General features: G+C 51.9%; 6 protein-coding genes across 22 annotated transcripts in view; 1 reads left to right on the top strand and 5 right to left on the bottom strand.

Annotated features, from left to right (window-relative positions):
- Window positions 1-12,691: 12,691 nt before the first annotated feature.
- Window positions 12,692-23,781, bottom strand: EEF1G (eukaryotic translation elongation factor 1 gamma). Its single transcript, XM_032283120.1, has 10 exons — window positions 23,565-23,781; window positions 22,327-22,485; window positions 21,567-21,630; window positions 21,270-21,412; window positions 20,425-20,568; window positions 17,907-18,036; window positions 17,371-17,575; window positions 13,378-13,550; window positions 13,160-13,284; window positions 12,692-12,928 (listed from the first exon to the last, which is right to left on the bottom strand). Exons 1-10 carry the CDS (start codon window positions 23,574-23,576, stop codon window positions 12,770-12,772), a joined length of 1,314 nt encoding a protein of 437 aa, XP_032139011.1. The 5' UTR covers window positions 23,577-23,781; the 3' UTR covers window positions 12,692-12,769.
- A 1,218-nt stretch (window positions 23,782-24,999) lies between these two features.
- On the bottom strand, window positions 25,000-39,626 carry TUT1 (terminal uridylyl transferase 1, U6 snRNA-specific). 3 transcript variants are annotated; one of them, XM_032283114.1, is made up of 9 exons: window positions 39,332-39,626; window positions 36,348-36,538; window positions 31,133-31,448; window positions 30,852-30,952; window positions 28,563-29,032; window positions 27,449-27,558; window positions 27,174-27,284; window positions 26,909-27,001; window positions 25,000-26,194 (listed from the first exon to the last, which is right to left on the bottom strand). In XM_032283114.1, exons 2-9 carry the CDS (start codon window positions 36,360-36,362, stop codon window positions 25,044-25,046), a joined length of 2,367 nt encoding a protein of 788 aa, XP_032139005.1. In that variant the 5' UTR covers window positions 36,363-36,538; window positions 39,332-39,626; the 3' UTR covers window positions 25,000-25,043. The 3 variants fall into 3 exon arrangements, with proteins under 3 accessions (XP_032139005.1, XP_032139004.1, XP_032139006.1); XM_032283113.1 differs by lacking the exon at window positions 39,332-39,626 and adding an exon at window positions 38,857-39,110; XM_032283115.1 differs by lacking the exon at window positions 39,332-39,626 and adding an exon at window positions 38,995-39,103.
- A 1,051-nt stretch (window positions 39,627-40,677) lies between these two features.
- MTA2 (metastasis associated 1 family member 2) lies at window positions 40,678-49,692 on the bottom strand. Of its 4 annotated transcripts, none has more exons than XM_032283118.1 (18): window positions 49,252-49,692; window positions 48,430-48,497; window positions 47,986-48,079; window positions 46,020-46,137; window positions 45,825-45,888; window positions 45,522-45,639; window positions 45,114-45,216; window positions 44,825-44,924; window positions 44,096-44,284; window positions 43,918-43,992; window positions 43,731-43,789; window positions 43,462-43,559; window positions 43,209-43,348; window positions 42,723-42,951; window positions 42,444-42,533; window positions 41,979-42,097; window positions 41,723-41,871; window positions 40,678-41,507 (listed from the first exon to the last, which is right to left on the bottom strand). In XM_032283118.1, exons 1-18 carry the CDS (start codon window positions 49,277-49,279, stop codon window positions 41,342-41,344), a joined length of 2,007 nt encoding a protein of 668 aa, XP_032139009.1. In that variant the 5' UTR covers window positions 49,280-49,692; the 3' UTR covers window positions 40,678-41,341. The 4 variants fall into 4 exon arrangements, with proteins under 4 accessions (XP_032139009.1, XP_032139007.1, XP_032139008.1 ...); XM_032283116.1 differs by lacking the exon at window positions 49,252-49,692 and adding an exon at window positions 48,834-49,112; XM_032283117.1 differs by lacking the exon at window positions 49,252-49,692 and adding an exon at window positions 48,834-49,112 and having other exon boundaries at window positions 45,522-45,600.
- A 158-nt stretch (window positions 49,693-49,850) lies between these two features.
- EML3 (EMAP like 3) lies at window positions 49,851-60,996 on the bottom strand. 10 transcript variants are annotated; one of them, XM_032283109.1, is made up of 22 exons: window positions 60,663-60,881; window positions 59,662-59,833; window positions 59,324-59,584; window positions 59,116-59,191; window positions 57,865-57,932; window positions 57,575-57,698; window positions 57,183-57,353; window positions 56,958-57,027; window positions 56,761-56,871; window positions 56,442-56,537; window positions 55,908-56,063; window positions 54,866-55,007; window positions 53,915-54,066; window positions 53,709-53,834; window positions 53,496-53,627; window positions 52,966-53,033; window positions 51,956-52,044; window positions 51,787-51,884; window positions 51,571-51,658; window positions 51,007-51,105; window positions 50,605-50,625; window positions 49,851-50,506 (listed from the first exon to the last, which is right to left on the bottom strand). In XM_032283109.1, the coding sequence occupies exons 3-22, from the start codon at window positions 59,463-59,465 to the stop codon at window positions 49,920-49,922; spliced, it is 2,616 nt and encodes an 871-aa protein (XP_032139000.1). In that variant the 5' UTR covers window positions 59,466-59,584; window positions 59,662-59,833; window positions 60,663-60,881; the 3' UTR covers window positions 49,851-49,919. The 10 variants fall into 10 exon arrangements, with proteins under 10 accessions (XP_032139000.1, XP_032139001.1, XP_032138994.1 ...); XM_032283110.1 differs by having other exon boundaries at window positions 59,324-59,581; XM_032283103.1 differs by lacking the exon at window positions 60,663-60,881 and adding an exon at window positions 59,917-60,623 and having other exon boundaries at window positions 59,116-59,229.
- Window positions 60,968-63,373, top strand: ROM1 (retinal outer segment membrane protein 1). Its single transcript, XM_032283121.1, has 3 exons — window positions 60,968-62,123; window positions 62,513-62,759; window positions 62,871-63,373. The coding sequence occupies exons 1-3, from the start codon at window positions 61,534-61,536 to the stop codon at window positions 63,087-63,089; spliced, it is 1,056 nt and encodes a 351-aa protein (XP_032139012.1). The 5' UTR covers window positions 60,968-61,533; the 3' UTR covers window positions 63,090-63,373.
- Window positions 63,374-63,549: 176 nt separating this feature from the next.
- B3GAT3 (beta-1,3-glucuronyltransferase 3) overlaps window positions 63,550-66,408 on the bottom strand; it is a 7,415-nt gene continuing 4,556 nt past the window's right edge. For 2 of the 3 annotated variants that reach the window (XM_032283122.1, XM_032283123.1), the window contains 3 exons: window positions 64,912-65,272; window positions 64,434-64,724; window positions 63,550-64,050 (listed from right to left, as the gene is read on the bottom strand). In XM_032283122.1, coding sequence (XP_032139013.1) covers window positions 63,952-64,050; window positions 64,434-64,724; window positions 64,912-65,272 — 751 coding nt within the window. In that variant the 3' untranslated portion in view covers window positions 63,550-63,951. Of the gene's footprint in view, window positions 64,051-64,351; window positions 64,353-64,433; window positions 64,725-64,911; window positions 65,273-66,408 lie in introns of all 3 variants that reach the window. The other variant, XM_032283124.1, reaches the window with a different exon arrangement.

Genomic DNA, 66,408 nt, shown 5'->3' with positions numbered 1-66,408 from the left:
CCCTCTACGCGCCCCTCCCCCACCTCCCCGCTCGCGGGACACTAAGTCTCCCATTTACAGCAATTTCCCACAGCCACTTCTAACTACAGGGAGATTTTATTAAACGCTTAATGACGGGGTGCGGGGCCTTCTGGCTACACGCTCCCTCCCCTCCACACTCCCTTTCTCTTCTCCCCCAGGAGTCCTCTTATCCTCCCTCCTAGGTGGCCACCCACGGCCCACTCCAAGCCAGTGTCCCCTCCTTTCCAAAAGCTGGGAAAGAGAGACTGCAGGCTGGGGAACTGAGGAGATCTGGCCCAGGCAGGAGCACCCTTCTTGCTGCAAGATCATGAGTGGGCTGGAGCTGAGACCAGCTCGGCCCTGTCCTCTGAAATGGCAAACATGTTTACAGGCTAAAAATACTCAGCAGTCAATTCTGCTGCCAACCCTGGGGGCTGTGTCCAGGTCCAGTTACCGGCACAGGGTACAGGCTGTGGGGGAGGGAAGACACAGCCCGAGGAGCCACAGACATGGGCACTCATATAATGGACACAGAAAGGTGGAGCCGCATGTGTAGACATCTAGACAGGCAGAGACAAGTGAAAACACAAAGCAGAGGCGGGCACCAGCATTTTCTCTCGCTCTCTCTAACACACACACACAGGTGCCCAGATCATGACTCAACCCCAAGGCACAGGCAGCCCCGCCACAACACATCCCAAGCACACATAGACCCAGACTTTCCCAAGAATCACCTTCTCCCCATTTTGTTCTGCACCCCTTATTTAAAGAGCACCTACATTATTTAAAGGAAAAAATCTAAGCTTTGGAACTATGAAACGCTCTAGGAAAAAAAAAACAAAAAACAAAAACACCAAGGTCAGGTACGATGGCTCACGCCTGTAATCCCGGCACTTTGGGAAGCCAAGGCAGATGGATCACTTAAGCTCAGGAGTTCGAGACCAGCCTAGCCAACATGGTAAAACCCCACCTCCACTAAAAATACAAAAATTAGCGAGGAATTGTGGCGCATGCCTGTAATCCTAGCTACTCAGGAGGCTGAGGCAGGAGAATCCCTTGAACTTCCGAGGCAGAAGTTGCAGTGAGCCAAGATTTCACCACTGCACTCCAGCCTGGGGGACAGACTCCATCTCAAAAAAAAGAAAAGTACAAAACGTAGACGTCTCTCTCCTCCCCTGTCCCAGTCCCTCTCCCCAAAAGTAACCATTGCTAACAATTTACCAAAGGATTTTTAATTTTATGAATGAATCATCATTTGGTTCCTTGAAAGAGCAAATGTTCCAATGTTCCCAGTGCATATTAAAATAGAGGATGAGCCAGACACGGTGGCTCACACCTGTAATCCCAACACTTTGGGAGGCTAAGGCAGGCAGATCACGAGGTCAGGAGATCGAGACCACCTGGCTAACACGGTGAAATTCCATCTCTACTAAAAATACAAAGAAATTAGCTGGGCGTGGTGGCACACACCTGTAGTCCCAGCTACTCGGAAGGCTGAGGCAGGAGAATCGCTTGAATCCATGAGGTGGAGGTTGCAGTGAGCCAAGATCTTGCCACTGCACTCCAACCTGGGCAACAGAGTGAGACTCCGTCTCAAAAAAAAGGCTGGGCACAGTGGCTCACGCCATGGTGAAACCCTGTTTCTACTAAAATAGAAAAAATTAGCTGGGCATGGTGGCGCACGCCTGTAGTCCCAGCTACTCAGGAGGCTGAGGCAGGAGAATCACTTGAATCCAGGAGATGGCGGTTGCAGTGAGCCGATATCGTGCCACTGCACTCCAGCCTGGCAAAAGAGCAAGAGTCTGTCTCCAAAAAATAAAAAGAAAGAAAAATCGGCTGGGCATGGTGGCTAACACCTGTAATCCAAGCACTTTGGAGGCCAAGGTGGGCAGATCACCTGAGGTCGGGAGTTCAAGACCAGCCTGACCAACATGGTGAAACCCCGTCTTAAAAAAAAAAAAAGAAAAAGAAACAGGAGATGATTTACACCTAGGTTGGAAACACAGGCTATCTGCAAAAATGGAAATGGGGATTTGGGGGAGCTGCTGGGACAGAAAAGGAAGAAGAGAGTGGAAAGGCGTGGACACTGCGCCTTCGCCTTGACTGGATCAAATAGCAGAGGCCAGAGTCCCAGGCTCAGAGCCAACTTATCTGCTCCATTGTTTGTTCTGGCCACCCTCTTGGTCAACAGGGAAGAAGGCAGGAGGGAGGAGTTGGTTTTTGAAGCAGCCCCAGAGCAGAGATCACTGTCCAAGTACTTCATTCAGGGGTATGAGAATCAAGATTACCTAGTGAGGGGTAGTTCTGGGTTGGCTCTTGCCCCATTCAACTGGAAGGCTGGAGAAGGCTTAACCTCAACCCTACCCTCTAAAAAAAACATGATCCGGGCTGGGCGTGGTGGCTCACACCTGTAATCCCAGCACTTTGAGAGGCTGATGCAGACGGATCACAAGGTCAAGAGATCAAGACCATCCTGGCCAACATGGTGAAACCCCATCTCTACTAAAAATACCAAAATTAGTCCAGGCGTGGTGGCTCATGCCTGTAATCCCAGCACTTTGGGAGGCCAAGGCAGGTGGATCACCTGAGGTCAGGAGTTTGAGACCAGTCTGTCCAACATGGTGAAACCCCATCTCTAAAAAAAATAATAATAATAAATACCAAAATCAGCCAGATGTAGTGCCTCGTGCTTGTAGTCCCAGCTACTCAGGAGGCTGAGGCAGGAGACTCACTTGAACTCGGGAGGCACAGGTTGCAGTGAACCAAGATTGAGCCACTGCACTCCAGCCCGGTGACAGAGCAAGATTCTATCTCAAAAATGAAAAGAAGAGAGAGAGAGAGAGAGAGAGGAAGGGAGGGAGGGAGGAAGGAAAGGAGGGAGGGAGGGAGGGAGAGAGAGAAAGAAGAAAGAAAGAAAAGAAAAAGGCCGGGCGCGGTGGCTCAAGCCTGTAATCCCAGCACTTTGGGAGGCCGAGGCAGGTGGATCACGAGGTCAAGAGATCGAGACCATCCTGGTCAACATGGTGAAACCCCGTCTCTACTAAAAATACAAAAAAATTAGCTGGGCATGGTGGCGCTTGCCTGTAATCCCAGCTACTCAGGAGGCTGAGGCAGGAGAATTGCCTGAACCCAGGCTGCAGTGCAATGGCACGATCTCGGCTCACCGCAACCTCCGCCTCCTGGGTTCAGGCAATTCTCCTGCCTCAGCCTCCTGAGTAGCTGGGATTACAGGCAAGCGCCACCATGCCCAGCTACTCAGGAGGCTGAGGCAGGAGAATTGCCTGAACCCAGGAGGCGGAGGTTGCGGTGAGCCGAGATCGTGCCATTGCACTCCAGCCTGGGTAACAAGAGCGAAACTCCGTCTCTCCAAAAAAAAAAAAAAAAAAAAGGAAAGAAGGAAAGAAAGAAAGAGAGAGAGAGAAAGAAAGAAAGAGAAGAAAAGAAAGAAAAAAAGAAAGAAAAGAACCATGATCCTGCAGGCTGGAACAGAGCTGGGGTTTCCTAAGACTGCCTCCTCAGCCCAGGGGAGGGGAATATTTTCAAAAGTTTCAGTGGTGTAAGTGGAGACACTTTTAGAAACTTCTGCCAACTCCTCTCCTTCTGCCCACTGATGTAGCCTCCCCCACACTCCCTCCCAAAACTACCTTCATAATGATTGTGTCTGATCCTGCAGCAGCTAGTTCGCTGGTTTTTTGTTTTGTTTTGTTTTGTTTTGTGAGATGGAGTCATGCTGTGTCACCAAGCCTGGAGTACAGTTGCTCGTTGCTCGATCTCAGCTCACTGCAACCTCCGCCTCCTGGGTTCAAGTGATTCTCTTGCCTCAGTCTCCTGAGTAGCTGGACTACAGGTCCCCGCCACCACATCTGGCTAATTTTTGTATTTTTTGGTAGAGATGGGGTTTCACCATGTTGGTTAGACTATTCTCAAACTCCTGACCTCAGGTGATCGCCGTCCACTTCAGCCCCTCAAAGTGCTGGGATTATAGGAGTGAGCCACTTCACCAGGTGCTACTTTCATCTGTCAGCTCATTTAATCCTTGCACACCCTGGGAGGGAGGCACTTAGTGAGGAACGGTCTCAGAGAGGGTTCATGATTTACCTAAAATTACACAACTCACAGAAGCAAGAGTCAAAACTTCCACTAGCATTTAAGCCTCATGATGGCAGGGTTCGCTTTTCTCTGCTGTATGCTTTGTGCCTAGATTAATTGAGGGATTTTTTTTTTTTTTTTTTTTTTTTTTTGGAGACAGCCTCACTCTGTCGCCCAGGATGGAATGCAGTGGCACATTCATGGCTCACGGCAGCCTCAGCCTCCTGAGCTCAAGCAATCCTCCCACCTTAGTCTCCCAAGTAGCTGGGACTACAGACACACACCGTCATGCTCAGCTAATTTTTAAAAATTTTTTTGCAGAGATAGGGTCTCACTATGTTGCCCAGGCTGGTCTTGAACTCCTGGGCTTAAGCAATCCTCCCACCTCAGCCTCCCAAAGTGCTGGGATTACAGGCATGAACTGCCACACTCCAGCCCCTCATGCCTAGAACAGTGACTGGCACACAGCAATCACTCAAGAGCTGTGTTTCAAATGAATGAATGAACTCCAGGCATAACTGGCTCCAAAGCCCTTGCCTTTTCTACAATAGATAGCATCCTGCATCCCACACTGTCACAGCTTCCCCTGGCTCTCAGCCCCCAGGGATCAATTCCCCTACTTGTGGGTCTTTCCTGTAGCTGCCTAAACATTTATTGTGTGTCCAACGTGGGGTGGGGGAACTGTGGTGGTGGTGGAGGTAATAGAGACTTTGGCAAGATGGAATCCCAGAAAAAAGCTCAGTCCAGGAGGAAACGGCTCTGATATCCCTTTACCTTGACCTTTGAATTCCTTGGAGGTCCTATACTTGAGAGAATTGGAAGTTCTCTTTCTTACCAGGCATTTTACACAGCTACTACACCACCACCCCCTGTCTCCTTCGTACTATGCTTTGGGGTTTGTTGTTGTTGTTGTCGTTGTTTGAGGTGGAGTCTCATTCTGTCACCCAGGCTGGAGTGCAGTGGCACAATCTCGGCTCACTGCAACCTCCACCTCCTGGGTTCCAGTGATTCTCCTGCCCCAGCCTCCCACATAGCTGGGAATACAGGTGCGCACCACCACGCCTGGCTAATTTTTGTGTTTTTAGTAGAGACCGGGTTTCACCATGCTGGCCAGGCTGATCTCAAACTCCTGACCTCAAGTGATCCGCCTGCTTCAGCTTCCCAAAGTGCTGGGATGACAGGCGTGAGCCCCGCCCCCACACTGTTTTTTGTTTGGTTGTTTGTTTGTTTTTATACACCATGTTTTATAAGGAGTATTAAGGAATCCCTTTGGTCCCTACTTTGCAAAGAAAACCTCCATCTTCTTGAAGGTTTAGACTCCTCTGTGATATTAAGTAAAAGCTTTCCTCTTATAAGAGGGAGGTCAGCCCCGCCGCTGGTGCTCCACCACCATTCAGAGGCAGCTGGTACCATGATCCTCCAAAAGCACTGGCAAAGCTGGATGAGCTCTAGGACTTGTCATCACAGGGATACCCCAGCTTCCCCAGAAGTAACACTCCCTCCCTGGCGGGTAGAGGAGGTTCCCTGGTATGTACGGTTTTATGTGTATGTGTCAGTGTGCGTGTATGTCTGTAATGAAACTTGGGCTCTTCTGTTGCCCGGCAACATGCCTCTATTTTGTTCCTATTATGCCTGTTTCCATAGTAACCACAAAGGGGAGCTCCGTGGGCAGGCCCCTGGCCAGGGGATTCCCCTTACCCTCTCTTCTCTCCACAGTCCCCTTTTCTGAAATCAGCATGTTACAAGGAAGACAAAAAGTTGACTGCTCAAACGGTAATCTCAGTTTCTGATCCCAGAAGGGAAATGAGGTGTGCAGTCTGTTTGCAGTCTCTTTAGAAGCAGACCTTTCCCCCCATTGAAGGTCCTTTTGCATGATATCCTCAGAAGCAGACAAATAGGCTGGGCATGGTGGCGCACACCTGCAATTCCAGCACTTTGTGACGCCAAGGCAGGTGGATAACTTGAGGTCAGGAGTTCAAGACCGGCCTAACCAACATGGTGAAACACCCTCTCTACTAAAAATACAAAATTAGCCAGACGTGGTGGTGCACGCCTATAATCCCAGCTACTAGAGAGGCTAAGGCAGGAGAATCACTTGAACCCGGGAGGCAGAGGTAACAGTGAGCTGAAATCACACCGCTGCACTTCAGCTTCGGCAAGAAGAGCAAAAGTCAGTTTCCAAAAAAAAAAACAAGGCAGGCAGAGAAATGACTGTTAACCCTTCTTAGCATCACCATCTGGGATCTCCCAGACCCCACTTTCACCCAATACACACACACACACTCCAGAGATTAACATTCCTGTCAAATAGGCCCTTCTCCATTCACTTCCATCACTTCCTAATCTGTCATTGTCCCCCATCTAACAGTAAATCTATCTGGTGATTCTGGAATCTAAACATTATTTCCTAAGCAAGTCTCAAGCCCCAGACCCCTAACCCTACCCCAAAATATAAAGCCAAGTAAATTCAGCCTTCCCCAGCTCAATTCAAACCCCACCCTGGATTTAAACTTCAAGCTTCAAATAAGGAGTTCCTGAATTTCTTAGATCAGAGAGCCCTGATACACGGAAATTCTCCAGTTACACTCAGACCTAATGAAATCTTCAAGCCCAAGCAAACCCAACTGAAAGTTGGTTAGAGAATAAGAGACATGAGTCTGTCTCCAGAGTACCGTCTGGGAGGAAAAAGGCAAAGAAAGACTGTCCAGGCAGGTGAGAGGGACAGGAATTGGGCAAGGAGAGTCGGGCAGGTAGACACATGGGCCATGTCTGGATTCAGGCAGAGATTAGGGGTGTGGAGATGCTGTAAGACAGTAATAGGAGATGGGGACCCGAGATTAAGGAAAAAAAGCGTCAAAATGTGATTGTGTGAGGCTGTGAAGGAAGGAGGGAGGGAGAGAGAGAAAACAGAAGAGCTTAGCACTGAGTTAAGGACTGGGCAGGCTGAGTTGTAAACAGGAGCAGAGGGAGGGAGCTGGAGTAAACGGAGCAGCCAACGCCCCAGCCAGCTCCCCTCCCCAGCGGGGAACAGGGAGGGAGGGGCTGAGAAAGGAGGGAACACCACTTCCTCGCCCCTTTCTTGGAATCTGCTTTTCTCCCGTCCTTTCCAACTTCCTCCGCCTTTCCCCCAGCTTCCTGGGGAAAGAGAGACCAGCCTGGGTTTCCCTCTCTCCTCTGCTTACAGTTCCCTAAGTCCAGTTGAAGGAGATCAGGCTGAGCAGGGAAGGGCCTAGGCTGCCCAGAGCCTGAGTCACCACGTAGTTGAGGTTCCTGTCACTCGAAGTCCCGCCTCTGCTACACTCCGTGCCCTGTGCCCGCCCCAGGACTTGGATCGCTACAGCTGACCCTGGCCCCAGGGCTGGCTCCACTTCCACACTCCTTACGAAGCTACCCTTACCAAGCTCTGGGTGCAGGAAGCTTTTAGATGCCTTGCTCTCCCTGCCCCTCCACAAGTGGCATGCTGCGCCCACCACTGTTACCCCTTGATGTTTGAGGGAAGCATCCTCCTGCTCAGCTTTGGAGCAAAAGTGATTCAGTGAGTGACTGCAAGGACCATGGAAAGGCTCGGATGCACCTTTGATAAGTCACTTCCCTCTCTGGGCTCGTTTCCCCACTGGTAAAATAAAAGGTTATTAGAGGCCGGGCGCGGTGGCTCAAGCCTGTAATCCCAGCACTTTGGGAGGCCAAGGCGGGTGGATCACGAGGTCAAGAGATCGAGACCATCCTGGTCAACATGGTGAAACCCCGTCTCTACTAAAACTACAAAAAATTAGCTGGGCATGGTGGCACATGCCTGTAATCCCAGCTACTCAGGAGGCTGAGGCAGGAGAATTGCCTGAACCCAGGAGGCGGAGGTTGCGGTGAGCCGAGATCGCGCCATTGCACTCCAGCCTGGGTAACAAGAGTGAAACTCCGTCTCAAAAAAAAAAAAAAAAAAAAAAAAGGTTATTAGAGATGGTCTCTGGCAGTCCCTGTAAGAGGTACATTCTGTAAGTCTGATTCAGAGAGACGGATAGTTACTATTGAAGAGTGGGATAAAACAGGCGTGTTTGCTAGCCCCTGTCGTAACAGTAGGAGTGGGTGGGGTGGGGCAGGGCAGGGCACAGGACCTGCCACCATAGGGCAGCCAACACCCTAGGCATCTTGGTGACTCAGGTCCCACATGGAGGACTAGCCGGAAAGAACCCTGTGGGTCCCCTGTGAGTCAGGGGAAATGCTGATTCCCTGAAGGATGACTGGCTGCGTTCCCACTATTACCAACTGTCCTTCCACCTTGAAAGTCTCCCAGGATGGGTACCGTAAGCTCATTCCACCTCCCTGGCCTGCTCAGCAGCTTCCACCCCTCCAGCCTGACCTTGGCAGCCCTCCTTCCCTCAGCCCTCCTAACTCTGACGGGTCCTCATGCCCTACCACGTTCCCTCCTTTACCCCTTGGCTCTGCCCATCCTTGCCATCCACGCCATCCCAGCAGAGCCCGCCAGATGATTGCAAAAGGGCTGAGCCAGCAGAGAGGCCTTCACATGACTGCTGTTCCTGCTGCAGAGGGGAGGGGGCAGCTGGGAGTGGAGGCACATTCCATGGGAGATCCTATCAGAAATAGCCCCAAACCCTAACTGACCATCTAGCCCCTGATCTGCACGTCGCCCATTGTGTTCAAAACATAGTCAATAGTCAATAGGCTGGTCTCGAAATCCTGAAGAAATCCAGAAAACAAAGGGGGGTAGTGGAGAAGGGAGGGGCCTAAGGGAGTGAAGAGAGGCCAGCAAAGTGGAGATGGGGTCTCCAGGACGTCACCACGGAGCCAGTACCACCAGCGCAAGGTATTCTCCCTCTAATGGGAGATTCAAGTGACAGAGTGCTGCCCTCAGCACCCCCCACCATACCCCACTCCACCCATCCCTTGGGTGCTGAGGCACTGGGACACCCCAGTAATTCCCCTGGAGTAAAACAGCCTGGTCTGGGAGCCATGCCAGTCTGACTGGAGCAAACAGACAGGAGCAGGTGGCAGTTTCTCTAACCTTTCAGGAGCACCAATGTGAGCTGCACAGCACTAGAGGGAGAGAACTGGGTGGGAACCCCAAAATCACATTCAAACACACAGGAGCACAGCAAGTGGGGGACGTCTGTGCCCTGCAGTGCCCTATATTCACACTGGCTGGGGGAGCAGGGAAGCTATAGCACCCAGAAAAACTGATTTGATGTGTATGGAGGGAAAGTTCTGAGTTGACAATAAAGAGTGGCTGTTGCCATGAAAACCACAGTATTAATTTCAGAAATGACTGGGTGGAGCCTCCAAAGTGCTTCATTCCTCTCCCTTCAACATTCTAGGCTTCCCCCACCTTTCAAAAGGGGAAGTGGCACATTTAGGGCATGTGGGCAGCTGGTGGGATGGGTCTGACCCATTGAGAGCAGCAGCTGTCCAGCTCCGGCTCAAAGCAGGACACAGGAAAAAAGGAAACAATATAGGTTTTTCTTGGAAGAACTTGAAAGGTTTGTAACTTTTGAATAAGTGACTTAAGCAGAAGTGCCAACAAAGCTAAAATAAATAGCTGCTTATAACCAGTATCTACTGGTTTATCTACAAAGTCTCTCTCAGCCACTCCCACTCACACTCCAGGCTCTGCGAAGATTTTATCTGAGTCAACTGACACCCTGGGCCCCCGACCCCTTCTCCTTTCTTTCACCCTCCCTCTCTGGAAGCTCTGAGGTTTTGCCCGGTTAAGTGGATAAAAGAGCCTCCTCCTTCCCTCATTCTACCATAGCTTTCCAAGATCATGCCCTGCCCTCGGCCCCTGATCCAAACACCCCCTTCCCTTTCTGCTTCTTGCCCCTAGCCTCTGTGCCATGTGCTGGACCGTGGAGCCGGGTCGCCACCTCTATGTGGTTTTTGGGTGACATGAGCCTCCCTAGCACCAAGTGAATACTGCCCAGCAACCACAGACATCCACAGGCGCAGGCTCTGATTGGCTGCCCACAACAAAAGCAAGGAAAAGGAAGGATCCAGCAAACCATGCAGAGCCCAGCTGGGATGGGAAGGGCAAGAGTCCTTGCTGCAGTGACTCAGGCCTCCCTAGGGCAGGGCGGGGACAGAAAGAACTCCAGATGTGCTTCCCCTTTCCTGCCTCACATCTGCCGCTAGAAACTTCCACTGTTAACCTCTCCCCTACCCACCACGGCAGAGAAGCCCTCAAATCCCACCCCTATCTAGAGGCCCACAGCCCAGCCTTCCTGAGGCCACAACCCTCTCCTCTCGAGGCTCCTCCTTCACCTCCTGCTTGTGGGTACTGGCCCTTGCCCAAGTGCAAGCCCAGCCTCAAACAACAACCTGGCCACCCTTACTCTGCACCACACAGTGAGGACTGCAAGCAGGATGTGCAGATGACTCACTCTTCCTGCAGGCAGAGGGAGGCTGAGGTAGGGGTCCCTGCCCCAGCCCAGACCGCCTAGTCCATGTGGGTTGCCAGGCCCGCTGCTGTCCATGGCCCACCCAGCAGAACCCCACCCTTTTTCAGTTGGACTTCCCTCCTGAGCCTTTCAAGCCGCCCTCTCAAATCTAAACTACTCTTCCAACTTGGTCCCTCCTGCCTGAGGCTTCAGCCACAGATTTGGTAAGCAAACACCAGGAAGGTGGTTAAGATCCCACAGCCACAGAAGGGGGTATGATTTGAAACAGAAATTGGGAAGAGTCTGACAGCTTCAGTGAGGCCCCAACAAGCTAAAAGGCACACCCTAAGCCTGCATCTAGTACTTTTTTGAGATGCGGGTCTCACTGTGTTGCCCAGGCTGGAGTGCATTGGCTATTCACAGTTGCAATCACAGCACACACCACAAAGGCCTACAAATCCTGCCTTCAACCATGCCCCACCCAAGTAGCCAGGACTACAGGAACGTGTCAATGCACCAGCTGCACCTAGCATTTTCAGATCCTAGCTAACAGGAGCCTAGAAGGCTCAGAAGAAAGGTATCAAGTTTGGACCCAGCTCAAGATGAACTGCCAGGGAGCAGAGTCTGAGCAAGCATGAGCCCATTCCCACCCATCTGGATCCTAAACCACAACTCTTCTCTGCCCACTCCAACTGCAGGTCAAAGAGCTCAGCTGCAGATGACAGCCCTATCTATCCCCTCTCAACTACCAGCCCACTGTGTGCACCTGGTTTCCTCACCCCAGCCAAGAGCCCTCTTCTTTTCCTGGACTAGTAACTGGAATGAAAAAAACCACACACAAAACTGTAAGCTGGGGACCAAAGGCAATCAACCATTTCTGCATATACCTCAAAACGTGACTCAATCTATAGGTTTCCAATTTCACCTGAGCTGTTAAACTTACAGGGAGATCCTCAATGATCTTCAGAAAAGACAGACGAGCAAGAAACTCTGAGAAGGATGTAATAAAAATTAAACTCAACAGGGAATAGTAACCATTAGTCTGAACAGGATTATTAGCTGACAATTACAACTACTCTACCTTCTAGGAGGTAGCAGTGTGTGGACACAGGCCTCAAGAGTGACACCCAAGCCAGGCATGAAGGCATTCACCTGTAGTCCCAGCTACTAAGGAGGCTGAGGCAGATCACTTGTGGCCAGGACTTCAAAACTATAGCATGATTGAACCTGTGTACAGCCAGCCACTGCACTCTAGCCTAAGCAACATAGAGCCAATTCTACAAAAAATAATAATAAAAAAAGTGACACCCACTGGGTTCAAAACTCTGCCTCTTCCACTTAAAATGTGTGAGCACAGGCAAGTTAGTGAAATCTCTAAACCCCTATGCTTCCCATTAGAAATCAGGGACACCACCAGGCAGATAACACAGCCAGGAAAGGGAAAACGGGCCAGGCTCGTGTCTGTTGAGTAGTCTGTGCCTGATACTGAAGATCTGAGGCATTGGAACGATAACCCTAGGTCAGGCATGGTGGTGCATGCCTGTAATCCCAGCACTTTGGAAGAGCAAGGTGGGACGACTGCTGGAGCTGAGGAGTTTGAGACCAGCCTCGGCAACAGGGTGAAAGCCCATCTCTACAAAAAAATACAAAAACTAGCCAGGCATGGTAGTGCACGCCTATAGTACCAGCTACTCGGAAGGCTGAGGTGTAAGGATGGCTTGAGCCTGGAAGATGGAGGTTGAGCTGAGATTGCACCACTGCACTCCAGCCTGGGCAACAGAGTCAGACCTTGTCTCAAAGAAAACAAAAAACCTACAACCCTTACATATTGTCAGCTACCTACCTCACAGGCCAGTTACAGGAAATCATGTAAAGTTCCTCTGCACTCTGTGAATTATACATGTTAGTTCTTGTTACTAGCAGCTATTCTCTCTTCACTGGGAAAGGTCTGGAATCCAATCCCTACGTATTAGGTAGCCACGAAGCCCCATGTCACTACCCGCCCCAACTGCTTCCGCTCTTTCCCAGCTAGAAGACACTCATCGCCGTAGGAGGCAGGGTAATTAAAATCACAAGTGAACACAGGCCTCTATTTCTGTTCTTCTGAAGTCTTCTCTCCTGCATATCGAGGTACTGCAGACACAGAAAATGCCCTACTTCAATATATCTACTCCCAGGGAAGAAGCCACCACTCACAAAGGAGGCAGGACAGGAGAGGGTTCAATGTTCAGTTTCCTTTAATGACCCCCATCTCCCTGAAGGGCAGGTGCAGGCAGCGAGGCGATGGCAAGAGATGTTCACTTGAAGATCTTGCCCTGATTGACGGCTTTGCCCACATGCTGGAAGGCTCCCTCCCAGGAGAAGTACTCTCGAACCAGCGTCTGGGCCTCCTCGCTGCCAGGATCCAGTTTCCGCCATGTGTACGACTCGTAGTCCACCTGCCAATCTGGACTCAGCTGGGGATAAAAAGCCAGCATGTGGTCAAGTTATAAGATACCACCCCCCACACCTGTGTTACTTCCAGCTCAAACACTTGTCATCAGACCCCAGGTCTCCTGTGAACGTGAACTGCTCCTTCCTATAAGCATTCCTGAACTCTCCCCAACGTCCATCGGCTCAGAAATAAAACACTGTTTCCTATATCCTTGCCCCACCCTAAAGAGACTCCTCTCCTCCACCGTCCTCACCGGAAAGGCAAGCTCCTGGCCTCGGAAGACCCAGACTCCAGAAATGGAGCTGCTATTGTTGGTTCCAAAGAGGATGACACTGGCGAAGGCATTCTTCCTCAGCTTGTCCAGTCGCTGGAACATTCCTGAAGGGGCAAGGGAGAACATTCAGCCTTTGGAATCACAGCACTCACTACACCTTGTTCTCCTTCCTCATCTCAGACCCACTGTCTTCTTACCAGTGATGAGATTGCAGCTCATGAATGTCTGAGTGAGTTCTTCAGGGAAGCGATACTCTGAGTACCACAGGGACCAGCCGTCCTTATCAAAATGTTCCCAGAAATATGGCAGTGCCACAGACAGTGTGTCCTCATTGGAGTACTTGCGCTTAAATTCATCCAACACAAAGGTACTAAGAGGAGGAAGAACGCACAGGAGGTCAGTAAGGAGGAGGGTTGCCAGGCTAAGAGAAGTGAGGGGTGCTTTCACTTAAAATTTACTAATTAATACAGTGGTCACTGTGCTGGGAGATGTGTATGACCTTATGAGGGAAGAGAGCTCTGAGGGTTTTGAACAGGGGCCTAGGACACTCCTCTGCATAAGTATGCAAGGCATGTGGAGGGTGGAACTCCAAGAGGGGCTCAGGAGACCTGCCCCAGGAAGGGCATGGCTAACTGCTGCCCCCAGGTGGAGACAGTGAGGACTTTTTCTCCCTGTTCAGCCCCTCCCCAGGCAGTTTTCCAACAACCACTCAGTCACTGACTCACCCAAGTCTCTTCCCCCCCACCATACAGGCCTCTTCAGGTTACACAAGCTGTAACAGGAATGTAAGCAGTGAACATTCTCTATGGGCCTCCACCCCAAATCTTACACCCATGTCCTTTAGTCCCTCTCTGCCTATAAAGAGGCTTTCCGACGTTTGGTCTTTTCTGAGGTTTTCTGATGCTGGAAAACCCTTAGGTTCAGGTTATCTTGGATGCAGTCTGGCACCCTGAGCCAAGAACGGCAGCATCAATACAGCAGAGGCCCTCCCTCCATGGTCGGTGCTCTATTTTCTTCCTTTCCAATTATAAACGTATACACCGGCCAGCACCCTCACACCTATAATCCCAGTACTTTGGGAGGCCAAGATGGATGGATCACTTGAGGTCAGGAGTTTGAGACCAACCTGACCAACAAGGTGAAACCCCATATCTACTAAAAATACAAAAATTAGCTTGGCGTGGTCGCAGATGCCTGTAGTCCCAGCTACTGAGGAGGCTGAGAGAGAAGTGCTTGAACCCAGGAGGCAGAGGTTGCAGTGAGCAGAGATCGCACCACTGCACTGCAGCCTGGGCAATGGAGCGAGACTCTGTCTCTCAATAAATAAATAAAAACATGCTGATTCAGGAAAATCAACTATAATGCCAATGAACAGGATAATCTTTTTATGTATTTTCCTATAGCCATTGATTTTCCAAAGATGCGGCCATGACATATGCAGTTTTGCCGGGCGTGCCTGTAGTCCCAGCTACCTGGGAGGCTGAGGGGGAAGAATCACTTGAATCCAGAAGGTGGAGGTTACAGTGAGTCGAGATTGCGCCACTGCACTCCAACCTGGCAACAGAGCAAGACTCTGTCTCAAAAAAAAAATAAAAATGATAATTTAAAAATTAGCTGGGGGCTGGGCACGGTGGCCCACACGTGTAATCCCAGCTACTCAGGAGGCTGAGGCAGAACTGCTTGAGTCCAGGAGGCAGACGTTGCAGTGAGCTGAGATTGCACCTCTGCACTCCAGCTTGGGAGACAGAGCAAGACCTTGTCAAAAAAACAAAATAATTCTTTGCACTAGCAGTCCCAGCTACTCAGGAGGCTGACGCAGAAGGATCACTTGAGATCAGGAGTTGGAGACAGGACTAAGAAACATAGCAAGACCCTACCTCAAGAAAAGAATTATTTGCAAACGTTTTAATGGCCAAACAATCTTCTAATGCAGAACCGTGCCACAAATCTATTAAACATGGAATATTAAACTGAATCAAGTTTAGTTGGTTCTATTGTTTATAGCATAAATATTGTCATGAGTATCCCATTATTTCACTCAATCCCTTTAACAAACCCATGAGTTATGAACTGTTACCTTGACCCTCCCTTCTCTTTACAAATGAGACCAAGTAGAATGACCTGGCCAAGATTACACTCCAGCAAAGCAGATAATCTGTCCTCTAACCCTAGGACCCAGGTTCCTTTCCAAAAGCCTAAGAGACCTCACCTGAGGAGTCTTAAAACCTCAACCACACCAAAGTGGGGTGGGGAATTTTTTCACACCCTCCTGAGCAGTTCGAGCTTTATTCTTTTTGTTAACAGGGTCTCACTCAGTCACCCAAGTGCAGTGGCACAATCATGGCTCACTGCAGCCTCAACTTGCTGGGCCCAAGTGATCCTCTCACCCCAGCCTGCCAAGTAGCGTGAGCCACCACACTTGACCTAGCTGGGTCTTAAAAGAACGAGAATTAAAATCTGGATACTGATAGTCTTGGCCTTTTAGGATACCACTTTTATGACATTAAAAATGCTGGGGGAGCCAGGTACAGTGCTTCACACCTGTAATTCTGGCACTTTGACAGGCCACAGCAAGATCGCTTGAGCCCGGGTGTTTGTGACCAGCCTGGGCCACATAGTGAGAACTAGTCTCTACAAATAATAATAAATTAACTGCGTGTGGTGGTGTGTGCCTTAGTCCCAGCTACTCCGGAGGCTGAGGATCACCTGAGCCCAGGTTGTTAAGACTGTGGTGAGCCGTGATCATGCTACTTCACTCCAGACTGAACAAGAGTATAACCCTGTCTCAAAAAAAAAAAAAAAAAGCTTGGGGAAAGCATTTCTGGCAGCCCTGTAGAGCATCATGGTAACCCAACAAACAGACACTAAGAAAATGTAGTTTATTAAATATAGATATTAAGTTTACTACTGCCTGATTCATTTTCTGCCCAGGGTACTGACCTACTATAAATGAAAATCTCTAGCTAATAATTAACAACGTCTAAGTTACAACAGAATATGTAATTTGGGTTAGTCATCATGACCTATTTACACACACCAAAAATCCTGCTCACTCTTGACCTGCATGTGCTATATTCAAGGCAAATCACTAGTTCAAAAAATACACCTTTAAAGAGCGACTGCATCTGGATGGAGCCTTCCTGGTCTTGTACAAAGTACGTGGGAGTAAGAACTTTCAGCTACATCCCAAGTTGCTCCCATCCATTAGTGCAATGCTTGTAATTCACAACTCTATGCATAGCTATTGTATCCCTACCAGTGGGTGCTCCTTTAGGCTGGTTCACCCTGGATCAAAACCATTACAAAATGGGGGAGGGTCAAATGCAAACCCTACCAAAGCAGGCAGTGAAAAGATGGATGGCTCTGGAAATTACAGAGTGAGTAGGAAGAAAAAGTGCAGAGAAAGAGCAGTTCCAAAGCAAAGTGATCACAGAATATGTATGTCTCCTACTGCTTGAACTCTCAATAAAATGACTTGGAGCAGTGATGGAAGAAAGACTCCATACCAGAGAACTGGGCAAGCACTTAGTGTCCTACTTTCTTCACGCCAAAAATCTCGTCTTTATTATATTATTTCTTCCAAGAACCCCTATCTTTAACTGAAAAAGTTAAAGGATACAGAGAACACCTACTTTCTTCTACTTAGGGACTTAACTCTCCCCAGTTGTGGAAACGATAAACTACGCAGACACTACTTAGCTACAATCTGCATCCTTTTTCTTAGTGAGCAATTTTTGTACAGTCTGATTCAGCAAAACAGAAAACAAAAAAACTCAAACGACTCTGCTCTGGTATCCCCTAGTTCAGCACGGCCAGCCGTGCAGAACAAGGCAAGGCTCTCTGCACCTTCTTCCCCACACCTCCCCCTGTATTTGTTCTCAGAGCCCTCAAATGGTTGAATGAGCTTGCTCAAAACCAATTTACGACTACATCAAAATCTGCTCCTGTCTTTGTTGGAATGGTAGTTCCAATCTTCCCCAATACTAGCTGTACTTGGAACTTGCTCTCCACATTCAAAATTTGCCCAATTCTTGATGATCAGCCCAGAAAGCTGCTTTATTTGCAACTTAAAAATACTTTTAACTTTATAAGAACAACCTAAAATCCTGGTTCTAGCTGTGTGTGAGGGGGGACATACAGAGGTGAGAACAGGCCTTCAGTCCCACACCCTCCACTCTCAATATCCTTACCTCTTGGGCAGGTGAGCAAAGGGGTCTTTGGCCTTGGGCTCAGCAGCCAGCGCCTGCTCACATTCATCCATCTCCTCCTCGGGAGCAGGGACAGCTGCCTTTTTCTCCTCCTTCCGCTCAGCCTGGGGCTTCTGCTTCTCTTCCCGTGAACCCTTCTCTTTCCGTGGTGTGTCCCTTTTAGGTTGGCTCTCTGCAAACTTTTTAGCTGGTGCAGAGGAAGGGAGGAAACTGAATGAATGTCCTGCCTCTTTCCACATCTCTCCAAAACCATGCAGAGCAAGCAGGGTAATAGAGGAATATTGACGAATGGGACACGTAAGGAATCTAGGCTCCAGAACTGCCCATCAGTTCGCTGTATGTCCTCGAGCAAGAACACAACCTCAGCAACAAATACTTTATGTTGCAACTCTATATAGTAATACAAATTAGTCAGGGTGAGTGTACTGCACATAAGCAAGACAGGAAATCAAGGGGTTGATGGAGAGCAAACCAGACCCTGATCCTGGCCATGTGCCTCCTGATCTCCTCAGACTCACCATCAAACTGGGCCATCTTCTCACACAGTTTCACTTCCCCCAAGACAGCCCGGAACTGGGGCTGGTTAATGCAGGTGAGGAACCAGCGGTTGGTATTGGGAAAGGCCTGGCGGAAAGAAGGCTCTAGGACCTGACAGGACACAAAGGTGGAAACAAAGTCAGTTGAAAGACTCTAAGAGTTCTGTCCAGGGCGAGAGCCCTTTCTCTACCTAAGTCCCAGTACTCACCTTCTCTACAAACATTACAGAAAACAGCGTCATACAACATCATCCTTCCCTGGATTATGTCCCATTTCTTTTCTTTTTTTTTTTTTTTTTTTTTTTTTGAGACAAAGTCTAGCTCCCTCTGTCACCCAGGCTGGAGCGCAGTGGCATTGTGGTTCACCTCCTGGGTTCAAGTGATTCTCCTGCCTTAGCCTTCCAAATATCCAAGTAGCTGGGACTATAGGCGCCCTCTACCATGCCCAGCTAATTTTGTGCTTTTAGTAGACAGTAGAGACGTGGTTTCACCATGTTGGCCAGGCTGGTCTCGAACTCCTGACCTCAAGTTATCAGCCCACCTCACCCTCCTTAAATGCTGGGATTACAAGCATGAGCCACTGCACCTGGTCAATTTTTGTATTTTTAGTAGAGACGGGTTTCATCCTGTTGGCCAAGCTGTTCTCGAACTCTGACCTCAAGTGATCCACCCACCTTGGCCTCCCAAAGGGCTGGGATTACAGGTGTGACCACTGTGCCTGGCCTCTTCAGAAAAATTTTTTTGGGACGGAGTCTTGCTCTGTCACCCAGGCTGAAACGCAGTGGCACGATAAAAAATTTCTAATAGACACGGGGTCTCACTGTGTTGACCAGGCTGATCCTGAACTCCTATGCTCAAGCAATCCTCCCACCCTAGCTTCCCAAAGTGCAGGGATTACAGGCGTGAGCCACCACACCCAGTCTCCATTTATTTTTCTAATCTTTTTTTTTTTTTTTTTTTTTTTTGCAGTGCAGTCCAGTTTAATGGACTGGATGCTTAGGTTCATCCTCCATTTGCTATCAATCTACTCAGCAGAAATAATTGTCCTGCTCCTTTACAAAACTATTTCAGATCTACTGTTTCCAATCTTTTAAATTTCACGTCAATGAAACTCAAAAAAAAAAAAAAAAAAAAAAAAAAGGTTGGAACCCACAAAGGGCTATCAACTGCTTATTTCGCCAAACAAATAAAATTTAAACACTATAGATATTTACTATCTACATTGGCCATACTACGCACTACACACATACACACACACACCCATCAAACTTCAGAAAGTAAAGAACATTCAAACTCATTTAGAATAACGGACAGTCCTTCAAATTAAACTTAGTTTCAGGTATGTTAGCCATGGTCAAAGAAAAATAAGAAGAAAAGGGCAGGCATGGTGGCTTAGGCCTATAATGCCAACACTTTGGGAGGCCAAGGCGGGAAGACCATCTGAGAGGTCAGGAGTTTGAGACCAGCCTGACAAACATGGAGAAACCCTGTCTCACTAAAAATACAAAATTAGCCAGGCGTAGTGGCGCATGCCTGTAATCCCAGCTACTCGGGAGGCTGAGGCAGGAGATCACTTGAACTTGGGAGGTGGAGGTTTCGGTGAGTCCAGATCGCACCACTGCACTCCAGCCTGGGTAACAAGTGAAATTCCACTTTGAAAACAAAAATAAGAATAAACAGCTTCATGTAGAACAATTTTCATTTTTTAGTTTGCAAAGATCAGAGGAGGAAAACAAAATCTTGTCATGGAAACAGAACATAGCAGAGTACTGGTTCCAGTACTTGGGTTCAAATTCTACTCCACCACTTACTAGACCCACTAAGATGATTCCCATGAGGCCCCTGGCACAGGGTCTGGCATGCCGTAAGAGTTTTTTCTTTGCTATGATCACATTACTATTCTGGACCAGCAGGAGTCCAAGAGCTGCTATTTGGAAACCAGTGACTTGTCATTCTTTTTTGACCCAATAACCTTGACAGTGACTATCACTACCCTTATTTTATAGATCGAAAAAAAAGGGACTAAAGGAATTCACCCACATGTAACCCCTTACCTACACGGGTAAACAATGAAGCCAAGGCTTGAACCTGAATCTGCCTCCAGATTTTTTTTTTTTGAGATGGACTCCTACTCTGTCACCAACGCTGGGGTATGGTGGCTAGATGTGGGCTCACTGCAACTTCCACCTCCCAGGTTCAAGTGGTTCTCCTGCCTCAGCCTCCCAAGTAGCTGGCATTACAGGCACCCACTACCGTGCTCAGCTAATTTTCGTATTTTTAGTAGAGATGGGGTTTCACTATGTTGGCCAGGCTGGTCTCAAACTCCTGACCTCAGGTGATCCACCCACCTCGGCCTCCCAAATTGCTGGGATTACAGGTGTGAACCACTACACCTGGCTCTAGCTGTTTTGCAAGTCCTCAGCAGAATACAGGGTAACCTAGATATCTTGTCACTTTGTTTCTAATCCCCACCTGCCAAATGAATTCCCATAAACTTCACCTGTTTATAAAGCCACAACAAAGTGCAGACAACTGTGATGTCAGCCAATGTCACTCGTTCGCCCACCAGAAAAGTCCTCGTCTTCAAGTGAGCATCCAGCAGCCCCAGGATTCGCCTCACTTCCTCCTTTGCATTCTCAGTGGCCTAGAGATTTAATATGATAGAACTAATCAGTGGGTACCAATCCCTTTCCCTAACCTCCCCCATTAATAGAACTAAGAAAGCTTTTTTTTTTTTTTAGACGGAGTTTCGTTCTTATTGCCCAGGCTGGAATGCAGTGGGGTGATCTCGGCTCACTGTACCCTCTGACTCCCAGGTTCAAGCAATTCTCCTGCCTCATCCTCCCAAGTAGCTGGGACTACAGGTGTGTGCCACCACACCCAGCTAATTTTCTGCATTTTTAGTAGAGACAAGCTTTCACCACGTTAGCCAGGACAGCCTCCTGACCTTGGCCCCCCAAAGTGCTGGGATTACAGGTGTGAGCCACCACACCCAGCTGAAAGCTATTTCACCTAGAAGTCCGAGCTCACCCTCACCCTCTTCCAATGGAGGCAGATTCTAGGATCATTCTAAAAGCATCACAAACGAAGGTCCTCCGGTCCAGCCACCCTCTTACCATTTGGTATCATCTCTTCACAGGAGCAACTCCTCTTCTGACCACTCATGACAGATGCTTCCTCCACTAACTGCCTACTGCTTCAAACCTGTACCCCAGAAACGATGTCTTCTCATTGCCCACCTATCCTTGGCATTTCCGTTTTTCAACCTATTTTATTTCTTATTCCCAACACCCAAGAGCTGATGCCACCCCTGCCCCTGGTTTCTCCCAAAGTTCCAAGGCTCACCTGTTTGTTGTGGTGCATGATGCCCAAGGTGGGGAACACCCAGGTACTGGCTGGGGGTACTATGTCGCTATCAGCAAAGCTCACCCACTGCACCACCTGGGCTGCTGCCTCTGGAGTACTTCCCCGCAGCTCCTCATTGCTCACTGCAGAGGCAGAACACAAAGGTCAGAAATTTGGGGGCATGCCAACACCAGTCCAGGTCCTGGAGAATTCCTTTATCTCCACCCCAGCTCACCCTCATCCTCTCTACACCCTCACCTCCAAATTCTCCCACTCCCATATACCCCTGCAAATTACCATAGTAGGCAATGGCATTGCTCTCAAACACACAGAATCCGTCGTCACCCTCAAATGCTGGAACCTGGGGACAAAGCAGTGAGAAGATAAGGTAAAACACACAAAATGTCTCACTTACCAGTACCAGGAATCGAATTGCTTTGGATAAAAATGTTTATATAAGGCTGATGATCCTCACTATCCACACTCTCGATACTATCTGAAACTCAGGAACCATAAATAAACACTTCCACAACTTGGCATCCTTTGCAATCTGAATTCACAATATGTTAACCAGGAAGCCCAACAGATTTGAATATTACAGGATATTTGTATCAAATAGCTGGATCAAACAAGCAGAAGGCCAAAAGCAACTCCTGCATCAATGTCTGTATTAGTGTGTGTGAGCCAGGTCCACACAGCACTTGATCTCCTCCATTCTTAGCATGGTTTTTTACCTATCTCTATAAACCTTTGGGGTAAGAATCCTGCTCATAACAAATATCTATTTGCACTGAAAATGCTTAGTCAAAACTCATTCTCTTTCCCACAAAGTAAACCCATGAATTTTATAAAGTCATAGAATAGAATAGCTCTGTATTTTTTTTTCTTTTACAACTACATGTGAATCTACATTTATCTCAAAATAAAATCACTGAAATGTTAAAGAAAACAACATGGGAAGCTCCCTTTTAGAGATAGGGACCATCTCCAGAGTGACAGAATCCCAAGGTTCCTTGGTTTCTCAGAACCGAAGGATGCTCCCCGTCTCCCAACTCACCTTGCCGGCAGGAAATTTACGGAGAAATTCAGGGGTGCGGTTGGTTTGGCCAAAGTGGAAGTGGGGTGGTGCGGAGAGCACGCGGACCTGAGCCCCGCTGTACTGAGCAGCGATGAGGGCCTTGAAGGCCCTCCAGTTTTCAGGATACGTGTACAGGGTCTATGGGAGAAAGACAGGGACAAAATCAACAAGAGTAGAAGGGTCCCAGTCCTAAATGCCACTCCCCAGGATGCCTTTCCTGAATATCCCCGTGTTCAACTCACCCCTTTACTTCCTCTGGTGAACCAAGTCCATTAGTACTGTATGTAATCAGAATCCTAGGAAATACCAACAGCAGAACTACACACCAACTGCTAGATAAAGCTTGTTGACAGATTTGACCTTCCCTAAGGACACCTCTAGAAGCATTCTCTTCCCCTCAAATCTATCTCCAAGAAATCCAGAACTTTTAGCTCCATCAGACTCCACATGCCCACAAACATAGTCCCTCCCTTCCCGGAGCCCTTGTTTCATTCATTGACATTTCCGAGCGCCTGCCTACTCTACTGCTCAGCTGCTCACCGCTCCAAAAGCATCGCCTTGTCCCTAAGGCATGCACAACGACCGAGAGATTTCTAGTTCCCCTCAGAATGGCCAGAAATAGGGGATGGCACGCTGTCTTCTTAAATCAGCTCCTCTCCCTCAAAAGCCTTTCTTTCCTGGTCGTGCATACCATCCCTCCGGTCCTGTCCCGCAACGAGTTCTCTGGCGTTGTCTTCTCTATTAAGCTGGCCAGCAGAGTCCAATTGGTCTGACTGCACTGTCCGAAGACTTCTCTCGCTTCCAAACCTCCCTGAGAGACGACCTTTAACTATGCCAGCCGGACCTACCTACAAAGACCCTCCTCTTCACCCTGACCCCGCTGTTACTCCACAAACCGGTCACAGAAGTTCGTCAACCTGCCCAAATACCACGTCTCAAGGCGGCAATAGAGCCGAACCCCTTTTTCAGGCTTCGGACGGCCCAGACCCGGCATCTCTTTTCTCCTCTTCCCCAGACCCTTCCACCTCTGGCCTCCGAGAGCCTCAGCCTCAGTTCCCCTCCAGGCCCTAGGAACCCTGCTCCCCAGCAGTACGGTCTGTAGACCCCGAATCAGTTCCCCACTCAGCCTCAGAGCTCCTCTGGCGCCGACTGGCCCCATTCGGGCAAAGGATGGCGGTGGATAGGATGACCCGAACCACCAGAGCCGGCAAACTTACCCCAGCCGCCATGGTGATTCCGCAAAGAAAGGGGGTGGGGCTCTCGGCGCTGCCGCAAAGTAAGCCGCCCGGGAGAGAAGGGAGGGGGAAAGGAGAGAGCCCTGGAGAAACAGCAGCCGGAAAGCGAGGACGACACAGAAGACATACGTACGACAGTTCGGTATCCAGTGGCGCTGAATTGGAAAAAGAAAGGGGTGGGGCCTGCGCGCCGGAGCGAAAAAAAGCCTACGCCTGCGCATTGGAGCTCTTAACTGGCCCGCCCCTTAGGCGCAGCGGACCAATCGGAGTTCAGACGTGGAGGTAGGCGGCGAGGAGGGCGGGGAAGTTGTGAGAACCCGATGTTCTCGGCTACGTGGCGCTGCTGCTAGCCGCACGCAGCCAGGCTGCAGGGGGCGTCCCCCTCTGGCCAGCCCAGGGACGACTGACTTGATGGTAGGTTCTGCCAAGCCTCTCACATGATTTTGTGAAACTCACGGGAGCGTGGAGCAGCTGCTGCGCGGAGGTGGCGGTGGGCTAAATCCGTTTAGTCCTTGCTCTGCTTTTCCTCCAGAAACGGATGAGTGGGGCCCCCAGTCTGAACCCGCCTGCCATAGTGAGGTTTGCTCACATCCAGTCCCTTACAGCTGCAGGGTGCTGTTACAGGTATTGATCGACTTACGACCTATGCAACTTACGACCATTCGACTTTACGACCACAATCGCTAGCCACGACTGCTCCGCGTGTGGCAGCGCAAACGTTGCCCAGCTGGGCGTACGACAGTGCGGACCAGCTTCCGGCAGCACTGCCATCTCCGCGTGCATATAGCCTATTCAGCTTACAACCAAATCGTGTTACGACCGGTCTGTCAGACCCAATCGTGACCGTAAGTCGAGCACTAGCTGTATTGCGAGCAGGGCACCGGCCCTATGGCCCAAAGCAGGGAAGGGACAAGAGGGAGAACGCGCCCTGTCCCTCCCAGCTCCTCTGGACTCGGCCCCACGTAGGGGCTGGCGCTGAAGACCTGACATTGTCCCTTCTGATGTTCATGGCTTTTGACCCATGTTCAGGTTTGAAATCTTACCCAATTTGAGAACGGAACGAAGTCTCCTCGTTTAGAGAATGAAAAACCCTGAACGCAAATCTCCGTCCTTGTCCCCATAAATCTAGGGTGCAGGAAGAATGTGGAGGCAAACCTGCCTCTCCTCAGTACTGCTCGAGCCACCCACCGTTCTGCCATTGAGAACTTTGCACGGGTGCCAAGTGCCACGCACAGTGCTGCCCCTGCATTCCCCGCGAGCCGTGCAAAGTATAGGAAAGACAGGCTGCTGGGGTGGAAAGCAGCAGGGAGAGACCCATGTTCGAGGTCCGACAAGGCAGAGCCGAGCAGCTGCATGAAGTTCTGAGGTAGAGGAAGGAGGATTATGACCAGAAGGAAATGAAACGGGAGACTCTCTCTATTAAGAAACTAGCAGCTTTATTACCCTTTAGGGGCCATGTCTTTACTTGAGATGTCGAAGTGCTTGAGGGAGGAAAAGCTGTAAGAAATGATGGAGATCAGGGAATAGGCCTTGGGGATCCTGGAGGGGGGTCACGGTGAGCATTCCATCTGCCGAGGAGACAGATGCCACAAAGCTCAGCAGGGGTTCGGCCTCTGGCCTCTGTTCGCCACCACTCAGTCCTCTCAGCTCCTGGGTGACCTGAGCCTCAGTTGCCAGCCACCCTGCTCCTGTGCCAGCACTACCTCCAGCTTCTTCCTTGGCTTGCTGCTGCAAGCGTCTACGGGCTCGCCGCCGCCCCTGCCACACTCGGTGCCACAAGGCACAGCGCCAGCTCACTGAGGAGGGGAGGGATATCTCCTTCCCTGCCTCGCCCTGAGATCCTCCTTGGGCTGCCTCATGTCCCTTGGGCCCCTGCTCTGCCAGGGCTGCTTGCCTAGACTGCCCCTCTTCTCCAGGGGCTCCATGATTGCCAGTCATTAGGGGCAGCTCCCCTGGCTGCCCAGGGCTCTGCATGGCCCAGTCCTGCACCATCTCTCCAACCTCTACAACCATCTCTTCTACCCCATCTTCCCCACCATCCCCTGCACATCCCTGCTGCTCCTCTCTCCCCTCCTCACAGCTCTTTTTCTGTCCATCTAGTTTCAGTCTTTTGTTTGTCCCTCCCTGAGAGGACTCTCCAATTCCACCTCCTTCTGACCGAGGTCTCTTGGTTCCCTGTTCTATATGACACCCCAGTGCTTCCCTGAATACCTGCACCAGGGCAGCAGTGAGCTGGGTGAAGGGTGCAAGGGGTAAAGGGATTGGTGTAGCAGAGAGCAGGGAGCTGGGGGAGCTGGGCTGCAGAAGGGGGAGCAGCCCCCAGTCCCGACCCCGGGAGGAACGGTGCTGGTACTGGAGGCTTCGGCAGTAATTGGCTGCCGCTCGGCAGCAGTTCTGTAAGCGCCCAGCTACCCGGCTGGTCACATTGGCTGCAACATTGTGACTGAGGTCAAAAGGGTCCTGGAGATTCATGGGGCCGAGGCGCAGACCCTCCCAGAGATTAGAGGGCAGGCCCCCTGCCACAGGCAGTGCCTGACCCTCCCTCAGGGACAGCAGTGAGCCACGGAGATCCCAGCAAGAGACACAGGAGAAGAACTGGGCTAGCAGGGAACCTGGAGGAGAAGGAAAAGCGGGGAAAGGCGGTCATTTAGAGCCCAGAACTGAGACAGGTCCTGCACCCGAGCCATTTCCTTGGCAGGACTTTCTTTGTCCCTTTCAAGGGGCTCAGCATCAGCAGAGTCCCAGGAAGCTAGACTTCTCTGATCCCTATGAACGAGAGGTCAGGCCGGGCGCGGTGGCTCACGCCAGTAATCCCAGCACTTTGGGATGCCAAGGCAGGCAGATTATGAGATCAAGAGATCGAGACCATCCTGGCCAACATGGTGAAACCCCATCTCTACTAAAAATACAAAAATCAGCTGGGTGTGGTGGCACGCGCCTGTAGTCCCAGCCACTCAGGAGGCTGAGGCAGGAGAATCGCTTGAACATGGGAGGCAGAGGTTGCAGTGAGCAGAGATCATGCCGCTGCACTCCGGCCTGGCGACAGAGCAAGACTCGTCTCAAAAAAACAAGAGGTAACGAGGTCAAACCTCTCTCCCTGCCCCCACATGATGTCCTTCCCAGATGCCGCTCCCTCTTGCTGGCCATGTAACCTTGGGCAAGCCACTTAATTGCTCCAAAACATGGTTTCTTCATCCATAAAATGACAGTAATAGTGTCAGGTATCTCACAGGCTTTCTGTGAGAACCATGCCTGACACACAGTGTGATGTTACCTACTATTGATGAACATCACTACTAGTCCTCTACCAGGCTCCCCAAACTCACTGAGGGGCTCCACATTTGTGCTGGGCTCTAGTCTCGAGGCATCCCTGGGGAAACTACAGTCCCAGCCATCGACTTCCACCTGTTCCCCGTCTCCTGTGAAAGTAAAAAAGGTGAGAGTCAGTCTGGAAACAGGGAGATTGAGGGTGGGGGTAGAAATGAGAGTGATAGCAGAGATCTCATTCACAGAGCTGCTTTGGTGTCTAAATGTGATGAAGAAGAGAGAGGAAGCTAACAAGATGGAGAGGGTGGAGGCTAGGCTGAGTACCTGCTTTCTGGGTGAGCTGGGACACAGTGGGCAACACAGGAGGGTCCCTGGTCTGAAGGAAATAGATCACCAGCAAGGTCAGGGCGTAGTTACTAAGAAGGGGGCCACTCCCTAGGTAAATAAGCAATAATTGTGGTTAGGTCAGAGGTGCTTCCAATCCCTTCATTGTCAGTTTTCTCAACCCCGGTGTCCATTCGGACCTACCTTCTCTCCCAGAATCCCTGCCTTTGTCCTGACACCAACTCAGCCCCAAGCCTGTCCTGATTCATTCTCACCTGACAGCCCCCGGCCCTGAGCCCAGCATCGGAGGGTGTACACGAGCGGCCGGACTCGATCATCCAGCTCAGAGCAGAGACTCAGGAAACGGGAGTTATGCAGGGCCAGCCTGGGACGAAGCAGGGACAAGGGTGTTAGGGCTTGGGGACATCAGAACATAACACCCCGTGCTTTCATTCCAGACTTGCATAACTGGGGCCAGCTGGAATAAGGCCAAAAGAGAGTTTCCCCAAATGTTGCTCAAACACTGAGCTTGTGAGAGAGTGTGCAAAAGGACAAACGTGTTCGGGAAACACTTCATCCTGTACGCCCATCCTGGACATTCACAGAGCACATTATTGTAAGACTGCTCATGAGAGCTGGTCACACCACTGCACTCCAGCCTGGGTGACCGAGCAAGATCTCATCTCAAAAAAAAAAAAAAAAAGGATTGCCCAGGACCTTTACTATGCAAAGAAACAAAGACAGGAAGGGAGAGAGGAAGGAAGGAAAGGAGAAAGGAGGGGAGAAGGGAGGAGATGGAGAAAACTTTTTGCATCTAATTTGGAATTTCCCACATTTATTCAACCACAGAACTCTTTTCTATATCCCTTGAAAGTAGTATTCTAAGGAACACGCTTTACAAACACTGAAATGGAAACGAGGCAGGAGGAGATAAAGGACAGAAAGAGGGATGGTCCCAAGCAAGGACAAACTTGAGACTCGGCAGGTACAGGAGTTTCCCAAGCCAGACTCTCCTGGCCCACCCTAGAATTCTCAGCTGGCCTTCCCCAAAGAAAGGTACCAATTACTGGCCAGGCCCGGTGGCTCACGCCTGTAATCCCAGCATTTTGAGAGGCTGAGGTGGGCAGATCATCTAAGGTCAGGAGTTTGAGACCAGCCTGATCAACATGGAGAAGCCCCATCTCTACTAAAAATACAAAATTAGCCTGGCGTGGTAGCACATGCCTGTTAATCCCAGCTAGTCAGAAGGCTGAGGCAAGAGAATCACTTGAACCCGGGAGGCTGAGGTTGTGGTGAGCCAAGATCGCACCATTGCACTCCAGCCTGGGCAACAAGAGTGAAACACCATCTCAAAAAAAAAAAAAAAAAAGAAAGAAAGGTACTGGTTACCGGTTACTGAGGGAGACATCACCATGGAGACCTGAAGGCCGATGACAGAACTTGACCACAGGGCGCCGGGCAGAGGGCACAGTTTGGACTCGGTATACTCCGGGGACACAGCCCCGGAGAATGGATCCCACCAGCTCCAGCATTGCTGTCCCCTCTGTTTTCTCCCCCTTTGGGGCCTCTGCTAGTTCCAGGGCCTTCCCCAGGTCCCCCTGTCCCCTGTCCTCCAGCAGTGGTGAGGCTGGAGGCAGAGACTGAGGAGAAGCAAGGGTCTCAGAGGCCAAGGCAGAGTCTGGAGTTTGGGGTGCCAGGGAGGAGGAAGGTGTTTCAAAGTCCAGGGCTTCAGAATCTTGGGGGGAAGCTGGAGGCTGTGAGTCTGGAGGTGAAGCTGGGGTGCAGGCCAGGGCTTGAGGGTCCAGTGGGGATGCAAGGGCCGAGTCCAGCGATGGAGATTCTGGAGCCTTTGGAACTGGCTGTGGACAGAAATGAGCTGAGTGAAATGCGTCTCCTGTCCCCTAAGCAGGGAACATCTCTATCGCCAAGATAATATTACTTCCAGCTTATTCAGCCCTATTCTAAGGGCTTTATACATATGAATTCATTTAATCTTCACAGCAACCTTTTTTTTTTAAGATAACTTTTCAATTTTATAAAATAAAAGGTCTGTCTTTGCAAAAAATTTCATTGTTATGAAAGACAAAAACAGAGGTACCATTACAGACTAAAGAAGACTAAAGAGAAACCATAACAGTCCATTTCCTGGACAGATGACCAAATTAAAGTATGACTGTAATATCTGTAAAGGTTTACATTTGCATCAATGTAACATCTCCTCAACTTAATAATGGTACTGTGGTTACACACTAGAATACCTTTGTTCATAATACACATTGAAATATTGAGGGGTAAAGGAATGTGATACATGCAACCTTCTCTCAGATGATTCAGAAAATATAAACAGTAAGAGTGTGTGTGTGTGTGTGTGTGTGTGTGTGTGTGTGTGTGTGTGTGTGTGAGAGAGAGAGAGAGAGAGTAGAAAGATAAAAGAATGATAAAACATTTTTTAAAAACTGCTCCTGTTGTCAGGGAGGGAACAGGCATATGGAAACTCTACTCTCTGCTCAGTTTTGCTGTGAATCCAACACCGCTCTAAAAAATAAAGTCGGCTGGGCACGGTGGCTCACGCCTGTAATCCCAGCACTTTGGGAGGCCGAGGCGGGTGGATCACGAGGTCAAGAGATCGAGACCATCCTGGTCAACATGGTGAAACCCTGTCTCTACTAAAAATACAAAAAAATTAGCTGGGCATGGTGGCGCATGCCTGTAATCCCAGCTACTCAGGAGGCTGAGGCAGGAGAATTGCCTGAACCCAGGAGGTGGAGGTTGCGGTGAGCCAAGATCGCGCCATTGCACTCCAGCCTGGGTAACAAGAGCGAAACTCCGCCTCAAAAAAATAAATAAATAAATAAATAAATAAAATAAAGTCTATTTTTATTTTTATTTTACCTTTTTTTTTGAGATGGGGTCTCCCACTGTAACCCAGGCTAGAGTGCAGTAGCTCACTGCAACCTCCAACTCCCACGTTCAGGCCATCTTTCCTGCCTCAACCTCCCAAGTAGCTGGGACTACAGGTGTGTACCACCATGCCCAGCTAATTTTTTTTTTTTTTTAAATAGAGTCTCACTGTGTCACTCAGGTTGGAGTCCAGTAGCACGATCTCAGCTCACTGTAACCTCCACCTCCCGGGTTCAAGCAATTCTCCTGCCTCAGCCCCCTGAGTAGCTGTTATTACAGGTGCGCACCACCACACCTGGATAATTTTTATATTTTTAGTAGAGACGGGGTTTCACCATGTTAGCTAGTCTCGAACTCCTGACCTCGTGATCCACCCACCTCAGCCTCCCAAAGTGCTGGAATTACAGGCGTGAGTCACTGCACGCAGGCTGTTGTTTTGTTTTTTTTGTTTTTTGTTTTTTAGTAGAGATGGGTTTCACTACATGTTGGCCAAGCTGGTCTTGAGCTCCTGACCTCAGGTGATCTGCCTGCCTTGGCCTCCCCAAAGTGCTGGGATTATAGGTGTGAGCTACCTTACCTGGCCCTGTCAATTCATTTTCATCCCATCTAATACCCATCCATGTTCATATCTCTCCTGTTACAATAAACCCTTTCAGGTAGGTCCTATTCTCTGTATTGTAGATGAGTAACTAAGGCATGGAGAGCTAAAGGACTTGCCCACACTCACATGGCCATTCTCACTGACTTCCCAGCTGCCTCCCTGGGGCACTCACTCACCTGGGGCTCTTCCAAGTCACCCAGATCCAAGAAGAGGTCAAGATCACAGCCATGGACATCAAAGCTGTTTATGGAAGAGCCAAAAGGGTGGACCACACAGCCTGGGTGCCAAGCAGAGAAGAAAGGTCAAGAGATGTTGGGGAGGAGCAGGAGGAGAAAGAACAAAAGGGGGCACAGAGATGGAAGAGCAACCAAACACCTCTAGCCAACAGAGGACCAGGGATACAGACAGAGAGGAGAAAATGCCAGGGAGGGCTCAGACATAGCAGGAGGTAACGTACCAGGGAAGAACTCTGTGAAGACCTCCTGCATCAGGGCCACCACCAGGCTCCGAAGTTGCCGCTCAGCCTCGGACAACTCCCTCAGCCCCACAAGCTTTATCATTTGTGCCCCCACATCTGCGGCCTCAGCTAGTGCTTTGGCCAGCTGGTGACTGTCAGGGGCTGCTCCTTTGGGAGATTTGGCAGCTGGGCTCTGGAACTCTTTCTGCTCCCGTGGCCGGACACGCAGGCGATGTCCTCCCAGGCTGTGCTGGGACTGTGACAAGACAGCCTCTCGAGCACGCACGTCCCCCATCTCCACAATGGCAAACACTCCCTGGTAAATAACAACAGGGGCAGAGATTATGGTTTCGGAACCAAGAATCTAAGCACGTGATCTACAGTTGATGAGAATCTTTGAAATGGGGCCTGTGACATAAATTGAAAATATTTGCTTGCTGTTTTCGTAACAGGACATATTTAGAAAAGCAACTTTCAGCCAGGTGCAGTGACTCATGCCTGTAATCCCAGCAGTTTGGAAGGCTGAGGCAGGAGAACTACTTGAGCCCAGAAGTTGGAGACCAGCCAGGGCAACGTAGTCAGATCCCATCTCTACATTTTTTTTTCTTTTGAGACAGAGTCTCAATCTGTCACCCAGGCTGGAGTTCAGCGGCGTGATCTCAGCTCAAGGCAACCTCTGCCTCCCAGGTTCCAGCAATTCTCCTGGATTACAGGAGCATGCCACCACGCCCAGCTAATTTTTGTATTTTTAGTAGAAACGGGGTTTCACCATGTTGGCTAGGCTAGTCTCGAACTCCTGACCTCAGATGATCCACTCATCTTGGCCTCCCAAAGTGCTAGAATTACAGGTGTGAGCTGCTGCACCCAGCCAGTACAATTTATTTTTTTTTTTTTGAGATGGAGTCTTGCTCTGTCACCCAGGCTGGAGTACAGTGGCGAGATCTCAGAACACTGCATCTTCTACCTCCTGGGTTCAAGCAGTTCTACTACCTTAGACTCCCACGTACCTGGGATCACAGGGGCACATCACTACACCAGGCTGATTTTTGTTGTTTTTTTTTTTTTGAGATGGAGTTTTGCTCTGTCACTCAGGCTAGAGTGCAGTGGTACCATCTTGGCTCACTGCAACCTCTGCCTCCTGGGTTCAAGCGATTCTCCTGCGTCAGCCTCCCGAGTAGCTGGGATTACAGGCACTCGCCACCAAGCCCAGGTAATTTTTGTATTTTTAGTATAGACAGGGTTTCAACATCTTGGTCAGGCTAGTCTTGAACACCTGACATCATGATCCACCTACCTCAACCTCCCACAGTGCTGGGATTACAGGCGTAAGCCACCTCGCCCAGCCAAATAACTTTTGTATTTTTTTTTTTTTTTTTTTTTTTTTGAGACGGAGTTTCGCTCTTTTTCCCCAGGCTGGAGTGCAATGGCGCGATCTCGGCTCACCGCAACCTCCGCCTCCTGGGTTCAGGCAATTCTCCTGCCTCAGCCTCCTGAGCAGCTGGGACTACAGGCACGCGCCACCATGCCCAGCTAATTTTTTGTATTTTTAGTAGAGACGGGGTTTCACCATGTTGACCAGGATGGTCTCGATCTCTTGACCTCGTGATCCACCCGCCTCGGCCTCCCAAAGTGCTGGGATTACAGGCTTGAGCCACCGCGCCCGGCCTGTATTTTTAATAAAGATGGGGTTTCATCATGTTATCCAGGCTGGTCGTGAACTCCTGATCTCAAGTGATCCTCCTGCCTCAGCCTCCCAAAGGGCTGGGATTACAGGTGTCAACCACCATAGACACCCCTAAATTGTATACTTTTTTTTTTTGAGAGATGGAGTTTCACTCCGTTGCTGAGGCTGCAGTGCAATGGCACAATCTCAGCTCACTGCAACCTCTGCCTCCCAAGTTCAAGTGATTCTCCTGCCTCTGCCTCCTGAGTAGCAGGGATTATAAGCACCTGCCACCATGCCCAGCTAATTTTTTTTATTTCTTTTTTGAGACTGAGTCTCGCTGTGTCACCCAGGCTGAAGTGCAATGTCACCTAGGCTAGGGTGTAGCGGTGTGACCTTGGCTTACTGCAACCTCCATCTCTTGGGTTCAAGCAATCTCCTGCCTCAGCCTCCTGAATAGCTGGGATTACAGGTATACACCACCCACACCCAGCTACTTTTTGTATTCTTAGTAGAGACGGCATTTTACCATGTTGGTCAAGCTGGTCTTGAACTCCTGACCTCAGGATCTGCCCACCTTGGTCTCCCAAAATGCTGGAATTACAGGCATGAGCCACTGTGCCCGGCTAATATTTTGTAACTTTAGTAGAGACGGGGTTTCACCATGTTGGCCAGGCTGGTCTCCAACTAGTAACCTCAGGTGATCCATCTGCCTTGGCCTCCCAAAGTGCTCGGATTACAGGTATGAGCCACCGCATCTGTATACTTTTTATGTGTTTGTTTGTTTTATTCTTTTTTTTTTTGAGACAGAGTTTTGCTCTTGCCCAGGCTGGATGTAGTAGGGCAATCTCAGCTCACTGCAACCTCCACCTCCCGGGTTCAAGCAATTCTCCTGCCTCAGCCTCCTGAGTAGCTGGGATTATAGGCGTGTGCCACCACACCCAGCTATTTTTGTATTTTTATTTTTTTGTATTTTTAGTAGAGACAGGATTTCACCACATTGGATAGGCTGATTTCAAACTCCTGACCTCATGATCCACCCACCTTGATGTCCCAAAGTGCTGGGATTACAGGCATGAGCCACCACGCCCTGCCACACCCTTCTGTTTTTTAAAGAGACAGAGTTTTGCTCTGTCACCAAGACTGGAGTGCAGTGATGTGATTATAGCTCACTATAGCTTTGAATTCCTGAGCTCAAGCAAACCTCCTGCCTCAGCCTCCCCAGTAGCTGGGATTATAGGGCACACCACCATGCCCAGTCTTACTTCCACCCTTATGCCAAACACAGCAAAGAACCAAAGTGAAGTCAGGACAAAGGTAGCTACTTGGACCTGCCCAGGCCAGTCTTCTGACTCTGAGAAACCACAGTTTACCAGACTTCATTACCACACCAAGCTTGTAACCAAAGCCCCAGCTAGAAATTAAGTGTCCCTTTGGCCTTGTCTGTGCTTCTATTTTTCTACAAAACCTCACAGAAAGCATCAGGGAGGGCAGGATTAGCAGATTCAAAGACCGTGTCAGCCAGGCGTAGTAGCTCATGCCTATAATCCCAGCCCTTTGAGAGGCCAAGGCGGGCGGATCGCCAGGCAGTATCACAATTATGAAGTAAGAGCCACGTGCCAATAATGGCAAGAGCAGGAAAAAGCAAAGCCTTGAACTGTCCAGGTCTGGACTTCTTGTTACATGAGAAAAATTAAGTTCCTATTGTTTAAGCCATTTGTAGTTTGATTGCTGAATGCAATCCCTAACAAACACAGGCTCCACCCCATTCTAAAAGATAATCTGGGCTGCAAAGGGATATTTGGGATTACCTAAGCCATGCCTACATAACAAAAGTGCAGCCTCAGAACCACAGTATGACCAAGGAACACAGCACTTCAATGGTGAACTTTTTTCAAGGGACTAAAGGACACTAACAAAGCCTACATGGAAGCAAGGCAAAAAGCACGAGCTTGTTTATCTAACACTCTACGAAGGACAGGGTGTTCCAACCAAACAACCCCAGTACCTCTCAGCGGAAGTTAATAAACTGGTAACTCGTTTATCAACCGGGTTCTTGTGGAGTTGATCCAATGGTATGTTGTGCTTTAAGCACCAACTTTTCACTATAATTATTTAATTGTTCACTTTCTCCTCTAGACTACTGACTCTTTGAGAGCAGGGACCATATCTATCCCATTCACTACTCAGAATGCAGCCCTAAGCATCGTGCCTAGTACAAAGTTAGCTGTGAATAAATATTTGGCAAATAAAGAATTCACTGAGCCAGGTGTAGTAGCTCATGCCTGTAATCCCAGCACTTTAGGAGGCCAAGGTAGGTGGATCACGAGGTCAGGAGTTTGAGACCAGCCTGGCCAACATACCAAAACACTGTCTCTACTAAAAATAAAAAAAATTAGCCAGGTGTTGTGGCGGGTACCTGTAATCCCAGCTACTCAGGAAGCTGAACCAGAAGAATCACTTGAACCTGGAAGGCGGAGGTTGCAGGAAGCAGAGATCACACCGTTGCACTCCAGCCTGGGCAACAGTGTGAGACTCCATCTCAAAAAAAGCAATTTACTGAATCGATAAATGACACACACAAAAAATCCCCGACTGACTAACTCCGGTGGAATGATAAAATTCAAGGGGTAGAACTGGGCACGGTGGCTCATGCCTATAATCCCAGCACTTTGGGAGGTTGAGGCATGCGGATCACCTGAGGTCAGGAGTTTGGCTAACATGGTGAGACCCCATCTCCATTAAAAATACAAAATTTAGCTGGGTGTGCTGGCACTCGTCTATAATCCTAGCTGCTTGTGATGCTAAGGCTGGAGAATTGCTAACCAACAAAGCCTACATGGAAGCAAGGCAAAAAGCATCAACTTGTTTATCTAACACTCTCCATAGGACAGGGTGTTCTAACCAAACAACCTCAGTACCTCTCAGTGGAAGTTAATAAACTGCTAACAGGTTAACAGTTACAGGCAGACATTGCAGGGACCCAAGATCGCACCACCGCACTCCAGCCTGGGTGACAGAGCGAGACTCATCTCAAAAAAACAATAGTAAAAATCAAAATCCAAGAGGAGGGGGAGGTGTGAGAAGCTCCCAAGGCTGGACTAGCCCAAGTACTGTGATGTCCATCAAGAACAAACCACATTAGGAACCAGCTCAAACAGCCTGTTGGTTTCTCTCTCTTGTCTCTCTGGTACACGGCACATCTGATTCTTTTTTTTTTTTTTTTAAGAAGGATTCTTGCTGTGTCACCCAGGCGGGAGTGCAGTGGCACAATCTTGGCTCATTGCAACCTCTGCCTCCCGGGTTCATGCGATTCTCCTGCCTCAGCCTCCCAAGTAGCTAGGACTACAGGCGCATGCCACCACACTCAGCTAATTTTTTATTTTTAGTAGAGACGGGATTTCACCATGTTGGTTGGCCAGGCTGGTCTCGAACTCCTGACCTCAGGTGATCCGCCCACCTTGCTTGGCCTCCCAAACTGCTGGGATTACAGGAGTGAGCCCCCATACCCTGCCCTGATTCATTCTTTACCCCCAGAGCCATTCACTTTACCTTGTCCTTATCCATGACAATACTGGCCACAGGTCCAAATGCTTGGAAATACTCAGAGAGCTGGGCAGAATCCACATCCCTGGGAAAACCACTGACAAACACACTTCGAAGTCCCTGGGCCTTTCTCGCAGCTCGTAGTTCTACCAGGTGCCGGTGCTTTCTGCCTCCCAAGTGGGCATCAAGGCTGGGTCCTGCAAAGACAAGTGTGAGACAGAAACTCCCAAAGCACTCTTCAGCGAGTCTGCCCTTGCTCTCTGCATACCTAAATCCTCTGATCCTTCCAAGCCACAGAAACTGACCTTTGAATAAGCAAAGTCCTGGCTCCTTTCACCTTCCTCTCTTATACATGTGTCTAAATAATACATTCTCTCTTTATTTTTTATTTTTACTTTTTAGACAGAGTCTCACTGTCGCCTAGGCTGAAGTTCGGTGGCACAGTCTCAGCTCACTGCAACTTCCGCCTACCAGGTTCAAGAAATTCTCCTGCCTCAGCCTCCTGAGTAGCTGGGATTAGAGACACGTGCCACCTCGCCCGGCTAATTTTTCTATTTTTAGTAAAGATAGGGTTTCACTATGTTGGCCAGGCTGGTCTTGAACTCCCGACCTCAAGTGATCTGCCTGTCTCAGCCTCCCAAAGTGCTGGGATTACAGGCATGAGCCACCGCACCTGGCCTAAATAGTACATTCTCTAAGTGATTCCCAAGAGAACTGGCTACACAAGTATTTCGTTTACTTTTATTTTTAATTTTTACTTAAAGACCAGTGTGATAGTATATCTTAAACCACCTATTTGTGCTAGGTAGAGTTGGAAAGAAATTAACAGGTAACTTATCCAGGTCATCCACAGAAAAACTAAAAATACTAGGATCCAGGCCAGGCACGGTGGCTCACGCCTGTAATCCCAGCACTTTGGGAGGCCAAGGCAGGAGGATCACAAGGTCAAGAGATCGAGACCATCCTGGCCAACATGGTGAAACCCCATCTCTACTAAAAATACAAAAATTAGCCGGGCGTGGTGGCATGTGCCTATAGTCCCAGATAGTCAGGAGGCTGAGGCAGAAGAATCGCTTGAACCTGGGAGGCAGAGGTTGCAGAGAGCCTAGAACGTGCCACTGTGCTCCAGCCTGGTGACAGAGCAAGACTCCATCTCAAAACAACAACAACAACAACAACAACAAAATGTATTAGGATCCTGGAATACGTCATGGATCATCTCTGGGCATGGTATGGTATAGTGATGTCAAGGGCAGGATCTGGAATCACACTGCCCTAGTTCAAGTCCCAGCTCTGTGAAACTGTATGAAATCTTGGTCAAGTTACAAAGCCTCTCTGTGCACCAACTTCCTCAGATATAAAATGGAAATAAAAGTACCTAGCATCTAACACACAGGTATTATTCATATATATCACTTGGAGAGTCTGGTACATGGTAAATGTCAAAAAACTAGCCATTGCTATTATTTTATTATGAGTTAGCTGCTTGATGTCAAAGTAAATGTGGGGCCAAGGAAAACTCCTAGGTTTCTGGCCTGGCTTATTGGATGAACAGTGATAGTGCCATTCACAGAGAAAAGGAAGAATGGAAGTAGGCCCTGTTTAGGGAAGACTGTGATTCCAGACTTCAAAAGTGGGGCCAGGCACTTTGGTTCATGCCTGTAATCCCAGTACTTTGGGAGGCCAAGATGGGAAGATCACTTGAGGCCAGGAGTTGGAGACCAGCCTAGATAACATGGCAAAACCCTGTATCTACAGAAAAACAAAAAATTAGACAGGTATGGTGGTACACGTCTGTAGACCCAGCTACTTGGGAGGCTAGCCAGAATGGCTTGAGCCTGGGAGATTGAGGCTTCAGTGAGCCAAGATCACACCACTGCACTGCAGCCTAGGTGACAGAGCAAGAGGCAGTTTCAGAAAAAAAAAAAAAAAAAAAAAAAAAAGGTGGAAGTTGAGGTTTCACTGAACTCCTTGTCTATCATACAAGAACCTTGTCTGTTTTTCCAAACCCATCTTCTGTCTCTTTCTCACTGGTACCTTATGGTCTAGTCATTCATGCCACCTATTTCATCCGTCCCCACCTTTGAGTAGGTCCTCTGTAGGGCTTCTCTGACTTGGTTACTGATTCCCTGTGGTCCCACAGTTCTCCAAACATAACTACAAAGCATTGAAACTTTCTCCATCTCTAGAAGGTGAGCTCCTCCATCTCTGAACCCCCTTCCCCCACCCTAAAGATCAGCAGAATACCAGCCACAGAGCATATGTCCAATAGATGATGGTTAAAGAAGGAATAAAACAATGAAACTTGCGTCGTGGAGATGTCGTATACTGAGGAGGAGTGTAATGTGGTGGGACTTTCTCGACTCTCCAAATCCCCTCGGACTTGCGGAGTAAAAACGGAGGTGAGACCCTACCAACCGACTTGACAGCAACGAAGATCTATAACCCTAACTTTCGCCAGGATCAAAAGACGAAAGCCCGCAACCACCCAGGTCCCTCACTAGCCACCGCTTACGGTTGGCTGTAGTAACGTGGCACAGGCAGCAGCGGAAACCCCCACGCGGCAGCGATTCGACATCCGAATCCACCGCCGCCATGGCGACTCTCCTGTACCGACAAATACACAAGCACCTCTGCCACGACCTGAACCCACTTCTCCAAAGCTCAATGCGCTCGGAAGGAACTTCCGCCCGTCCAATAGGAAGTGACAAAAAGTCTTCCAGTTGCGCGGACAAACTCCTCCGGAAACCAAGCTCCAGGGACTCGTGGTTCCGTTTCTAGCCGGCGTCAAGTCCCCGCCCATTTTAGGAAAAGCCGCGCGTTACGATGCTTATCTGCATGCGGTAAGCCGATTGGTGTGCTCTAAGCTGTTCAGACGTCGATTGGCCCAAAGCGTCGTGAATATTCATGAGAGCAGCCACAAAGGCCGGCGCCTGGTGGCATCTAGCGGCCCCTCCTTTGCCCGGTAGTAGACACTTGTGCGTCCGTACCCTCTACCCTTATTTACCCGACGAATAAAGGTGGAGGATCGGCGGCTTTCAGTCCTTTGCCCCACGGAGCCTAGGGCTGTCCCTGAACTTCCAACCTTTTCAGGGCTGTTACTCCCTCCCTTTCCTCCCACTGTCCTCTCGCAAAACGGGTATTCTGCGACTGCTTCTAGGGCTAGTTAGGGAGCTCTGCCACCACCGGGCACCTTCCGGACTCCATGAGGTCCCAGGAGCCAGGACCATTCCTTCCGCAGTATTGGGCTGCGTGATGTACCCCGGAGGTGCCAGAGCCACTGTCGCACCTCGGAGCAATGCGACAGTGTGACAAGACAAAACCGAGTGCTGGTAACCTAGTGAAGACACTGGAGGGGACGAATGCTGTCGAGCCCCAGCAGGTATAATTGTTAGTTCCTCCAAACACCGCTGAGATGTAGGCTCAGGACAGTGCGGGACTAAGGGAGCTGGGGATGCCCCAGGGACAGGGACCATAACAAGGGGGAGAGGACCATCAGATGGGCTCAGCAGCTTTTACTGTAGTTATCAGCCCACAGCTTTGAATGGTGCAAAGAGAAACGGACTTAAGGCGACAGTGAGCCAAGTCACAAGTGCTGAGGCTGTTCCCCATCTCTAAAGGAAGTGCCCAAGGAGCACACAGTAGGCTGAACTTCTTGTTCTCTCCCCTAAGGTGTTCCTTCTAATCTCTTCCCTAAGGTGTTCTCAGGCATCTAATCTCAGTGTCCCAAACCTTTAAGGCAGAAAATGGTGCTACAGTGGATCAGGATATCAAGGCAGTTGCTGAAGCTGGCCTTGAGGCTCCTGAAGCAGCAAGCAGGCTGTAAACATACACCCAGACGTGCTCAGGTGGTTCAGTGGTAGAATTCTCACCTGCCAAATCACACCACACAGCTAGGTGAGAGAATCCTCCTTTAACCCCACCACCACCACCACCAAGTTGGTATACATCTTACCCTGGCTCCTGGCAACTTCCAGAATTCCTTAAATAAAAGGGAGAGGGGAGTAAGAGGTGGGAAACAGAGGAAGAAACACCTCGAGTCCCCTTTCCTATGGAGGCCACCAGCCACCCAGAAAGCTCAACTCCTTTGAACGAATCTGGGACAAGATGGTGCTTGGTCTCCTGCACCACTGGGAGCTAGGGAGCAGTTTGGGTCCCACCAGAAGGCTAGCTGGAGCAAGTCGCCTCGGTCTAGGCTGCGTATCTCATAAAGCCGTTCCCAGGGTAAGAACCATCTGTACTGCCTTTGTTGTCCTTTGTCCTTTATTTTCTCTCTCAAAGACACCCCCTACACACACACAACACACACCCATGGCAGAGAACAGCTGAGCCAGGAGAAGCTGAAGAAAACAGCTATTTATTTGTTACTATAAGAACCAATTACAGAATCCGAGGTTAAAAAAACAGACAAAAGATCTTTATTTCTGAGAACTGGCGTACAAAAGGCGGAGGGGGAAGGGAGGGAAGGAAAGAGCGAGCGTGGCCTGGGGTTGATGCCAGCTTAGGGGCCTCAAACTCCAATTAGGAAAGTCCGGACACCGGACAGAAAGAGAAACCCCCAATTAGGAAAAAAAAAAAAAAAGACATGGCAGTGCATGCCCCCCTCCCCCAACCAGGTACCACCACCTGATATCTGTGTACTCTTCCCTTTCCCATCCCCTTTCACAAAGGGAGGCAAAATTTTTAAAAAATTAAAAAACCCTCCCCCCCAAAACTGTCCAAGACATCTGTGGGTCCTACTCCCCAAAACAGGCTAGGTTTCCACATGGGCCAAGTTGCTGCAGTCTGTCCTCCATCAGCAAGCACGGAGGCCTGAGGAGACAAGTCTCAAGGTGGTAACACCAGAGGGCGCCCAACCCCTCCAGGGAGACACACACACACACACTTGCTCCCTTCCTTTATTCACTCCTCACTCCCTTTCACAGGAAAGAGAAGGGAGGTTCGGGTGTCCTGGGCATCCACCCTCTATCTCTCAGCCCACCTCCCTTCCCCACAGCTGCTCAATCCTCCAGGACAATAGGCTCATTGGTGCTGGCAGGATGTGAGGGTACAGGTAGAGGGACTGGGGGCCGCACTGCAATCAGCGTTGGCTTCACCTTCAGGGGCAAGTTGGGTCGGCGAGCAGCTCGCCGCATTTCCAGGTGAGTCAGAGCCTTGCGTAGGGCCCTGGCCAGAAAGAGCAAGTGGGAAACAGAAAAGGCTTAGAGAACACTAAGACCCCCAGGGGAAGCCCCACATTCCCCACTGCAGTTCTGCCTTCTGGCCCACTCTCCTCTGGCATCCCCACCCTGCATCCACAACCTTCCTGGAGCCCTTGCTCTGATACTGCTACTCCCCACACTCATCAGCCTGGACCATCCCTCCCACGGTGGACTGCCTACCTAGTATCTTTTGTGGCCACAAACACCACAGGATTCGGTGCATCAGCTGGGTTTAGTTTTTGACGTTTGGCTGCTGGCTGTGAGCTTGAACGAATCCCTGAAGCCAGAGGCCTTCCATTGGCAGAGAAAGGAACCCCTGCCCCTGCCATCTGGAAAAAGGTAGGATGGCACAATGAGGGAAAGGACCCTTTCAGACTCCTATGAGAAACAAAAGCCCAGCCAATTCAGCTTGGCCCACCCTTTTCTGTCAACTCACAGTCTCATAGGCCCGTTTCACCATAATGCCCCCCAGTCCTCGGTTCTGGGACAGCTGGTTTCTGTTGATCGGTGTCTTGGTACCCCGAGGTGTTTTTGGTTTCAGGGGTGCCTGGGCCACTGAAAAAAAATAGTAAAGTTTTGCACCTTTACTTCCCTACACAGTTCCCCTTTGTTACTTCCATCTCTCTTCCCTGGACCAGCAGTTTACCTGGGCATCCCCAAAAGTAGCAATGGGGGAAGGTTCTGGCAAGCTATCACTAGTATTTTTCAAGTATCAGTATGACCTTATCAAATCAATACAGTAATACTGAATAGTTTACCAAAAAAATTATTAAACAATGAAAGTGCACTTTTTTAGACTAACTCTCTGAGGACGCTAAGAAAAAAAGCAACGGGTGAGAAGATGTCTGATAGGGAAGGGACTGGGAGCCTGACGCCACCCTCACTGGTCCCCATCCCATACCCAGATCTTTGACGATAGTTGCCAGGGGCAGCCGCACCAGAGGGTGAATCTTCAATGGAGTCTTCGCTGCCTTAGGAAGTCGAATGGAGCCTGGGGAACAAAAATAAAAGCTTCTGAAGGGCTTCACCATTCAGGTCTCCTCTGAGGCCAGAAGCCAAGTCTAATCTTAAAAAAAATCTCCGTAGCCTACTATCCTGCCTGTCATTAAACATCCAGAGAAACACTGGTCTCTGGGCAGAGCAACTCTAAACCACCAGCCCCACCGCTCCCTGCCCTTACACTCTGCTTTGATGGCATTGGCATTGATAGGAGCATAAGGTCGTCGGGCAGCCCTCCTTGGCTGTAATAGGTCCCTGCACATGCGTCTGGCAAGACGGGTCAGCTTCGTGGTCTGAAGCAGGAAAGTTTGCCTGTTTTTAGCCAGTAGCTTGGCCCGGTTGGCGCTGGTTGTGTAAGGAGAGAGACTTTGAGCTTCAGGTCTGGACAAATGACCCCTCGAGTGTGGTTCCTAGAAGAAGAGCATAAGAAAAAGAGAACAGAAATCAGCACTGAGGCTCCCTTCTCTCTTCCATTCCCTCCAGAGGACAATTTATTCCTGCCTAATCTCTTTACTGACCTCCTGGCCTAGTGTCTCTCCAACCAGCATCAAGTACCCCCTGCCCATCAAACGATCACCATGTAAAAAGTTGGGTATTCTGGCCTTCGCCTAAGCTCACATCAATACGCTAACTGCTCTCCCCCACTTTTCCTCCCACTGGTCCTTACCGTGGTGCCCCGAGCGGCCCCCTCAAGCTGAGTTGGGGTCTTCAGTCCCCCATACTTCTTCCAGTAAATCCAACAGGAAGCACAGAGGCGGCACTGCATGTTAGGTGGGCCCCAGGCATACCACTGAGCAGACTGTGTGGCTGTGGCACATGGAGACGGGACAGGGAAGACGCATGCTACCTGTGCCCCACAGGTTCCTGAGCCCCCGCAGGCCTTCCACCTTGCCCCAGCATCCCTGTGCCCCGTCACTCACTGTGGCAACTCTCACAAGTCAGGCCCTTCTGAAATCCAGCCCCATTCATGCCAGGTTTTGAACCCACAGAAATGATCTGGTTAGGGTTTGGCTTAGTGCTAATGGGGGAGGTGAGGAGAAGAGGAAAAAAATCAAGAAACTGGTCAAGGAAAAGAATCAATTTCCACTCTCAGTTTGACCCTACCTCCTGCCCACCCCTAATCAATGAGAGAGGCACAAGTCAGGGGAAGGGAAGGAAAACACTCCAATCTCCCCTACCCACCACTTACTAGGTGGGGATGTAGACCTGTTTCAGTTTGCTGTCTGCTTCAGCGGCTTTCAATCTTTTCTGCAGGAAGGAAAAAAGAAAAAAAAAGGATCAGAGCCTCACAGCAGGGAGAATGTCATCAACTTCAAAAGCAGAGGTCAGCAGGTGGTCAGCAGCCTCTGGTCCACCCTCCCCAGCTCAGATGATACCTGCTGAATATACCGGTCTGTGGTTTTCCACATGTAATAAAACTGGACTATGCTGGCGAGTGACTTCCAGGGTAGCTAAAGGGTCAGAGGGAAGAAGAATGAGCTGGTATCTGCCCCCAGGTCCTGGTTCCCTCACCTGTCATCTCTCCCACCTCTCCTCCTAGCCCCATCCACTTACAAAATCCTGACGAATATCATTGAAGTCCTTCCCATACTTCTCTAGGGCCTCCTCAAATAGCATGGCCTCTGAGGCTGACCATTCCTCCATCTCATCCCGACACAGCACTGGGCCTCCCTGGGGTACCAGGGTCGACATGGCCTTAGCCAGGTCATAGCCGTTCCTTTGCAAAGTATCCATGGCGTGAAACTACAGGGAAGATGGAGAACAACTGAGGACCTGAAACTTTTGGCACCACTCCCTTGCTGCTGCTCCTTTTTCTTTTTTCTTTTTTGAGATGGAGTCAGGGGGTAGGGGGGTGATAAAAATATATATATAAATAAATAAATAAAGAGACAGAGTCTCGCTCTGTCACCCAGGCTGGAGTACAGTCGCATGATCTTGGCTCACTGCAACTTCCACCTCCCGGGTTCAAGCAATTCTTCTGCCTCAGCCTCCCGAGTAGCTGGGACTACAGGCACATACCACCACGCCCAGCAAATTTTTGTATTTATAGTAGAGACAGGGTTTCACCATATTGGCCAGGCTGGTCTCGAACTCCCGACCTTGTGATCTGCCCACCTCAGCCTCCCAAAGTGCTGAGATCACATGTGTGAGCCACGGCGCCTGGCCCCTTGCTGCTCCTTAAAACATTCCCACTCCCTCAGAGATACCCTCCTCTCCTGTCCCCAGGCTCTGCAAGTCCCCAGAAGGCCCAGCCTGGCCAACTACCCACCAACTTCTGCTCACCAGGGTGATATCTCGGGAAGCAGCAGCTGCACTCATGTGCAAGCTGGGCTGCCGGATGGAGCTGCTGCAATCTAGGGCTCTTGCAAAGGTTCCCACAGCCCTAAGGAAAAAATTAAGAAGTCAAAAGCGAAAGAAGAAAGCCCAAATGGGCTGGGTAACTAAGCCAAAGGAAAAAGAAGGAAAACATCCATGCCAATGAAAGAAATAAAGTCCATCTCTAAAAACCATGGGACTCAGAAGAAGGTCCACACCTCCCTCAGCCCATCTTCCCCATCCACCCACCCCTCACCGGGCCACCACGAGAAACTGGTCGATCTGCCGGTCTGTGAGAGGGTTGTCTGGGTCCCAGACCTTCATCTCCATCTTCTGTTGGTTCCGATTATCAGATTCTCCTGGGGAACAGAACAATGGCATCAACAGGGAGAGGGCAAGGGGAAATAGTTGGTGTCTTTTTACGCACAATAACACTTCCTCCTTCCTCTTCGTCTACTTGGATTTACCAGCTCCCCAAATTCCCAAGTGTGCCCATTTGCCCTTTTCAGGTTCCTAAGGTCCCATCCTGTCAGGGTCACGGCAGAGAGCCCTGCGGACTGTGCAATGCACCATCCCAGGTGACGCCACTGACAGAGACTATAATATTAAAGTGCCCCTTGGAATTAGCTAACCTGGTAGCCATACAGTCTGTCCTGTTGCTTACCCTCTGCCAGGCGATCTGGGATCTCAGCTTGGTATTTGCAACCAACTCTGATCTCGCCCTGATCAGCTAGAAGTGTCTTCTGCACAGGGTCAAACACCAGTGAGTAAAAAAAGCAGTCCTGGAGTTGGGGAGAGACAAGGTAAGCAGGGCAGAAATCCACAGAGGCGGCAGGGAGGGAGGTATATCTGAGTTCCCAATATAGGCAGTCTGGCAACCCTGTACCTCATCATTATTCTCCTTTCCCCCTCCCTTTTGGGGGCAATACCCATTCCCATCCCTCTTCTCCCAACATCTCTTTCTCACCTCCTTTTCCAGATACTGGCTCAAGATATCTGTCTCATTCAAGAGGGTCACACTGCATTTCCCCCTATAGAAGATAGATCAGAAAACCCTGGTGAGCCCCACTCTCCCTCCCCACAGCATCTCTGAACACCACCTCCTTCTCTCTACCTTCTGCATAAGTGCATGCAGGCTATACTGGCCCCAGTTGTCCTATACCGTATGTGGGTGGCTGGTAATGATTCAAATTGCCGAGAAAGGAAAAGCTCCCGGTGCTTCAGTTGATGGCGCTGCTGATCAGACACACCTGGCTGCTTTGATTCCTCTTCAAACTCCCCTGGGAGATTAAGGAGGAAGAAACAAAATCAGAAACGAATCCAGCAAGACACCACCCTGGAAACTCTAACTGAGGAAAAATATTTCCTATCACAGCTGTTTTTTCGCACATTTCCCAGGAGTCGCCTTCTATACCCTTATCCTACCAGCTTTCTTTTTTTTTTTTTTCTGAGGTGGAGTCTCGCCCTGTTGCCCAAGCTGGAGTGCAATGGCACAATCTTGGTTCACTGCACCCTCTGCCTCCCAGGTTCAAACAATTCTCCTGCTTCAGCTTCCCGAGTAGCTGGAATTACAGGTGCCCGCAACCACACCCAGATAATTTTTATATTTTTAGTACAGATGAGGTTTCACCATGTTGGTCAGGCTGGTCTCGAACTCCTGACCTTGTGATCTGCCTGCCTTGGCCTCCCAAAGTGCTGGGATTACAGGCGTGAGACACCGCGCCCGGCCCCAGCTTTCTTTCTTAGCTCTAAGCCTCATCATAGATGCTCCCAACTCTATCAGTAATGCTCTTAGGGAATGACTGCTGAAAGTATGAAGAATGCTGTAGAAATACATCCCTACCAGCTGCCAATGCTCAGACACCACTCAAGTCCACAACAGGCCAGCAAGAACATCACACTTCTCTCTTTATTGCTAAACCAGCCTGAGATCCAATAACCCAGGAAAATGAAAAAGTATCGCACAAGGCTGTTTACAGTTCAATTTCAGGAGATTCTGCTCTAAAACATCACACGTGGCCCTAACTATCCCTCATTTTCTACTTGGCTAATAATAGTTCCTGGGGTTTTCAAGGACACCTCTCAAGCTAGTGCCAACACCTTCCTCCCCAAGGAGCTGCAGCTTGCCCTGAAACCTTGTGGAAGGGGTTAACCTGGCTAGGTGCCAACCAAAGTGGGCGGGGACAGAAGAGCCTCAGGCCCAGGCTCATTGGTGCATTGTTCCCAACCTCAGGGAGAAGCGGGGGTTGTGCAGTAGGCTCCACCCCTGGCCTGTGTGCTCCGGAAACCCTGTGCTAAGGCAAGGGGGACCACACCCCCAACACACATTCTGATTGGACAAGGCCAAGGTCAGCCCCTGCCAGATGGGGCTGGAAACCCTAAAGGGCCAAGGAACTTGGTAAGCCGGGATCCTCCTTAACCCCTTCTCACCCAGAACAGTCTGAAAAAGAAAAATTTGGAAAGGTGGAACAAAAGGAAGGAGAAAGAAAACCAAAGCAGGAAAGGAAAAAGAAGCTGAGGAAAACATGTTCTTTTAAAAAAAAAAAAAAAGAAAAAGAAAAAGAAGATGAGAGCTTAAAGAGAATGAAGACAGGGCAAAACAAAAAAGGAAAGACGTAAAATGGAGTGGGGGCCAGGAAATGGGTGAGGTAAGAAATGAAAAGTGCAAGAAAACTTTCCTACCATCTTCCAGCTTCCAGGTATTCCCACCACCTTGTGATTACAAAATAAGCCTACTTCCCTGTTATGTGGGCCTCTCAGTACAATCTCTTCCTCTTCACCTTGACCTTCAGTCCCCACCTACTGTTTCAATGTACCCCAAATTGTCCACCTTTCCGCCTTTAGAAAAGCATTCTGCCTCTCTAAAGTTCATCCTCATCCCCTAAATAAACATTATCATCTCTCTCTTACACTCATACACAAACCATATTATAGCTTTCCTTATCACAATCTCTCCACCCTGCTTCCAACCCCAACGTGTAAAAACAGGCCTCCCTCCTCAGACCAGGCATTTCCCGCCCCTAAACTCACACCTCTGCCTTGGGCATGCTACCAGGAGAAACTCCTGCAGGGACATGCCCAGGCCTCAGATCATGGGGAGGGGGAAAAGAAAGGATGAAGATACTCACTGGCATTACTATCAGCCAGGCTGTTGAGGCTACTAGAAATGTCCCTGCGCCGGAAAAGACAGACAACCTTTGCCTCCACATTTCCATTGGCAGTCTAAGGAGAGAAAAAAAAATGTAGCAGTGAAAATTTGATCATCTGGGTACAGAAATGCACAAAGAGACAAATAACAGTAAGTTTCAGAGGGACCTAAATAAAAAATCCCAAGAAAATAGGAGTAAAGGCTTACATTCAAGGACAGACTTCCAAATCCCTTTCCTTTGCCCCCAAGAGACAGAATAGTGAAGTTCCTACTAAGCTCTCAATAGCCTTTCCTGAATACATCCAATGAATGAATGAATATGAATGGATACTTAGTATAGAGTCCTCTCTTCCACCAGAAGTTAGAAACCTCAGAAGAAAGAGACCACTGGGGAAGGGAGGGAAAGGGATTCTGCTCCACTCACCTTGTTGAGCTCCTCAATCCGTCTAACCAGGTAAGGATTGCTGGAGGAGTTCTCAAAATAGACGTAATCTGTAAGGGAGGGGAGGGGGAAGAACCACGAAGATCAGAGGAAGACACGGGAGACACAGAGCACTAGAGTAGGAGAGAAAGTTGGCCTGAGTGGACCAAAAGGAGATAAAGATCCAGGTAGAGAGGGCGCTGAGATGAGAGAGTGGAAAGACTAAGAGAAAATAAGGATGTTCCCCACCCCCACCGCACCTAGTTCTAAAATCAGATCCTTCACTGAAAAGTGAGCCTGAAGGAACAGGCAAGAAGCAGGGGTTCCCCTGCAGTCCCCACAACTCAGCTATGAGTTGCAGCCCAGTCGCGGCGAAGTCATTGTTCGCGCTAGCGCTGGGCCCCCACCTTTTCGAACCGAGGCGCACAATAACGCCTGGGAAGAGGAAACCTCCGGGCGGCTCCCCCGCGGTGGCAAAGCAGTCGCCCCAGCCCCTCGCATCCCCTCCCTACCAGGTCAGCTCCTTCGGAACCAGTTTCCGAAGCCCACTCTGTGCCCTAGGGAGCCCCCGACGCAGCCCTCAGAGTGCCGTCGGGGCTGCTCGCAGCTTCTCTCCGGGAGTCTCGGCACCCTGCCGCGTCGCCGCCGCCGTCCCCGCACCCTCGCTTCCCCGCTCCCAGTCTCCCGGTTCCGGTTCCGGTCCGCGCTCGGGTCCACGCTGCCCCAGACGCGACGCCCCGCGCCACCCGGTGCAGAGCCCCTCCGGTTCCGACCGACCCCAACCTCTCCCACCCGGGGCCCCGCACCCCTGCGCCCGGTACTCACCCCCCACCCGGTACATGTTGGCCGCCATGGCCGTTCCCGCCGCCGCCTCCGGCCGCACAAAGGGGTCCGGAAGGCTCGCGGGGGCAGGGCTCGGCTCGAGGCAAAGCCCCGAGCGTGGGGCTGGAGCTTCAAGGGAGTCTCAATGGGGTCCGCGCAGCCGGCACCTCCACTTCCTCAGCCGTCGCGGTTCATCCCGGCCCGCGCTGTTGCCGCTGTAGCTATCGCCCCACTCCCGGGACGCTGAGGCCGGCCCCGGTCCGCTCGGCTTCTTCCGGAACAAGCTCGGCTCCTGCCAGGCCAAAGCCAAGCTCCAGCTACCCCCGCCCCGCCGAGTCCCACTTGTCGTTGGGATCTGCCGGCCGTAGGAAAGGCTTGCCCGGCCCGCCTCGGGGTTCGCCTCCTTCCGGAACACCTTCGGCCGATCCGGAGAACAAGGCCCACCGTTCGGCTCAGGTCGTAGAGCGAGACCCCGCAGATCGGCTACTTCCGGAAGAAGTTCGACTCCTGTCGGCCAACCGCGGCCCGGCACTCGGCTATTTCCGTCGCAGCTCGGCCCCACCCCCTTTTCCGAGGGCGGGAGAGAAGTCGGACTTAACTGTGTCCTCGCTGGGCCCCTGCAGGTTCTCCTGCCGCCCCGAAAGACTCGCGCGCCTTCGCGCTTCGCCAGGTTATTTGCAAGCGGCTTTGCCTGTTATTTGCATAAATGGTCTACGCTCCCTAACCCTTTCCGCATGCCTTTTTTCCTTCGTCCCCACCCCACAAGGCCCCGGAGGCGCCCAGCTGCGCCCTACAAAAGCACCGGGAGGCGACTTTGGTTCTGGTTTATTGCCCCTCAGCAGGCAGCGGGAGTCAAGGCCTAGGCTGGGGCTGCCCAGCTCAGCCAGCGGGTCTAAACAGTGTGTGCAGAGGCGCCGTTCGCGCCCTCCAGGGAAATGCGCGATCGGGAATGTCTCAAAGTCAGTCGAGGAGTCGGCCCCTGCTCTATGGGGACTAGGGCGGGGCAGGGCGGGGCAGATCCACACCTCCAGCCAGTTGGTCCGCCAGGCAGCAATCAAACGTCGAGCGAGGAGGCGGGGGACAGGGAGGGGGTTCGAGAGGGCGTGGCGGGCGCTGGCCCCGAGCCCCCGGCGCCCAGCATTCGCCACTGGAAGATGCTGGCGTCCTTGCCGCCCAGCGAGACGAGGTGCGAGTCGTCGTGCGTGAACCGGACGCTGGTCACGTGGCTGCCGTGGCCACCGTACATGCGGCTTGGCGCCTGGGCAGGAGGGAAGGGATTTTCGGTGGCGGCTGAGCCCTCGGGCCCACCCGTCCTGTCCCGCCCCACCCCGCCCCCGAGGCCCCCCGCGGCCTCACCTTGGCACGAGCGCACGGGTACTGGAAGAGATGCACTTTGCAGAAGTCGTCGGCCACCGCCACCACGCGCTCGTTGTGGGAGCGGCACAGGGAGTTGATGTCGGTCCCATCGGAGCCGTCCGGCCACACGCCTAGCACAGCGGCCGGCCTCAGCCCGACCTCCTCCCCACTGCCACCCACGGCCCAGAGCTGCACTATTTCAGGCGCTCCGGCAGCCACGGCCACCCACTGCAGCGTTCCAGGCAACCCTTCCCGGTCCCGAGGGCCGGGGGGGGGGGCCTCCTGGGCTGGATCTTCAGGTTTCTGGACTCCCACCCAACGACACACGCCCAGCGTTCCGAGCCCAAACTGGGCTCCACCTTGTCCCCCACCCCTCCAGCAGGGTTCCACGCCCCTGCTCACCGTAGACGTGAAAGCCCAGCACACAGGTGTACGTAGCCCACTCCCGGTCTCGGCTCTCATAACGATTCTTCAGCTGCTTGCAGCCTCCAGCCACGTCCCCTGGGAAGAAGGAGCCCGCCCAGCCAGCTTTCACCCTGCCCTCAGTCAGGAAGATGCCGGGGAAACCCAGATTGGAAAGACTGGCATGAGACCCGGCGATGGCAGGTGATCTGGTCACCGCAGTAGCATCTCCCCCTCCCACTGTGCAACCCACCCTGTGTGCCTCAGTACTGAGCTCTGAGTTCTAACAGCTTCCGTGAGTTCTTCCTCCATAGATAAGTCCTCCACACTTGCCCTGAGAAACTTTTCCCAAACTTTTCTTGGAGCATTTTTCAACTCTCTTAAGTCAACAAGACATGGCGTGAAACTAGTCGGTTCAAAATCACAGAATTTCTCCTATGTACAATTCCAACCCCACATCAACCCCATCTCCACTTCCTTTTCTGACAATACCTACAAGAGCTCCCTACAAATAAAACCCACTCCAATTACCCTCTCCCCACGTCCTGCTTCACTGCCACTCACAGTAAAGAATCTCATAGTCCCCAGAATTGGACATGATGAAATTCCCATCCTTGGACCAGTCAAGATGAGTGATGAAGCTGGAGTGACCCTGGGAGAAAAGGTCAAGAGTTTTAAAACGTCCCTTCCATTTCCCATCCCCAGAGCCCCCATGATGCATCAGAACTCTGTGAGTTTCCCAGCTGTTATCATGCCCACCATACGCCCCAACTTCCTCACCATACAGCGGCCAAAGCGGCTGGATTTGGCACCATCACTGGAAACACTATAGATGTAGATCACGTTGTCATGGGAACCAATGGCCAGGTACAACCCATCTGCAAACACAGTCACTCAGAAAGGGAAGGGCCAGGGACCCCTGTGAGTCCAGGGTGGGGGTGGCTCCCACCTGGGCTATACCGGACCACTGAGAGCTGCTCATTGCCATCGATGACATCAGACACGATTTCTCTGGTCTCTGTGTCCAAAACCAACCACCTGGAAGGGAGGGAAGTGGAGGCAGATAGGAAGGCAAAAAGGCAGGATGTGGGGAGACCCCCAGGGAGGCTACCCTGGGCAGGCTTGGGGGTGGCAAATCAAAGAAGCTCAGAGATACACACAGAAAGACTGATGTAGAAGACAGGTCACAACTGCATTCTTTTTTTTTAGTTTTCTCTTTTTTTTTTTTTTTTTTTGAGACAGAGTCTTACTCTATCACTCAGGCTGGAGTGCAGTAGCAAGATCTCACTGCAACCTCTACCTCCCAGGTTCAAGTCATTCTCGCATCAGCCTCCTGAGTAGCTGGAATTACAGGTGTGCACCACCACGCCCAACTAGTTTTTTTTATTTTTATTTTTAGTAGAGATGAGGTTTCACCATGTTAGCCAGGCTGGTCTTGAACTCCTGACCTCAAGTGATCCGCCCACCTCTGCTCCCAAAGTGCTAGGAGCCATGCATGAGCCATCGCACTCTGCCACCACTGCATTCTTATGCTGAGACATGAGAAGGAGCTAAGTGCAGATAAAGACTGAGGGGCTTCTAATGCCATCTAAAAAGGAATCAGAAACGACAGACCAGACCAGGGGCCAACTACAAAGGCCCTATGCAGGCTGTAAGCCTGTCACTTCCCAGTGTTTGTCTCCCCTATGCCCCTCCCATTCCCACTGCTTCTCTATCCTGGGCTGCCGCCTCCTCCACTCCCAGGCTTGGAGGAGACAGTGGTTGGGGGAGGGGGAGAAACGATTACCATCAGAGAGGAGGGGAGCCCAGGCGGCAGGGGCTGCAGGGAGAGGCATGGAGAAGTGCCAAGGCGTAGGTGGTTCCTGGGCAGAGGTGGTCACTCTTTCCCACTCCCCCAGTACCAGGAACCCTTCCCAGACCTCCCTGCTTTCCCTTCTGGGAGTCCTGACTCCCTCTCACCTCCCTGTGTTCAGTCCTACAGCCACAACTGCCCCACTTGGGTGGAAGTCAGCACAGAGACCAGTCTCCTGGGAGAGGGGAGAAGGCAAATTCAAGAAGATGCCTTTCTAGTGAGGGAAGCAGAATGGACCCCTTGTCCTCCTGATAACTTCAAAGCTGCTTACTCCCAAGGAGAAGATGGGAAGAGAGGGAAGGGATGCCTGGGTGTCACTGAACCTAAGCAGGCAGTGATACCAAAATATTCAACCGCAGAACTGAGACCAACAGCTGTGCTGGAGATTAACCATTTAGGTGCTGGACCAAGAGGAAGTCTGAGGGGCTCTGGGGGTGGCGGGGAGTGCCCAGGCGGTATTAGAAGCATCAGCTTTCACCAATCAGTACAGAAGAATTAATATTTGAGTAGCCAGTGCAGCCCTACCAGTACAAACTAGCTGCCTCTGGAAGGCAGGAGGAAGGTGCTGGGGAAGGAGTGCCGGCCACGGGAGTCCTGTTAGGGGTGGTATGGGGGATCCAGGGACATAGGGCTCTACCTTGAGGTCGAGGCTCCAGGCAAGCGCGTGGCTCTCCCCATCCCACAGGCAGAGCTGCCGGTCATGGCCACAGGTGAGGAAGCGGTTCTGGGAGGGGTGTGTGCAGAGCCCCCAGAGCTCATCAGTGTGGCCCTGCAGCAAAGCATGACTGTCACTCCTGCCCCTCTCTCACACCCCTTTGCCCCCTCCTTCCCTGAGGCCTTAACCCCCAACCTGGATTACAGGGGAGAAGCCCTGGGCCAGATCTCCCCTCAGCAACGCATTCTTCGTGGTTCCCACCAGCAGCTCAGAGCCAGGCCCTTCAGCAATGGCTCGCACGGCCCCAAAGTGTTCAGGAATCTGCAGTGATGGCAGGATGTCAAGAGCCCACTGACCATTGCTCTTACCCCTCACTCCCTTGACCCCAGCCCAGCCCTCACCTCAGCTTCCTGGAGGGCCACCAACCCGGGCCCCCATTGTACCAGCCGGCGGTCCCGCCCGCCACCACTCAGCACTGTACCGTCCCGCCGAAGACACAAGGCGAAGATGGAACCTTCATGAGCGTGAGCCTGGGCCACAATCCCATAGGTCTCTGTTGGCAAAGCCCCAAGTAGGTCATGTTTTTGGGGTACAGGGGAGTGTGAAACAGGGCCAGCTTTGGCTGGCACAATAGAGTAAGAACTCCCAGCCAATGAATGCACCCACTACTGTCTCTCATCCTCATATTGCCAACAGATCTGTTATTCTCCCCACTTTACAAACAGGACAACTGAGACTCAAAGAAGTGAGGTAACTTCCTGAAGGCCAGACAACTAATGACAAAACTGGAATTTGAGCCTGAGATCTGGCAAACCCAAAGCTCCAGCCCTTTCTCCTTTGCTGTGCTGCCCACACCCTTCTCCTTTGCTGACCAGCCCCCACAGAGAACTATCAACTCTCAAAGTGAAAAGATGGGAAACCTGGCCGGGCACAGTGGCTCACGCCCATAATCCCAGCACTTTGGGAGGCCAAGGCAGCCTGAGGTTGGGAGTTCGAGACCAGCCTGGGGTCTTGGAATCTGAAGGGCTCTGCCTGGATTCAAGTTCAAGACCAGCCTGGTCAACATGCTAAAACCCCATCTCTACTAAAAATACAATTAGCCGGGCATGGTGGCGTGTGCCTGTACTCCCAGCTACTTGGGAGGCTGAGGAGGGAGGATCACTTGAACCTGGGAGGCGGAGGTTGCGGTGAACTGAGATCATCGTGTGACTGCACTCCAGCCTAAGCAACAGAGTAAGACTCTGTCTCAAAAAAAAAAAAAAAAAAAAGGAGGGGAATGGAAAACCCTCTCCTCTGTTCCCACAGACCCTCTGGAGTACTAGACTTCCCAGATGCTACCCCCAGCCACATACCTTTGGCCCCACCCCTGCCTGGGGTCTTGGAATCTGAAGGGCTCCGCCCCCAGGTGAGAATGTTCCCCTCTGAGTCCCCAGTGAGAATGTCTCCGTCCGGAAGGAATACAAAGCAAGGGATAAATTTGGGTTTCTTGTATTTCTAGGGTGAGGGGAGAGCAGAGAGCAGAGGTCAAAGGGGAAGGCAAAGATTAAAAGTCACAGGGCAGGCCAGGTGCAATGTCTCATGCCTGTAATCCCAGCACTTTGGGAAGCCAGGGCAGGCGGGTCACCTGAGGCAAGGCATGAGACATGGTGAAATCCCGTCTCTACTGAAAATACAAAATTTAGCTGGGTGTGCTGGTAGGCGCCTGTAATCCCAGCTACTTGGGAGGCTGAGGCAGAAGAATTGCTTGAACCCAGGAGACAGAGGTTGCAGTGAGCCGACATTGAGATCTTGCCACTGCACTCCAGCCTGGGTGACAGAGCAAGACACTGTCTCAAAAAAAAAAAGCCAGGTGTGGTGGCTCATGCCTGTAATCCCAGAACTTTGGGAGGCCAAGGTGGGTGGATCACGAGGTCAGGAGTTCGAGACCAGCCTGGCCAACATGATGAAACCCTGGCTCTACTAAAAATACAAAAATTAGCCAGGCATGGTGGCGTGCATCTGTAATCCCAGCTACTCGAGAGACTGAGGTAAGATAATTGCTTGAACCCGGGAGATAGAGGTTTCAGTCAGCCGAGATCCCGCCATTGCACTCCATCCTGGGCGACAAGAGCAAGATTCCATTTCAAAAAAAAAAAAAAAAAAAAAAAAAAGGCCGGCTGGGCGTGGTGGCTCACGCCTGTAATCCTAGCACTTTGGGAGGCTGAGGTGGGTGGATCACCTAAGGTCAGCAGTTCAAGACCAGCCTGGCCATCATGGTGAAATCCCATCTTAAAATAAAAAAAAAAGGTCACAGGGCAGGTGGGGTTTAGGGAACCTTAGGGTCTACAGTACTCAGCCCAGTACTTCCTCTTCCACTCTGCTCTCCCCATCGTCTTCTACTGATCCATGCCTCACCCCAAAGACTCCCTGTTTCCGTGTAAGGGTCCCGTTCCCAGGAACCCCTACTCCACCACTCCAGTTCCAGAAATGGACATGAGATTTCCCACTGGTGACGATGCAGCTGCTGTCACGAGGGTTGAAGCCAACGGCCAGGACTGAGTCATTTGTACTCTGAAGGGAAGACACTAGATTCAGCCACCCCAAGCCCTGAGTACCTTCCTTCTACTTGACTCTCCTCAATTGTATCATGACAGCTGGCTGGCAGAAGTCCAGAAACCCCAGGACAACCCTTCTTTCAAGACCCTGGTCCCCTAAGAGCACTATTCCCTGTCAATCATAATTAATCACCCTAATACCTAATACATTATCCCTCATGAGGTCAGAACCCATATCACAAATGAAAAAACTAAGGCTCAGAGAAGCTAGAAGATTTGTCTCATGTGACTCAGCCAAAAAGGAAGGAAATGTATGGGTGAGTCTGGAGTTCTCCGTACTCCACCACTCCCACCCCCAACCTCAGAGCCCTTCCAAGCCACGTGAACTCCTCACCTTGATCTCAGCCAGCTTCATTCCCCGGCTGCAGTCCCACACCGACAGCATGTGCTCATTGGAATCATCCACCACACAAAGAAAGGCACCCTGATCCTTAAGAAAGGTGACACATGGGAGGGGCAGGGGTTCATGGTCATTAGGTTAGGAGGTACCGTCACAGATGGAGAGGGCAGGAGAACTTGACACATGTCCCTTTCCCAAGAGAACCAGCTGGGTGGGGTTCAGGAAGGCCAGAACTTCTAAGGCTTCCTGGTGACATGCAAGAGTGGGGTTCCCAGGTAAGAATGGGGGTCTAGAGGCTTTGGGGCCAGCTCACCGCAGCTGAAAAGGCCAGAGCCCCAACACCCCGCTCGAAGGCCCCCAGTCCAATCTCCTGCAGTTTCAGCAGTGTCTCCGAGTCCCAGATGTGAACCACAGGCTGCAGGGGCTGGTGGAGGAGGAAGAGTCACCGGTGTAAAGAAAAGCTGGGCTGCAATTACCGCATGTCTGCCTGCTCCTCAACTTTGGCCTTACCTTTCCATCCTTATCCACTCCAGCTGTCTGTCCCGAGGCTACCCGAACACCATCAGGGTGAACAGCAAGGCTAAGGCGGGGGAAGACACTCTAGGGAAAGGGTCTCTCCAGATCATCCAAGACACCTTCTCCAAGCTTGCAGACCAGCAAGGCAACTCTTCCCTCCTGCTCCTCCACCCTCCCAGGTCCTCTTCCTGCCAAGCCCACCATCCCCAGGCCCCTCACCATCTAACGCAGTCTGTATGCCCCCGGTAATGTCTCTGGCCACCGCCTCCAGGACCCCCTGGGCCTCCTCCAGGCCGATACAGCACCACCACACAGGCGATAAAGTAGACCACCTCCCCAGAGCGCAGCACAAACAGATTAGAGCGGGAGTCACGACCCCGGTACCCATAACTGGGGTGGAGATCACGGTCAAGGAAAGGGTTAGATCAAGGGCAGGAGGAGGAAGGGGGGAAAAAGACAGAGCTTCTGGCTGGCAGTGCCTGGGGAAGAATAATGGTAGGAGAGGATTTAGAAGGCTCCTTGTCCCCATAGACCCAGGAGAAAACTGTAAAGGGAAGAGGGGTCCCAAGGTGGGAAAGGTGGTTCCTATGGGACTGGACGGGGCAGGATACACCCAGTCAAGGCTGAGGGTCTCTGGCGGTGGGCCGCTGGGCAGCTCCTCAAGGCTGCGGATGCCAGACGGGATGTACATGGTAATGGGGCGACCTCGAAGGAACATCTTCACTGAGATGCCTTCTACAGAGAAAAGGGGTGGTGTCAACTACCACCCACAGCCCCCCTTCCAGGAAAGACAGAGCAGAACTCTACCCACCACGCCTCACAGCCCAAAACAGCTCCTGGGGCTACAGCCCAAATCCTAACCCTGCCATCCAAGTTTTTCTCTCTGTTCCTCTGTACATACCCAAATTATAATTGCTCCTCCGAGATCCAGGGCCCCCAGGGCTGGAGAGAGGGTCTTTTCCCCCACGGCTATTGGGAAGAGAGAAAGCACAGGGATTGGGGTCAGGTCCCAAGACCTAAGGGGGGGACAGGGAGGACACAAGAAAGGAGGTCACTGCAGAAACCACAGTCACCTCTGCAAGCCTGTAGTTTGCTTCATGAGCATCAGGGCCCTAGAATAGACAGAGTCTTTAGTTCCATTTAAGAGATGAGAAGATTGCAGCTGAAGGGGTTGAGCGCACAGCACAAGGCCACAAAATTTGGAAGAAGCAGTGCAGGGTGCCAGAGCCCTTTCTCTCCTCCAGACCACCAGGCCTCGGTCTTATTCTGTCACCCAGGCTGGAGAGCAATGGCGCAATCTTGCTCACTGCAACCTCTACCTCCTGGGTTCGAGCAATTCTTCTGCCTCAGCCGCCCCAGCTGCCGGGATTATAGGTACACACCACCAGGCCTCACTATTGACCCTTTCATCACCCCATCTGTAAAATGGGACCAAAGGGAGTCCAGAATGTACACCAGCCCCGCCTCTCAGGAATGCGGGAGGTAAGCGAGAAAGTCCACATCTCTCCAGAGATCCCTGAGATTAGATAACAGTAAGGTGATACTATCTTTTCAGAGAATAAAGCACAGGCCAAGGACAGGGCTAGAATGAACATTTGAGTGTCCTAGGGCCCATACAAACTCTGAGGCAACTACGTTCGGCCACCAGGACGTCCCCTTGCCCTCTAGAAATAAGTATTAATAGATTGGTACTTGGTAGATCCAGCGGAAAGAGGGCTGAAGCTCTAGGGACAGCCATCCATGAAAGTCATGGGAGCTTCTAGAAAAGCCTCTTGGGATCACGGAAGGTGTGCTGTGATGTAGTGGAAAGGGTAGGGGAACTGGAGTCAGGAAAAGTTAGGTTCAAATCCTGACTCTAGTTGTGTGACCCCAGGCAAACGACTTACCCTCTCTGAGCCTGCTTCCTCACCTGTGCAATGGACAGCATGAGACCACCTACCCCCCAAGGATGTTGTAGGGACTGACTGAAATGGAGGAGGTCGAGGGTTTAGCACAGTGCCCGGTACACAGCAGGTGCCCCAAGAGTACTTGTTTCTTTCTTCCTGTTGGGCAATGAGGTCCCCCCACCCCACCCAGGGATGTAAAGTGAGGGATGTGGAGAGTCAAGAGCCTGCCCCTGGGGCGGGGTGGGTTGAAGGGAAGCCTCACCCACCTCTCTGTGCTCCCGGACCGCACTAACAGGTTGGCGGAGGAAATTGCCTTCCTGGAGAGCTTCTGCCGAGGCCGCTCTGAGGGGGATGAGGAGGAGGAAGAATTTCTTCGGGGCCTGGTGGGGGCACAGTGAAGGTCATTCCCTCCAATTGCACTCCAAAATCCCACCACCTCTCCCAGCTTTCACCACGAGGCCACAGGACACCTACGTGTCAGCACGCTGTGGGGGCTGCAAGGGCCTGAGGATCCCGGGGGGGCCGGGGGAGCCAGCACCACTGCTGCTGCTGCCCCCTCCTTCAGATTGGGTCCCACTAGGCTCTTCGCTAGCTCCCTGAGGGGCTGGGGGTCCATTGCTCAGGCCAGGAGGTCCAGGGGATGACTTGAGCTCCACCTCTGTCTCTGTCTGGGTGCCTCGGCTCACCAAAGAGGGGGTGCACGCGGGTGGCAGTCCTGGGGGTGCTGCAAGACTGCTGGAGAGATGATGAATTAAACTGAAGCCCCAGAGGCCCCAGGGAGGAGGAAAAAGGGGGTGTGCTAACATGCATACCTGTCCCCTGGAGGAGCTGGTGTGCCAGATTCCTGCAGGGAGGAGGGGGGCACCTGCAGCCGAAGCAGGCGAAGGGCTTCTGCCAGGGCTGCCTTTACCAGCTCCATCTCCTGCTCCTGCACCCGAAGCCGCCGGCTCAGAGACTGCAGGGCCTCCCGAGCAGAGCCCTCACCTGAGAAAAGGGCAAGAAGTACTCAGAATGTACCCACCACCTGAGGAAAGCGTAGAGGGGATTCTGTCCCCCCACAACGTTACAAGTGTCCAGCAGGACTGCCCTTTCAAGCAGCCCCAGCTTTGGATGCTCGTCCAGACGGGAGGAGACGGTGGTAGAGGATCAAGGGCCTCCTTCTGGCAGGGCAGGCGAGAAGGCTGGCAAAGCTCCTTTCCTGCTGCCGTCTCAGCCTCCGCAAAGACTGGGAGTACCATGGAGTATGGGGCGGGGTGGGGGGGATATGAAGTACTGCCGAGGAACGTGGGAGCCACAGAGAGAGGCACCGCACTGGTGAGGGGAGGGACGGCAGCCCTCCCTCCCCACGCGCCCACAGCAAGCTCAGGTCTCCAGCGAAATAGGAGTAACTGAGCGGGGGGACTCCGGGAGAGAGGGCAGGGCACGGGAATGGAGTACAGGAAAACAGATGCAGGGTGACAGGAGAGGGGTCTGGGTGGTGAGCAGAGTCACAGTGAAGGTCTCAGGGAACAGTGGGGGTTAGAAGGAAAAAGAGCTGAAATACCAGGAGAAGAGGCCCGGAGTAATGTAGGGAGCAGAGAAACATCGAGGGGTCTGGAGTTACGTGGGGGGGTAGAAGACGCTGGAGAAGCCCGAAGTGACAGCAAGACCCGAGTAACTAGGGAAGGCGACCGGAGGAACTGTGGAGGATGCTCGGAGCCCCTGGGCAGAGGAGCACGCGGGGACGCCTCCAGACAGCCGTCCAGCTCTGGCATAGCCCGACGGGCCGGGCGCTCCGGGAAGGGGCACGCCGCCCGCCCCGCCCCGTACTCACCGGGCCCCGCGGCCCCGTCCATCCGGCCCCCGGGTTGCTCCGAGCGGCGGCGGCGGAGGAGGCGTCTAAGCCGCGGGGGCCACGGCCCGGGAGAGGGGAAGGGGAAGCACCCCGGGTAGCGCGCGAAGGGCGCCGTACCACCACCCCGCGGGGGCGCTGTCGGGCGCGAGGAAGGAGCCTGGAGGGGGCGCTGTGGGTCCGGGGCCACAGTCTCCGGACCCCCCCGGGCCCTCGGACTCTCCCGGGGCCGCTCTCGGCTCCCGGGGGTGGGGTGGCGAGGCCGTCCGGGGCCACGGCGCCGCAGCACAAACAGGCGCCGGACGCGGAGCCGCCAGGAAGCGCGGGAGGGGGGGCGGGCCCGGGGGGAGGGGGGGCGGGCCCGGGGGGGGGGGGGCCGGGCCGCCTGCTAACCCCTCCCTGTCCGGGCTTCACCGCTCAGTACGGGGGCGGGGCCAGCCGGCTGACCCCCTGGACTGCTCGCGGCCTCTGGCTCCAGGCCCTTCCCGGATCCCCGCCCCCGGATTCCCAGGGGACGCGGGAGGGAGCACCCGCCCCGAGGTCTCCGCCCCACAGCCCCGAGCCCCTCAGGGCTGAGCCGACCAGCTCCACCACTTCCGCGAGGGGCAAGGGCGGGGTCACAAAACGGGCCCTCGGCCTAGGGGCGGAGCTTCTCCTAAGGGGCAAGGCCGAGGCAGCCCGTATTGGGGCTGACAGGACGGCGGGTTATTAAGGCTGAGGCTGGGAGGATGCTCAGGGTATTGGGGTCAGGGTGGCATTAGCTCAGCTCAAGCTGGGCCAGGCTGACTCAGCATGCTGCCCCAGCCAGCTTCCAACCCCGAGAGTCCTGCACTTCCTTGGGCAGAGATGGGAGATGGCGCCGGTGTTGCCCCTGGTGCTGCCCCTGCAGCCCCGCATCCGCCTGGCACAAGGGCTCTGGCTCCTCTCCTGGCTACTGGCACTGGCCGGTGGCCTTATCCTCCTCTGTAGCGGGCACCTCCTGGTCCAGCTGCGGCACCTTGGCACCTTCCTGGCTCCCTCCTGTCAGTTCCCTACCCTGCCCCAAGCTGCCCTGGCAGCGGGTGTGGTGGCTCTGGGCACAGGACTAGTGGGTGCAGGAGCCAGCCGGGCAAGTCTGAATGCAGCTCTGTACCCTCCCTGGAGAGGGGTCCTGGGCCCACTGCTGGTGGCTGGCACAGCTGGTGGTGGGGGGCTCCTGGTCCTCGCCCTTGGCCTAGCCCTGGCTTTGCCTGGGAGTCTGGATGAGGCACTGGAGGAGGGCCTGGGGACTGCCTTGGCTCACTACAGGGACACAGAGGTGCCTGGGCACTGTCAGGACAAAAGGCTGGTGGATGAGCTACAGCTGAGGTACCACTGCTGCGGGCGCCACGGCTACAAGGATTGGTTTGGGGTCCAGTGGGTCAGCAGCCGTTACTTGGACCCCAGTGACCAGGACGTGGTTGAGTGAGTGATTTGCTTCACCCTTCCTCCTCCTCCTCCTCCTTAGCCAGGCTCCCTCCTGCTGCCTTGAAACCCCACCTGGCCCAGAAAGGCAATAAGTAGAGCACAGTAGCAGAGAGGTGGGTTACAGCTCTTCTATTTATTAGCTGTGAAACCCAGGCATGTTACCAAATCACCCTGGGCCCATTCCTTCACCTGTAAAATGGAGATAATAGTACCTATCTGATAGAGTCGTTGTGAAGATAAAGTGAATTATGCTTGGCTGGCACGTAAGCCAGCAGTCAGTAAATGTTTTACCATCCTTTTTCCCTTCTCAAACACCTGTGCCCCTCACCTCCTCCCCCAGGCCTCTATCTCCAGACATCCTAAACCCTCTGTCCCTCCGTTTGCAGCCGGATCCAGAGCAATGTGGAAGGCCTATATCTGACTGATGGAGTCCCTTTCTCCTGCTGCAACCCCCACTCACCCCGGCCTTGCCTGCAAAACCGTCTTTCAGACTCCTACGCCCATCCCCTGTTCGATCCCCGACAACCCAACCAAAACCTCTGGGTCCAAGGGTGCCATGAGGTGCTGCTGGAGCACTTGCAGGACTTGGCAGGCACACTGGGTAGCATGCTGGCTGTCACCTTCCTACTGCAGGTGAGTCAGCAAAGCATCTGAGGCCTCCTCCCACCTGGGACTCCCTGCCTCCAACGCTGGGCCTCCTGGAAACACTGACTCTCTGACTCTTTCCCCTTGCTTTCCCCACAGGCTCTGGTGCTCCTTGGCCTGCGGTACCTGCAAACAGCACTGGAGGGGCTTGGAGGGGTCATTGATGGGGAAGGAGAGACCCAGGGCTATCTCTTTCCCAGTGGGCTGAAAGAGATGCTGAAAACAGCATGGCTACAGGGATGGGTTGCCCGCAGGCCAGCACCTGAGGAGGCCCCACCAGGAGAGGCACCTCCCAAGGAGGATCTATCTGAGGCCTAAGGACCTGGAGCTTGGGGTGGGGAGGAGGAAGGGATGGACAAGTCTGGAAATCTCACAATTCCTTACCAAGGCTCCAGGCTGGGGAGGGGAATCCTGGGATTAGAAGGGTTAAGGATAGTCAGTGAGCTGGACTGGGGTAAGAAAGAAAACCAGATATCCTAGGGCCTAGCCCTCATAGCCAGAACCACCAGGGAACAACCACCAAGAACAGAGTGATGGGAAACTGACGTGGGAAGGCCTGGAGATGGATTCTGGTACAAACTCAATAAAGTTTTTGGATGGAAGCAACTGCTTTTTCTTTCAAGGGGATGGGGGCCTGGGAGAACTGATTTCTGTCTGATGGAGCAGCCAGGACTCCAAAGTTTGGACCCTGGCTCGACCTGTGCAGAACAGGAGCCCACATCTGTAAGGATCAGAAAGCAACAACCCGATGTAAGAAGGAAAGGAAAACAACAGGCCCTCCAGGTTGAGATTCTTTATTCTGAAGGTAGGAGGGGATCAGCATGCTCAGGTGGGGAGGGTCCAGCCCAGCTCCTCCAGCCCCCCAGTGCATGCCCAGCCCCAATAAGTTACCCAGTTACTCAGCTGCCCTCCCTCTTGAGTCCGTCTGTCCTTCTACTCCACCCTAGACAGGGCTGACCTGGCTCAATACAAGGGCTGCTTGTCCCCAGCCTGTGGGCAGTGCCACATGGCAGGCCAGGGGAGGGGCAAAGCAGCAGGGCCATGCTGTGGGCCTGGAGGGGCAGAGGGGCCACTTCCGGCTCCAAAGAGTCAGGACTTGGAAAGCCACATCCTGGGAAGGCCCGGGGTCCAGTCCCACAAGATCTGTGCCTGAAAAGAGGTGGGAGTTGGGGTGGGGCCATCACACCTCAACTGCTGGGTCTGAGCCCCGGCCCTGCCGCTGCAGCTGCTCCTCCTGCTTCATCTTGGGCTTCTCTGTCCGTGTATGCCACACCAGTACCTGTGCCAGGAGGGAAGCAGTGAGAGCCAGGCCCAGCGGCAGCCAGGCCTCTGGGGCCCTCAGCCTGGAATGGATTCTCTAACCCTCTCCACATATTCAAAGTGTAAAGAGCAGGGTGGAGGAAGACTTAGTGCCTCTAAAACGGGGCCTTATTCCTTCATCCTGTCTGTGCCGCATGGGTTCCCAGGACTCAGGGATGGAGTGGCAGCAGACCACTTTCCCTCCCTGGTTCCCAGCTTCTCCTTCGGTAGAGTCAGCAAGGCTGATCAGAGATCTGGAGAGTCCCTCCTGGTTAAACCACCCTATTCCCAGGGTCTCACTGCACCTTTCCAAAACCTGTCCATCCCAGAGCCAGGTTTCTGTGCCTGCCTCCATTCCCTTACCCGAGTGCAGTTGGCAGCCCGTGGCTCCAGGTCCTTGGGATCCACAAGGTGGCTCAGAAGACTGCTCTCCAGGTGGCCCCGGGGAGCGGTGGAATCAAACTGGGCATTGGGTTTAGCCAACAGCAAGGGCAGGGCCACAGCAAATCCAGCCATATCCACAGGGAAGGGCCTGTTGGGCTCCCATGCTGTGTGGAAGCCCACAACCCGGCCATCCTGGACCTGAGGGCCCTCGAATCGCAGGCCGCCCACCAGCCCCACAGGCCACACTGAGACACCACGGGTCCAGCGCATCTATCGGAGGTTGGGAGAGAAGAAACAGGAGTGGTCCGGGGAAGGGAGCAGCAGTAGGAGCCACCTGGCTCACTCTGCCCACTGCTTCCAGCCTGTCACCCAGCAGCCAACGGCAACACTGTTAACCAAGGTAATGAATGAAGGTGGCTTCACCTGGCCTCTTGCCCATCCCCATCCTCGTGCTCACCTCCTCAAACAGCTCCCGGCTGTAGGTGTTGTCATCGTCAGCAAAGTACACAACTCCCTGGGTCCCTGGTGGTGGTGGGTCCTTCTCCCCACCCACAGCTCCCCCTCTGCCCCGGAGCCAGTCCAGGGCCTTGTTCCGCTGCTCTACACCACGGGGATGAACCCAGCCAGGCTCGCCCTCCCGAAGCCGCTGGGCTTTGGGCGTGAGGACCACCAGGTGTGTGAAGAGAAGGCCAGAGGCAGCCAGCAGCCCTGAGACCAGTGGGGTGGGACCCTCAGCGTCCTCCACTAGCAGCCAATGTAGCCGGGGCACCAGGCTCAGTGTCTGGGACAGCCGTACCAGCTCTGCCTTCTGTACCAGCCTGCAGGGGAGAGATGCAGCACGAGGGAAAAGGGTAGGCACCATTTGCCCACTCCAGCTAGGGCAGACAGCTTCACCTGGGCCACTGCCTGTATCTCCCGTGGTCTTTCCCAACCAATGCCTAAACTCCCTCTTTCTTGCCTGTCAACTTCATGCTAACACTCACCTGCCCTGTTCTTCCAGTTCATGTCCATCCCTCACCTCAACCCCAGAGCTCTGGCTATGGGAGACTATAAATTAAGGGCACAGGGCCAGGTGCGGTGGCTCACACCTGTAATCCCAGCACTTTGGGAGGCCGAGGCAGGTGAATCACCTGAGGTCAGGAGTTCCAAACCAGGCTGGCCAACATGGTGAAAACCTGTCTCTACTAAAAAAATACAAAATTTTGCTGGACATAGTGGCATGTGCCTGTAATTTCAGTTACTCAAGAGGCTGAGGCAGGAGAATCACTTGAACCTGGAGGAGGTTGCCGTGAGCGAGACTGAGGGATTGCACTCCAGCCTGGGTGACAAGAGTGAAACTCGATCTCAAAAAAAAAAAAAAAGTCCGGGCACAGTGGCTCATGCCTGTAATCCCAGAACTTTCGGAGGCCGAAGTGGGCAGATCACCCGAGGTCAGGGTTTCAAGACCAGCCTGCCCAACATGGCAAAACCCCGCCTCTACAAAAATACAAAAAATTAGTCAGGTGTGGTGGCAGATGCCTATAATCCCACTACTCAGGAGGTTGAGGCAGGAGAATAGCTTGATTGAACCCCAGAGGCAGAGGTTGCAGTGAGCCAACATCATACCACTGGACTCCAGCCTGGGCGACAAAAGCAAAACTCTTTCTCAAAAGAAAAAAAAAAGGCACAGCCTTTGGAATAAGGTAGATCTAGTTCTGAAATCCAGTTTTGTAACTTATTAGGTGAGACAACTTGGGAAAATGGATCAATCTCCCTGAGCCTCAGTTTCCTCAACTGTAAAATGGGATTAACAATACTTTATAAGAATGTTGTTTTAAAGATTAAGAGCCAGGCAAGGTGGCTCACACCTGTAATCCCAGCACTTTGGGAGTGAGGCAGGCGGATCACCTGAAGTCAGGAGTTTGAGACCAGCCTAGTCAACATAGTGAAACCCCATCTCTACTAAAAATAAAAA

The sequence above is a fragment of the Sapajus apella genome, unplaced genomic scaffold (assembly GCF_009761245.1).
Source record: "Sapajus apella isolate SASKATOON/1434 unplaced genomic scaffold, GSC_monkey_1.0 scaffold14, whole genome shotgun sequence".
In the NCBI taxonomy this organism is placed as follows: domain Eukaryota; kingdom Metazoa; phylum Chordata; class Mammalia; order Primates; family Cebidae; genus Sapajus; species Sapajus apella.
The sequence above is the reverse complement of the archived record's forward strand: the minus strand, read 5'-3'. Positions and strand labels throughout refer to the sequence as shown.

Excerpts from the sequence above, each read along its gene's own strand:
- EML3 (XM_032283102.1), bottom strand. The coding sequence starts at position 59,768 with ATGGAGCTGGTAAAGGCAGCCCTGGCAGAAGCCCTTCGCCTGCTTCGG. Across the intron at positions 56,538-56,760 it reads CTCTGGCCTTTTCAGCTGCG|GATCAGGGTGCCTTTCTTTG; the intron begins GTGAGCTGGCCC and ends ACCTTTCTTAAG. Across the intron at positions 50,626-51,006 it reads GCTGGGCTTTCACGTCTACG|TACCCGTGCGCTCGTGCCAA; the intron begins GTGAGCAGGGGC and ends CATCTCTTCCAG.
- ROM1 (XM_032283121.1), top strand. The coding sequence starts at position 61,534 with ATGGCGCCGGTGTTGCCCCTGGTGCTGCCCCTGCAGCCCCGCATCCGC. Across the intron at positions 62,124-62,512 it reads AGTGACCAGGACGTGGTTGA|CCGGATCCAGAGCAATGTGG; the intron begins GTGAGTGATTTG and ends CTCCGTTTGCAG. Across the intron at positions 62,760-62,870 it reads CTGTCACCTTCCTACTGCAG|GCTCTGGTGCTCCTTGGCCT; the intron begins GTGAGTCAGCAA and ends CTTTCCCCACAG.
- TUT1 (XM_032283113.1), bottom strand. The coding sequence starts at position 38,938 with ATGGCGGCGGTGGATTCGGATGTCGAATCGCTGCCGCGTGGGGGTTTC. Across the intron at positions 36,539-38,856 it reads CCACGTTACTACAGCCAACC|GACCCAGCCTTGATGCCCAC; the intron begins GTAAGCGGTGGC and ends TTGTCTTTGCAG. Across the intron at positions 30,953-31,132 it reads CTTCACAGAGTTCTTCCCTG|GCTGTGTGGTCCACCCTTTT; the intron begins GTACGTTACCTC and ends CTTGGCACCCAG.
- MTA2 (XM_032283116.1), bottom strand. The coding sequence starts at position 48,927 with ATGCGAGGGGCTGGGGCGACTGCTTTGCCACCGCGGGGGAGCCGCCCG. Across the intron at positions 45,889-46,019 it reads TTACCAGCCACCCACATACG|GGGGAAATGCAGTGTGACCC; the intron begins GTATAGGACAAC and ends TATCTTCTATAG. Across the intron at positions 42,952-43,208 it reads GGGCCGCTCGGGGCACCACG|GAACCACACTCGAGGGGTCA; the intron begins GTAAGGACCAGT and ends CTCTTCTTCTAG.
- EEF1G (XM_032283120.1), bottom strand. Across the intron at positions 21,413-21,566 it reads CAATGCCATTGCCTACTATG|TGAGCAATGAGGAGCTGCGG; the intron begins GTAATTTGCAGG and ends CTGCCTCTGCAG. Across the intron at positions 12,929-13,159 it reads GCCAGGAGCTTGCCTTTCCG|CTGAGTCCAGATTGGCAGGT; the intron begins GTGAGGACGGTG and ends TTTTATCCCCAG.